Consider the following 72,089-nt stretch of genomic DNA (forward strand, 5'->3'; position numbering starts at 1 on the left):
AGAATAGAATAGAATAGAATAGAATAGAATAGAATAGAATAGAATAGAATAGAATAGAATAGAATAGAATAGAATAGAATAGAATAGAATAGAATAGAATAGAATAGAATAACAGGGTTGGAAGGGACCTTGGAGGTCTTCTAGTCCAACCTCCTGCTCAGGCAGGAAACCCATTCACAACTTCTGGAGGCAGGTTGTTCCACTGATTATTTGTTCTAACTGTTAGAAAATTTCTCCTTAGTTCTAGGTTGTTTCTCTCCTTGATTAGTTCCCATCCATTACTTCTTGTCCTGCCTTCAGGTGCTTTGGAGAATAGCTTGACTCCCTCTTCTTTGTGGTAGCCCCTGAGATATTGGAACACTGCTATCATGTCACCCCTCACCCTTCTCTTCATTAAACTAGACATACCCTGCAACCGTTCCTTATATGTTTTAGCCTCCAGCCCCCTAATCATCTTTGTTGCTCTTCTCTGCACTCTTTCTAAACATCTTCTTTACATCATGGAGACCAAAACTGGATGCAGTACTCCAAGTGTGGTCTTACCAAGGCATTATCAACTGGTATTAATACTTCATGTGATCTTGATTCTATCCCTCTGTTAATGCATCCTAGCACTGTTTGGCTTTTTTGGCAGCTGTAGCAGATTTAAAATGTTTTTCCATACTTCTAATTCAGAGGCTAGGCCTGATCTCTTTCATTGTGATTATGATTCCTCTGTTGACAGACAAAGAACTTGTTGTTCTATGAAAACAACAAAATCTGATTTTTTTGTGGAAACTGTTTTGGAAGCCCTCTTATGGGGTCAGGCTAACATAATACAATCTGTTTCTAGCTTATTATGCTTTGCAAACCCAGTCTCAGAGTAAACCATGGTTTAGGGTTTTTGTAATATGTGTCTCTGTGTTTTTCATACTGCATACTATAAGCAGCAAGAAGTAATTTCTTAATAAGATAGATAAATGAAGTAATTTGAAAAAGTTGGGGTATTTTTAGTCCTCAAATCTACTGTAATACCAGATGTGTGAATTTCTGTAAAAGTAACTAGCATATATTAAAAACTCTGAAGGGGTGTAAATCCATCTCATCCAGAGGAATCAGCTTGGCAAAGGCTACTTATTTCAAAATGTATAGCTGGAAAATACCTTATCTGGGTTATTATACAACCATGGTTCAAATGGTAAAAATTAAGATTAAGAAATTGGGAAGAAGAATGAAATATGTAAAATTCTGATATTTCCATGAGGGAGCAGGAGAAAATCACACCGTTGGTAAATTTGTCTACTGCTCCTGTTTAAGGATCAGTAATTTCAATTGTAAATGTGATCTTATTGAAAAGTATTAAATTTTTAATACTCATCTGGATTCCTCTTCTAAACAACCAATTTGCACAGTTCAGTTATTTCAAAAGTGCTCTGCATGGATAGTTTCAGCTGCATTAGGGAGAGGAACCACATATAATTCTTGATGGAAAGGTGAAATGGACTTATTTGAGATAAGAATGAATGGCTTTTATCCCATTACATTCTGTTTCTGAAATCTTTCATGACTTACCTGTGCCTGCCATTCCAGTAGGCCTGTCTTCCAGAAATCCAGAAAGGGCTTGTCTAATTTCAGAAATGGACTATGTGCAGTTTGCTATTCCCACAGCTGTTTCATTCAAACATGCAAACTGTGTGTATGTGTGCATGTTTTGCCTCCAACGATGGACATTATAATCACTGGGTGTAACAAAATCACTGTGTGTTGTTTATGGATGTAATCTTATACACAATCACATCAGCATTCTCTTCCTTTAGTTAACAGAAAGGGGATGTATATATACACAGACAAACTCATGGCCATACATATGTGCACATATATCTGTGTGTATATACACATTTTGAAACTTAACATTAAGAAAACCAAGATCATGGCATCCAGCCCTCTCAATTCCTGGCAAATAGATGGGGAAGAAATGGAGGGAGTGACAGATTTTATTTTCCTGGGCTCCAAGATCACTGCAGAAAGTAGCCAAGAAATTAAAAGATGCTTGCTCCTGGGGAGAAAAGCCATGGCCAATCTAGACAGCACACTAAAAAGCAGAGACATCACCCTGTCAACAAAAGTGCATATAGCCAAGGCTATGGTCTTCCCAGTTGCAATGTATGGCAATGAAAGTTGGACTATAAGAAAGACTGAGCGCAAGCATGTATCCGAACTGCCAGCCTAAATGTTGGAGGTGTGGTTGTGAGGATGCAACATATTTTCATATATGGTGGACTTGTAAAAAGGTTAAAGCCTTTTGGATTAAAATTTGGTGGAATATGCAAAAGATATTTAAGAAAAGGATAAAGTTTTCTCCGCAATTGTTTTTATTGGGTATTATTACAGATACTACTGTTATAGACACTAAGTTGATGTTGCATCTAATTACGGCGGAAAGACTTTTAGTTGCGCAATATTGGAAGAAGGAGGAATTGCCGACTATAGAAGAGTGGACTTTGAAAGTTTCCAACTTGGCGGAAATGGCAAAGATTTTGACATATTTGAAAGTCTAATCGCAACAGAGATATATTGTGAAATGGAGATGATGGATTGAATATATTCAGAATAAATATGGGACTAAAAAGTTTCATTTAGCATTTGAATAAGTAGTGGATTTTTATGATGTATGATTAGTTATTTGTTACTTTATTAATATTATGACTATGGAGAGTTAAAGTCCGATAGAACTTAATGTTTTATTTTTGTTGTTAGCATATTGTAGTTTATGTTTGTATTGTTATACCCTGTATTCAGCTCTGGGAAGTTGGGGAGGGGGGAGGGGAGGGGAGGGTTGTGGAGAGGGGAGGGGGAGGAGGGAGTTCATTGTATTTAAAAATTGTAAAACTTTTCAATAAAAAAAAAGAAAGACTGAGCGCCAAAGAATTGAGGCCTTTGAGCTATGGTGCTGGAGAAGACTCCTGCGAGTCCCTTGGACTGCAAGGCGATCAAACCAGTCAGTCCTAGAGGAGATCAACCCTGACTGCTCTTTAGAAGGCCAGATCCTGAAGCTGAAACACAAATACTTTGGCCACCTAATGAGAAGGAAGGACTCACTGAAGAAGAGCCTAATGCTGGGAAAGATTGAGGGCAATAGAAGAAGGGGACGACAGAGAATGAAGTGGCTGGATGGAGTCACTGAAGCAGTAGGCATGAGCTTAAATGGACTCCAGAAGATAGTAGAGGACAGGAAGGCCTGGAGGAACATTGTCCATGGGGTCGCGATGGGTCAGACATGACTTCACAGCTAACAACATATACACATTTGTCTCTTTGATTTAGTGTTGACTCTAGCAACTGCTTGGACAAGTCTCTGTAGTTTTCTTGGCAAGATATCAAAAGTGGTTTGCCCTTATCTCCTTTCTAGGGTTAAAAGAGAGTGACGGACCCAAAGTCACCCAGCTGGTTTCATCTCTAAAGCAAGACTAGCAGTCATGGTGTCTCAGTTTGTAGATTGGTGCTATATACAAGCATGCATACATACAATCTAGTGGAATTGGGCAGCTAATCAAAATCGTCATCATCATCACCTTCATCCTCCTCCTCTACACTCATATACATGGGTAATTGTAAAATAATTTTAGAGGTTTGTTATTGGCATGCAGTGTTCTTGCTCTTTATCAGCCAGCTCTGAAAACTATCTCTGGCCAGAGCTAAAGTTCAAAACTATTTATTTTAGCCTTGATTGCTCCTCTTGTTTTCCATTTAGCAATGGGCAGGCAGAGTGAACTGCATTTTGGATTCAACTAGAACTTATGAATATTTTAGTCCTACAAATCCAGATAGCTTAATGTATACATCATGCAAATTCTTTAATAATTATGCAATTGTCCTTTTGTTTAAAAATACATTTCTATCCTTGTTTGGAAAGAAAGACTCAAATTGTCCTTTGCCTGCGTGTGAGTCAATGTCACAAAAGCATCACTTATTGTGCATGCTTGTTCTCAAAAGTGGCCTTTGTATTAGTATGATATTTTCTGATGCATTTGAATTTTTAAAAATGGGGTTCAGTATCTAAACCATCCTATGGAATAATCCAGTCAAGGATTTAATTTGTTAATGTTATGACTTGTTACACTTGTTTGTTATATTTGTTAATGGTTATTTTTCAATAAAGTAAGTACTTATTTTTTTTTTAACACATCTAAGCCCTATTTTTCTCCTTAGGGACCATCTGTGCTGCTACCCTTTCTATGCTTCAGTCCTACAAAATCAATTGTAAAGTGATCTGCAATGCAAGTCTTACAATAACAATTCTAAAATAATGAGAAAATGAAAAATGCTTCTCCTTGCCAGACATGGAATGTGAAGGAAAAGAAAAACAACTTATTTATGTATGCTCTCTTTCAAATGCTATAAACCAAAATAGCTTATATTGAATTGAATTGAATTGAATTTATTAAATTTATATGCCGCCCTTCTCCCGAAGGACTCAGGGCAGCTCACAACAATAAAAAGTTAAAAACATAAAATACAAAATTTTAAAAAGAATTAAACAATGAAGTAAATACATAACATGGTGGCTCAGTGGTTTAGGACACTGAGCTTGTTGATCAGAAGATTGGCAGTTTGGTGGGTCGAATCCTGAGTGCCGTGTAGCAGAGTGAGCGCCTGTTACTTGTCCCAGCTTCTTCCAACCTAGCAGTTCGAAAGCAAGTAAAAATGCAAGTAGAAAAATAGGGAACACTATGGTGGGAAGGTAACAGCATTCCGTGCGCCTTTGGCATCTAGTCATGCTGGCCACATGACCACGGAGATGTCCTCGGACAAGTGCTGGCTCTTCAGCTTTGAAACGGAGATGAGCAGTGGCCCCTAGAGTTGGAAATGACTAGCACGCATGTGTGGGGAAACCTTTACCTTTACCTTTAAATACATAACAATAGACCCAATAAAACCAAATTTAAAACTACAGTCAGTCCAGGCCCGATTGTTGGAACATCCATCTCTTCAGGTCACGGCGGAAGGACCGAAGGTCGGGGCCATCCTCAGCTCTGGGGGCAGTTCATTCCAGAGGGTTGGTGTGCCCACAGAGAAGGCTCTCCCCCTGGGGGTCGCTAGCCGGCATTGCTTAGCTGATGGCACCCTGAGGAGGCCGACTCTGTGGGAGTGAACCGGGTGATGGGAGGTTGATAAAGGAAGCAGGTGGTCTCGCAAGAAATGAAAGAAATATAATAAAATATAATAAAAATAGGGACTAAAAATCCACTATAAATTCTCTCTTGGGTTGAGCTTGACTCCTAGTGATTTCACAGAGATTCATATATATTTTTTTTCAGTTGTTAATGATGATAATATTTATAGACTGGTAAATTTCTGGCAGTTTATAGATGCATAAGAAACAATATACATTAAATAAATATCAACAAATTAATTAAAAACATAAACCAAAGTTACATAAACAAACCCAAACTATAATCAAACCAAGATGGAATCAATATCCTAATGCTCTTTGGAGGAACAAAGCTTTGAGCAACTTTTGGGAGATGGTTGGAATAAAACTCAACCTGGTATTGATTAGAAAGCTGTTCCAAACAACTGATGTGGGTCTATCAGCAGGACAATTTACCTAAATTGGGGCACCACTAATACTTTTTTTAAAAAAATGGCCCAACTAATTCCAAACGTCAGAATGGTGCTAGTAATGATGTACTGCTTTATAGATCAGTACCATAACTTTAAATTGCACCTGGAAGTATATTGGCAACCAGTTCATGACATTGGTGCAAAGTGCTCCCATCACTGAATGCTGGTTAGCACAAGAATCTAGGTTACTTTGAACCAACTGCAGTTTCTGAGTAAACTTCGAAGAAAACCCAATGCAGACTAAATTGCAATAGTTTAAGTGGATGGTGACAAACTCTTGAGCCACTGTACAGATAGTCCGTCACTTGTGAACACAATTGGGCCCAGAATCTTGGTCACTGAACTACAGGGTCATTAACCTATATGCCATATTAGCACACAATGGCCACAATCCCAGCTCTTTCCATTGTGGTCATTAAGTGACTGTGCAGGTCAGTAAGCAGAGAGTTGGGGAGAGGTCCTGGGACATCAGGGATGATGGAATGGGGAAAGGGTCTGGGCCACCCACCTCCACCCTCTCCCTGCCCTACTAGGGAGAATGATTGCAAGAATCCTCCAGAGAGGAAAACACCAGTGTTCTGAAAGGCTCAGAATAGTGGCATTTGCTATGGTTTTCATCAGATTTGAAGTCTGTTCCTCTAGTAAATAGGAGGAGTTCCTTGCATAGAGGGGAAATGAACTCCCTCAGTGCACTGGGGAAGCCAGAAGAGAAGGTTGCTGAATCGAAAGGAGACACTGCCACCAAACTGGAGATTCAGATTATTCAAGTGTTGTCACTGCCTTATTTGTTGTTATTGTTTTCAGTTTTCCTATACCTTCTAGTATCAACGAAGTTCAACCCTTTAAGGATTGTACCAGGATTGATTGGATGCTACCATCAATTTGGATTTTTAAAAATCCAGGGAAATAAAAACCAGGCAACTACCATACAGCTTAGAATTATGTCAACCCCTTTGCCTACCGCTTCCTTTTCTGATATGCTTTTGTAAATTAACTAGTCAAATTTGCACAAGCTTCAACTTAGTTTTATCTACACTGTGATGAACTTGTCAGTGCCTGTATTACATGAGAGAAGAGATTCATGATCTTGCCTAAATAGAGAGTTGAAATCTATATGCGTAGGACATCTTGGGGCAATAAAATGAAAGACCTTGCATGCAGTTTTCTGTATTGGCTGAAAATACATCAACAAATCAAATAGCTGGCTATGAGTTGTTCAGATTCCCTCATGTCAGACACACTCAGTGTTTCAGTCTTTGTCTTTGGTGGCAAGGCCCATTCATATCTGAAGCCACCATAATGTCTAAAGTTGAAACTAAAATATTGTGGCGGGAAGATGTGTTATGTATTGGATTATGGTTCATATTTTATATTGTAATTAAGCATTGTCTGTGATTTTATATTTTATAACTTGATTATCTTGGTCTACCCCTGTAAGTTATAATTCTTACAGGCTCACCATAGTTATAGACATTTCAGTGAAACAATCAGCAGAAAAAAAGAGATTCCAGCCTGGAGTATCTTTTATGTGCTCAGTATGTAGTAAAGACACAACATCTTTCATAAGGTTAGAGCAGGGGTCTTCAAACTTGGCTCTTTTATGACTTGTGGACTTCAACTCCCAGAATTCCTCAGCCAGGCCCCTGGGTTAGATTATTCTTTATCTCTGTGGTCATCCAAGAGGTTGCATATACAGTAGCTGCATAACCAGTCCCAGGGAAACTAGTTACTACTCTGTCCTCTATCTCTGGTTTCTTCTCTCTCTTGAAAGCTGTTTCCTGATTTGGGGAGGTAAGTTTCATCCCACCTACCCTAATTCCATATCCCACCAGTGATATGCATACTACTGGTTGAGAAAGCTGGAGCTACAACAAACATTAGATTTTTTACTAAGCTGGCAGGTTTTTCTTCAGTCCTTGTTTTGCTTCACAGTCTCATATCAACTGTTTGCCAGTAGGAAAGTAGGAAATGTTAGAAGCTCACAATAATTCTGTATAACTAAAATTGTTATTCTATTTCAGCATCTTGTTCCTTTTCTGCATAGTGCCTTTCTTCCTTCCTCTTGTTTCTCATGGATGTGCTAGAGAAAGACTTCAAATCAGATCAGTTTATTACAGCCATATGGCCAGAAACAATATCCAGTTGTAGGCTACTTACATACACAAACATGCACTGAGCATGATCTAATGATGAATAAGAGAAAGACTTGTGTTCCTCTGCAATTAATCCAGCCTTTTGTTGGCAGTAAATATTGGATTGCATACATTTCACTGCCTAATGCAACAAACCAACTCTTCATTTTACCTTGTAGAAATTTCTTGGAAAATAGGTAAGAGAATTTCTTCCCTTCGCAAAATTAGGTTTAAAAAAGCAGGTGGATTTTTTTTTAAAAAAAATGGCTTTGGTCAGGGAATAATGGTGACAGCGCCATTAATAACATGGATCATTAAAATGTATAAAAAGTTATTTTTAATGTAGGCTATAAAAACATTTCTCAGGCAGGGGCATGAAATTTATAACATTTTTATTGGTACCAGAGGACCTTCCTAGTGCTCTCTCTCCTCTGTTGTTGCCCTCCACCATAAATCACCATGTGGTTAATAACCTAGATTACAACTACCAGTTGCATTTACAGAATTAAATATTGACTATGTGAAAATGTTATTACATTTTTACTGATCAGACCACAAAACATCCCTGCAGGACATGTAGCTGAAGAGAAATATCAGTGTAATCTTTGTTAGGAACAGTTATGAGACTCTAGATAACAAATTTGACCAGGGATTTTGTGGAGAACTAATTTCTTAATTTGACACATGAGCAGATATGCCAGGTTGAACAGGGACTATTAGAACATTCTTCCCCTTCGGAATGAAACATGTGAAAACCCAAGTCTATGGAAAAATGTTGGAAGTACATTTTTGATGCTCTAACGGGCTCAGTGGTAAATAGAGATGATAAATTGGCCCTTTTTTGGCTGGATCCCCTAACAGTTTATAGTACATAGATAACATCAAAACAGAAATAATTTGAGCGGATGAACGGATCTGGATAAATATTGGGAAGGGTAGCTTACACATATTTTAAATGTTGGACAACATTCATATTTGAAATTGTGATATTCACTCACTACTGTGTGAAAAATATTTTTATTTTTTAGATGGAACCAGATCTGCCTTTTTGGTTTTGGTGACCAATGTGTCTGGGGTGAGAGCCAGATTTGTTTTTGTTGTTGCTGTTGTTTTGTTAAAAAAAGATGTAATAGTCTATTTTGCTTTATAAGTTAAATGAGGGACAATAAAGAACTGAGTTAGCTCCTTTTTACGTTATTTGGAATGTGGTAAGAAAACAAAATACAACAGATCTGATTATTATAGATCTGATGACATTGTCTAAAAACAGGTTGCTTCATAGCACCATGTAATAAAATATAAAATCTGATCAACGGTCGACATGATGTTGATAATTATTAATAATTATGTAAATGTGTGTTACGTGTTTGAGAGAGAAAGGGGATACAAGCAAATATTTTTACCAAGTTTTTTCATGGCAAGTCATTAACTGACAAGTACTTTTAAGGCTGCTTGTTATAGACACTTAACTAAGAATAAGCCCCATTGAACTAATTTCTCAATAGACCCTCACAAAAGTAGGTTGTTATTGCACTTGCTTAACTCTCAGGAAGGGTTGTCCTTTGTTAATACAACTCATTTTTTAAAACCCTGTTTAAACCTCTCCTGGGAGGCTCAGCCCTTCTCTTTGTCATCTACATTTAATAGTTTAGACCATTTGGCTTCTTCCCATGAACATGTGTGCACAATTCTCTCCAGGTCTGTGTGCTTGTGTGTGTGTGTGCTTGCTTGTGTGTATGTGTCATGTTTAAGCTTTCCAACTCACAACTTCAGCCTGGGAGTGAATGTTTAAAGCACAATAGGTATCCAGTTATCGTGCAATCTATGTGCTCTTCCTGCAGAATTCTAATAGCTTTACCCTGAGCAAAACATACTCTAATTCCTTATAGGAATTAAAGGAAGGCATTTATTTCATTCAGAGAATGCACTGACTTCCACTGCTTGCCGTGCTAAGGACTCTCAGCTTTGAATGGAACCTTTTATTAGAAGAAAGCGCAAGGACAGCACCGAGGGAAAATTTCAGAGTCCAGACCTGACTGCCTAGCAACTCTTTGCCATCTCTCTGTCTTTTTTTCCCCCCAGTCCCCTGCGAACTGAACCCTTTCCATCCATCTTTAATTGATTGGGTTAATATAAACCCTCAGCACTAGCAGGGTTTGTGTGGCCCCTTATAATGGGTCTATTGTGTGCCCCTTCCCACTCTTGTGTTTCCTATTTAGGAATGCGTCTCTCGGTGCAGTTCAAAAGGGTGAGTAAATGCGAGGAGGAAAGCGACAATCACTTCATTAATGATTTGTAAACAGAATCTCCAGCCCTGACACCACCTGCATAGGCTGGCAAAAGAAAAGATATACATCTACAATACTGGTTGAAGCCCCATGGGTAGAAAGCAGGGCATTTTGTATTGCCAAGTGCAAAATTGTGCCAATTAACACATTCAAAGGCTTGCTGAGCAGGGATGGTTTAAGGGAAGAATTTATCTTGTTTGGATGAAATAAGCTGAATAGCTAAAGGCATCTTAGAGAGAAGAGAAGGGAAACCTACCATGTTTGACACTGAAGGGCATATATAATCACAGGTCAAAATATTTGTGGCAACTGGCGAGACAAGGATGAAAAGATATATGAAAGTAAGAGGGGAAAAGTTCCCTCCATCTTTCAAAATAGTAGCAAAAGTCTTTAGAGCTTGAGTTTGCTGTTATTGCAGGCCTTGTTAAAGAGAGTCTTTGTTTCTGTTTTTCAAACACCACATATTATGACAGTTCAAAACGGCTTACCAGCCACATGCTGTCATCTCTGCCTGCCAAGAAATCATGTAATCTTTCTTAAGAGTCTGAAAGTGGGTACTGTAGCTACCACTGGCTTTGTAAAGATGGGAAGAAGAAGAAGAAGAAGAAGAAGAAGAAGAAGAAGAAGAAGAAGAAGAAGAAGAAGAAGAAGAAGAAGAAGAAGAAGAAGAAGAAGAAGAAGAAGAAGAAGAAGAGGAGGAGGAGGAGGAGGAGGAGGAGGAGGAGGAGAAGGAGAAGGAGGATCAATTTCATTGGTGTGATGATCTTCAATTTCATTCCTCTAGTACATATTGATATTATTCACATTTTCCAATGATTGCAGGATCAAATCCTCTAAATCAATGGTTTTCAACATGGTTCATACAGATGCCCAGAGGCCTTTTCTAGATAGTTAAGACTTTATTAATCTAAATCATAGAAATAAATGTTTAGAAGAGGGTCATGAGCAAATAAATTTGAGAATCCCTGTTCTAAACCATGGACAAGTTAAAGATGACAAGGAAATTATGACAAATAGTTTCAGAAACAGAGGCATTTTGAGAGATAGTTCTGTTGTGTAGCCGGTTCATGCAGGCAATGAGCGAGAAGGAAGGTTCAAAACAGCAACAGGCTTTATTGAAGGTTAGACATAAGAGAAGCAACAAGGGAGTTGCTACACAGCTATTTATATGGTTGGTCGGTAGGAGGCAACCAATAAGTTTAAAGCAGAGGTTTCCCGCCCGAAGACCTACTTAGCCGGCTGGAGACAACCAGTCTGGGCCAGCTAGCAACTGTTACAAGCATACATGTGAAGTAGCACTTAGCAATCGAACTCAAGCAATTAGCAAGCAGTGCAACATAAGCAACCACTTACAACATATAGAAAATGGCCAGTACATTACACCCCTTCCTCCTGGATGGTACACACATTCAATTGGTTACAAAATCTTGAAGATATTTGGGGGGGTCTTCGGGCTCGTTCAAAGCATTGGGGGGATTGCTGGAATCTCCTGGTCTACCGGTTCGTCTGCCATGCTGGGTAGACCTGGGCTCTGTGGTTCAGTGGAATCAAAACAACTCGAGTCCCTTTGGCTGGCCTGTCCCAGTCGGCCCAGCCCAAAGTCTAACAGTGCTGCTAAGTTGGCATGGCTGCTGCTGGGTGTCAGGTGACAGCCTGGCCCCTGCAGTCCAGTCACAGGAAGCACTTTTATGGCCCCATCCCCATTCTCTTTTTTGCAAAATGTCTCACAGCGTCCGAACTGCTCTGCTGAAGTGTGAGATTGTGAACTCCAGGTCTGCTCCCCCTGGACGTCCTGAGCCAATGACTGCTCTGTTAGTTGCTGGTGCAAGTGATCTACATGCCAACAAATGACTCGCCCATCTTCCAGGACCACCTCATAGGAGAGTGGTCCTGACACTTTAACAACTTCTGCTACCACCCACAACTGCCCTTCCCATTGTTCCGAGTCCAAACCCAGTCCACCACCTGTAAATGCCTAGGTGCCTTTGGGCATGCCGTGTTGGAGACCACTCTATTGGGGTGCAGTCTGTCCAATTTTGTTATTAGTCTCTTGCCCCAATGCAGTTCTGCAGGGCTCTTGCCTGTAGCCGTAGAAGGCATTGTATGATGGCATAACAAGAGGTTGGTTAGCCTGTGGTGTCAGTACCCTGTAGTAATGCATTTAAGGGACTCTTTGGTTATGTGAACCATCCATTCTGCTTGCCCATTTGACAACAGGTGAAAAGGAGCTGATGTGGTGTACCTAGTGAGATTGGCCCTAAGGAAGGCCTGGAATTCTGACATGGTGAACTGGGCTCCGTTGTCAGAGACTAGGGCATCCAGAAACCCATGTGTTGCAAACAGTGACTGCAACACCTGGATGGTCCTTGCAGTAGTCATATTGGGAATTGGAACCACCTCCAACCATTTAGAGTGGCTATCAACCACTATTAAAAATAACTGTCCCTGAAAGGGCCTGGCGAAATCTACATGGATTCTTCACCACAGTGTGTGCGTTTCCTCCCATCAGTGGACAGGGGCCTGTGGCATCTCTGGCCTGGACTGTTGACACATGTAACACCTGTGTACTTGGGCCTTGATAGCTTTATCTAGCCCTGGCCACCAGAGGTAGCTCCTCTCCAGTGCCTTCATCCAGATGATGCCCAGATGGCCTTTGTGCAGAGACTGGAGAACTCTGGGCCTGAGTGAACTGGGGACTATGACCCTGCTACCCCAAAGGATGCACCCCTTGTGAGCCGAAAGCTCATTTTTCTGACTGAAAAAACTCTTGAACTCTGCCCCCCCTATTTTCCAGCCATTCTGTGTGAATCCAAGCCAACACATGACTTAGGATTTTGTCAGCTGCCGTTTCTGCAGCGACATCTCCTGCATGTAGAGGAAACTCTGGGAAGTCTTGAATTGCTGAAATGTGTGCAGCTAGAGCCAGATCTGGCTCCACATGTGGCAAGGGCAATCTACTAAGGCTGTCTGTGTGGCCCATTTCTTTGCCGGGTTTGTGAACCAGCCTGTAGTCATAGGCTGAAAGGAAGATAGACCACCTCAACATTTGTAGCAACAGAATTTGAGGTGTCTGCTTGTCCATTGTGAAAAAGCCTAGCAAAGGCTTGTGGTCAGTAAAGACTGTGAACTGCCTCCCATATAAATAGTCATGGAACTTCTTAACCCCGGCCACAATGGCCAAGGCCTCTTTGTCAATTTGCATGTAATTGCGCTCCACTGAGGACAAGGTCCTCAAGTAATAGGTGATGGGTGACTGTCTCCCATCCACCGACAACTGACTCAGCACAGCTCCAACCCTGTATGGGGATGCATCACACGCTATGCAAACTGGCAGCTTTTTGTTAAAGTGCATGAGCACCGAGTTTGAGGACAACGCCTTGACTGTCTGAAAACTCCTTTCATGGAGCTTGGTCCACTACCATGAGGAATTTTTGTTTAAGAGCTGGTGTAGCGGCTCTGCCACTAAGGCCTTGTTGGGGAGGAATGAATGATAAAAATTCAGGAGGCCCAAGAAGGCTTGAAGCTCTCCCTTGGACCGAGGGCTTGGTGCCAGCTGAATCACTTTCAGCTTTGACTCTGCGGGATGGATGCCCTCAGCATCGATTTGAAACCCAAGGAATTCTGTGGACAGAACCCCAATCTTACATTTGTCTCTCCTTAATCTAAGTCCAAAGGCGCGGAACTGCTGAAGGACGGCTCTAAGCTGCTCAGCCGGAACTTCTGTGGACTCCCTGGCAATGAGTACATCATCAAAGTAGGGACAGACCCTCAGAATGCCCTTGAGTGTGCACTCCATGATCCCCTGAAAAATCCCTGGGACTACACTTACCCTGAATTGAAGATGCTTTACCTTGAAGGCCCCCCTGTGCATAATGATCGTTTGGGTGGCTGCCATGGCCTCATTCACCAGCAGCTGTTGGTAGGCCTGTGATAAATCTAATTTAGTGAACATGTGGCCTCCTTGCAACAACACCAGAATATGGCTGATGACTGGGACAGGGTACATGTGCTGCTGTAGTGCCCGGTTAATGGTACAGTTGTAGTCAGCACATATTCGTACCTCTCCATTTGCCTTGAGTGGTGTTACAGTGGGTGTGTCCCACTCCACACTGTCTATGGGCTGCAAAACCCCCTTATTAACAAGCTTGTCCAGCTCTGCATCAATTTTATGCTTTAACGCAAATGGCACATGGAGGGGCTTCACCTGAATTGGAGTGACCTGGGGATTAAGTTTAAAAGCTATTGGAGGGCCCTTTTACTCTCCCAAACCTGGGCTGAAAAGATCTGCAAAATCCTTGCAGACAGAAGACAAATCTGTTGTTTGAGTCTGGTGAATGTCGGTGACCTGGATGCCCAATGCATCAAACCAATCAAGCCCTATGAGGCTCGTACATTGGCCATCTACCACAATAACATCTAGCGGGCCTGAAAACCCCCTGAACTTCACTGCAAGTGTAGCCTCACCCTTGACCACCACTCTGGAATTCTGGAAGTCAGTCAGTAGGATATTAGATGGTGGTAGCTTGACCCATCTGTTACTGCAGCTGCAAACGTGCCAAAAAATTCCAATGGAGATGATTGACACAGAGCAGCCTGTGTCCAGTTCCATTTTACATGGAACTCCTTGAAGTTCGACCTGCAGTCACAATTTCTGTTTAAGGGGTCGATGGGTACTAGTGCAAAAAATGCTCCAGTGGCTGGAGCAGAACCCTACTTGGTGTTGCCCCGGGGCCCCAGTACCTTTCCTGAAAGTCTCGTCTGGATGGTGGTCCCTCTGGTGACCTCGACAGACGGCAGCGATGTGGCCTGGTTTTCACACACCCAGCATGTGGCTGTCCTGAAACAGCAATCTATTCGTTGATGGCGGCCTCCACAGCCCAAGCACCTTGGGAACAGAACTGCCTTGTCAGCCAGCCTCATTCCCCTTTCATGATGCCGCTGAATCTTGTCGACTTCGTGATCAGAGTTGGTGTCTTCCACTCGTTCAGCGTTCTCGTGGTGGGATGGTTTCTGTAGATGGCACGCTTTTGGAGGGCCGCAATGGCTTCATGCCTCCTCCAGCGGTTTCATCCGCCATAACTTTCTTTAAAGCTTCTTGAAGTGAGAGAGTCTCCTTCACAAAAAGTTTTTGTTGGAGCTCCCTGTTCCTGAGTCTACAGACTAAGCGGTCCCTTAGTCACTCCTCTAGATCAGAGAAATTGCAGAGTCATGAAGCTTGATGAAGTGCTGTGATGAATTCTGTTCCGGGTTGTTGTTAGTGTTGTTCGAAGGAGTGCTTCCATGCTATCACCGATAGCTTAGGATCAAAATGGTTGCGCCATTTCTTCTTAAGGTCAGCATATGTGATAGTTTCTAGAAGCACTGGGGTGACCAAATGCTCATTGATATCGAAGGTGGTTGGGCCGGACATGCAGAGGAGGGTTGCAGCCTTCAGTCCATCTTCACTGACTTGATTCACATGAAGGTAGTTCTCAACGTGGGAAATGTAGGATGACCATCTCTATGTTACGTCGAATTCTTCGAGCTTTCCAACCTTTGCCATGGTGTGTAGTCTTCACGGCTCATGTCTCGCATTGCCTCATGCTGCTGGCTTCTGCGTAGGCCCTGGGACTGATCCTCAGGGCAGGGTGGTCTCCAGCGTGGCTTGCTAGGCAGACCAAGGGCGGAGGAACGCTGTTCCCTACCAGGCTCTGTACTGGTCTCACCCCCTAGTGACTTCAGGCTCTTACAATGAAGCAGCACATCCCACCTTTGTCGCCAGTGTTGTGTAGCTGATTCTTGGAGGCATTGAGCAAGATGGAAGGTTCAAAACAGCAACAGGCTTTATTGAAAGTCAGACATAACAGAAGCAACAAGGGAGCTGCTGTGCAGCTATTTATATGGTTGGCTGGTAGGCAGCAACCAATAGGTTTAAACCAGAGGTTTCCCTCCCAAAGACCTACTTAGCCATCTGGAGACAATCAGTCTGGGCTGGCTAGCAACCATTACAAGCATACATGTGAACTAGCACTTAGCAATCGAACTCAAGCAATTAGCAAGCAGTGCAACATAAGCAAACACTTACAACCAGGGCTTTTTTTCTCATAGAACGCTCAGAACGGAGTTCCAGCACCTTTTTTGGATGGAACCTTGTAGGGTAGGCAAGGCAGGTTGTATGAGATGTGTGAGTTCCGGCACCTTTTTCTTTTACAAAAAAAGCACTGCTTACAACATACAGAAAAAGGCCAGTACATTACAAGTTCCTCATGTTATAATGACTGTCTTACAATTTAGAGGTTTTGTTTATCTAGATTTTTCCTTTGGATTCACTTCTCCTTGGATTATGTCTGGAATATGCCTGTCATTACACACTACAGAGTAATATGGTTGTACTATATTATTAGTATCGAAACATGTTTTATACTGATTGTTACATTGTATTACAGCAGTGATTATGTTGTTTATTGTTGATGTTGTTTGATATGGCACATTATTTTTTTTTATTTACCTGTGCTGCATGTAGTTGCAACTACACATACCATTATTACTACTACTTTTAATACCACTATTACTATTGCACATCTTGATGATTCCATCTGTCACTAGTAAACTTTTAATCAGCAAAGAACAGCTAAGGCTTGGACCTAATATTTTAATTTCCCACAATTTCTCAGAACAATTAGGTGTACTGAAGAAAGTTGGCTCTCAGATCTAGTTGCCTGATACTAGTTGAGAGGATATAGGAGGGAGGAGAATATATTTTTTAGTTGAGGGCTCACAGCAAACGTTAGTAATTAACATTGTGATCACAGATTTTACAGATATACCAAACTTTTATCTTTATTGGGATTACAATTATAATTAAATGTGCATGTTTGTGCATTTTTCAACCATTTCCACATTCATGTAGAGCATGAAGGCTTTCTTCTTTGGTTTCTTTAGCATTCCCCAAAATTTGCCTCCATGCACCCAAAATTTTAATTTGGAGGAGTAATACTGTAACACTGGCTAAATTTTTGTTCCAATGGTTGAAGTTTTAAATTAAATGTGATTTTGCATTAACAAATCATAGATAGGGTGGTGTGAAATATCCTTAACAGTATCACTTCTTCTGGTAGAGAAACACAAAGGAATTAAAACCCCAAATTTCCCAATAATTGTTTCTATAAGAGTGGATGTAAACATATAGTCCAATGTGCAGATTGTTCCATTTGCAAACAAAACAGAAATATCCCACCCACTGTTTATATTTTTCACATAGATAGACATGTTGCCTAAAATGGAGAGAGAAATATCATGAATTAGGATTTGAATTAGCTTTTGCATTTACTATTGAATACTATTTTTTTTACATTTCTTATTCATTTTAATTAGAATGCTATTCTATTTTGTGGCTATTGATTATTTGCAAAGGGCACATTTTGAAAGTATTATTTAGATCTGGCATGGCTGATACTGCTATAACCATAAAATATCCTGTAATATCTGAATTTAAAATAAAATTTGTTACTAATTACTGCCATTGGTTTTTTATTTTGCAATAAACCAAGGTATGAGAGAACCTGAGAGGACTAATATCTCCATAATAACTGAACACATGGAAATAAATTAAAATAAACCTAACAGCAGACTTCAGAAGGAATGCACTTTTGACTTTTTCCAGTATTCCAATTTTCCAAGAATCCTTTACAGATCTTTGAAGACTTGTTTATGAGAAAAAATAGCATAGCCTTTTAATTTTCCTGTGTAATATACAGACACAAAAGGATTACATATATTTTCTATGGCATATATTCTCTTTATAAAAATATACAGACTATGTATTTCAACTCTTATTTTAATACATCTGATTCATATTGCACCTAGTTCATTCTGACACATCAATAATTGAGTCTAATTTTGGAATTCATATTTTGGGATTTTATAACCATACAAATGGAGATACCATGTTTCCCTGAAAATAAGACCCAGTCTTATATTTTATTTGGCTCCAAAAGCCCCATTAGGGCTTATTTTCAGGGAATGTCTTATTTTGGGGGGTGGAGGTCTCCACGCACTCTGCAGGCCAGGCAGTGCACACCTCCCCTACTCTGTGAGGCTTCGGCAGGTGACCGGCAGGGGAGAGAGGTAGTGGCAGTGGCAGGTGATGGTGGGATGGAGCTGCCCCATGTGCCACACAGGCCAGGGAACACATGCCTCTCCTGCTGCATCCACCACTGGAGGGGTTTTCTTTCGTCCCCCTGGCTCCAAAATGGTGGAAGGGGATCTGGTATGGTGACCAAGCCTCCCCCACCCATCCTCCATAGCATGGCAGTGCAGTTCGGGAGGGGAATGAAAAGGAAGAGGCGGGCAGGCAGCCAGGACATTAAACAGGCAGGTGGAGGTTGCCGAGTAGGGAGTGGCTTGGCTGTAGGGGCACTGAGGTGTATGGGTGCGGGGTGCTTGGAGCAGTTCTACCCCCCTCCACTTGCATCATCTCACTGTGTGGCAGTAGCACCAGCAAGCCACGTGGGCTCCTGCCCCATTGTGGCAGCAAGCAACCAGATGATGGGACAGAATGGGCAGATTCTTAACTAGGGCTTATTTTGGGGTAGGGCTTATATTAGGCACATGCTAAAAATCATGCTAGGGCTTATTTTCTGGGTGGGTCTTATTTTTGGGGAAACATTGTATTTAGTTAGCATAAACATGGAATGTACAAAAATAGTACAGTAAAGTACTAAAGGACAAATTGCTTGATTATTAGGAAAAAAATCCAATTGGTTAATAAATTTGCACAAAGGAGAGAGGAACTTAGGTAATTTATTTAAGACTGGAGAAAGGAATAATTAAGTTAAACTGACATATAATGATCTGTAATCCACACTAATACTGTTCCAAATATCTTTTCTAGTCTCTTTCTTTCAATGGAAGCAATGTTTCACTCGCAATGGACATCAGATAATTAAAGCATGTTTTAGAAAAAAATAATTCCTAATAAGGTCAGAATGGGCATGTCTTTTTGTAGTTCAGAAGCAAAGCTGTTTAATGAAGATTAAATTTATTAAAAATGTAAATTAGTAGTTGAACAGAATAAGCAAATCTTGCTTATTTCAAAAGCTTCACAATTTTCTGCAAATATTTGCCTGTCCTTATAACCAACACTCATTAGCTTGAGACCAAAACTTGAGTTTGTAAGCTTTGCAGATATGGCAGTGCTTCCAGTGACAACACCTATCCAGTAATGGTAACTTTTATTAGCCTTATCTGCTAAATATAGTATATCCACCTTACACACCCACATCACCACCACACAGATGAAAGATACATCAGATGTGAAAGATTTTAAATGCTCAGTAAACAAATCTTTCTATGACTAGGAACTGATAAAGCATGAGGATGGCAAGCATAGCCATTCGTGGTAGGATTGGAAAGTGTACACAGACCTAGCCTTCTCCATACTTTGTACCCTTATGTATTCAGGTTGAATTTTGTATGATATTTACCATAATTTTCTCTCACCAGAAGTCTTTATTCGAGTGAGCACATAGATCACAATAATCAATCTATTTATTGTTGCAAAGTCCTTCTCCCTCTACTGACCTGTTTCTGGAAAATCATTTTAAAAGGAATTCAGAACAAATAGCCCAACAAGACTCCCTTGTTTTCTGAGTTCCATTAGAATATCTAATAGCAAAAAATCAAAACAAAACAAAAAAATAACAACATCCACCAGGTTTTACATGGAAATCATTGGCATGTAGAAGGTTGAGGTGGAGTTGGGGGGAGTGAATCATGGCATCATTGCACAAATGCCCCCCCTTGATGTCATCATGACACATGTGACTTCATAATGTCTTCTAGGGCTTTGGGATCAGCAAGTAATAGGGAAGAGCAATGAGTGCCCAGTTCCATCCAGAACAATGCTTTCTCCCATTCAGCTTGCTTGATTAGATATTGAACAGAGATTCAGAAGATTCTATGTTCGACTCCTGGCTGGCTCGCCAAAAATGATATGCAGGTTCTGAGGTTTTGCTGGTAAAAAATACAGGAAACCAGAAGTTGCTTCAAGCTTTACATTTTTTTTCAGCTGAACAAAAAACAGGCTCCTCTAAAAGAGAGCAGCCCCAAAAGACAAGAAATCCTTGTATTTATTCTTTCTGGTTACATAAGCAAGCCATCCTGCAAAGCTGACATGCATATGATAAAGATTTCACCCAGTAAGTCTAGCGTACTGTAGATAAGAGAGTAGAAGTAACTAAACATGTTACCTTTTAGGTATTTTCCCAAAGATATTGTATGTCCTCAAGTGTGTTAGGATGTTGGGTGTTTTCCTTGCTGGCCTTTCATGACCCTGCATTCAGGACTTTGCAAGAGCCCAAAGACAGTAGGGCCATCTGCACATTCACAATTGATATTTCCTATACTGTCCCCTAATTCTGGGTCAACATAATAGGGGTGGACTGAATCTTCAGAGTCACTGCTGCCTTTTGATAATCCTCAGAATTAAGCACTGGATGAGCTGACTGTTCTATCTAGCTGTAAAGAGAAGTTACCTGTTTCAGAACCTCACCAAAGAAAATTGGTGTTCAGAACAATTACTCAAGGCCCTATTTTGAGGACTCCGAGGTCTCTTCCACAAGATAGTGACATGCCCCTCAGCACTGCCATCTCAAATGAAATAGCATTTCGTACCATTTGGTCTATTTCTCTTCTCACCCCAAAACCAGTTGTTCAATAAAGGAGAGCTTAAATACCCAGCCCTTCCCTTGTTCTTCCATGTTCTTTCTTATGCAAACCTATCTGTAGCAGCACATTTGAACCCACTGGATGGGGAGCAAGATATATCAAATGTCCTCTTCCAGAAACCCCCTGAGCTATCAGTTCTTGGACTTGCCTGAAAACCTTTGCAATAATGGCTTGGTGGTTTCCACTGCCAGCACTTATCCTCCAGGAGTGCCTTATCTGTTATCCTTCTCCTAACTCCAGTGAAAGGCAGAGAAAGGACTCTCATCCTCTGTGCTGCCTATTTTAATGATTACAAGATAAAAATAGAAATAATAAGTAATCCTCTAATTCAACACAGAGGTGTATAACTGAGAGCTCAGCCTTTCTTTCCCTTTTTGGGAGATCTCAAAAAACAGAAACAAAATCAAACTTTATTTTAAAAGCAGGATATGCATAACCCTTACATTAAAAGCAAGTAATATTTTGGGGCAGATCTCAAGACGGCAGCGTTCTGCTAAAATCTTATTAGTGAATCAGAAGACAGACTACCGTAGCTCACAAGATGTTAATAAAAAAAATGTTCTTGGACACAGCCTTAATTAGAAATTCAAAAAGGAATCCCAATTTATACAGAACCATTAGTACAAGACCAGTAAAACTTAACTAGCACCACATAGGAAAAGAAATCTAACAATGTTTTCCAGCTAAACCTATTTACTGATTTCTTATAGAAAAATATATTCTTGAAGCAAAAGTCTTCTGGTTGCTTTTCCTGGGTTTTCTCAGCTTTCTTGCATAAGCCAATTTTTAATAAGAGGCTCAGAAGAACTATGTAAGTTCTCTCCTTTCCCTAGTATTCAGCTTTTTCCCCTCTCTCAGTTCTATCCCAGGCTTTAAAATGGCCAATATCTTTCTCTACTCCAAGCAAAGGGGGAAGTGTTTATGTGAGCCTGAGACATGCCTTACTTGTGAATGTGGATCTGAGGATGTCATAGCTTTCCTGAAAGAATGCATATTGAGCATGTCTGAACTCTGCCAGCTGGCAAGGAAGCCTCATTTGCAACACTTGCATCATTTCCTCTGGCAAACGAGTTGAGCGTATTAATTTCTAAAGTTAATCATGTATACGTGCAAGGTCATTATCAGTCGCAGACTGATGCACGTGGGGAAAAACCCTTAAAGTGGTGGGCAGGCATTACTTCAACCCCTCCTGATCTGCTGCCTGAGGGCCATCCTAATGTTTGTCCAAGATTAATGCTGCCATACAGCCAGAATTCTAAGGAAGGAAGGAAGGAAGGAAGGAAGGAAGGAAGGAAGGAAGGAAGGAAGGAAGGAAGGAAGGAAGGAAGGAAGGAAGGAAGGGAAGAAAGAAAGAAAGGAAGAAAGAAAGAAAGAAAGAAAGAAAGAAAGAAAGAAAGAAAGAAAGAAAGAAAGAAAGAAAGAAAGAAAGAAAACCATTTCTGATAAGGAGCTTAAGCTATGATGATTATGGATAATAACCTTCTATTATTTCCAGCCAACCAAGTTGCAAGGAAGCTTTACAAATTAAACAAATAAGGGGAACAAAATCTACCTCACAGATAGAAATCTCCAGATTATAACATTTCATTGTCAAGATTTAATAAAAGTCTAGGAAAAGCAATGGACAGCATTAATCTCCAGACACACCAATAGGTTCATCAGGTTTAATATCACAGCAATTAACTTTCAGGTCTGCCCAGTTTGTTCAGATACCTGAGAACCACCCTGAGTCCCTAGGGAGAAGGGCGGTATACAAATCAAATAAAAACTAAAAACTAAACTAAAACTGAGACTGCCATTAGTGCATGTATCAGATACTTTCCCCCCTTGAAACTGAATTTGTACTTTCAGGTAAATTATTATTTAGCTAATGAAGATATTAAAATCAATAAAAAAATTCTAAATCTTATCAGCTTACCCATCGTTGATTCTAACAATTCACAGAAATTAAAATGCATAGAAACCTCTTGGTTCCAACAGCAGAAAAATATACATAGGTCAGGGTTGATCTGTTGATATTTTCTGAATTTGGTGGCTTTTCTGGCAAATTTTCATTCTCTTTGTAATGTATTGGGATTTTATTTGAACTGTTTCATGTGTCTGTTTGAATGCTGCTTAAGGTTGCTCAATTGGTGTGTCTGTGTAAAGGACACTGACTAGCCAGACTTGCTGTCTCCAAGAAGATCATTGGATGATTTGGGGCGGGAATGGGTTCCTTTAAACCTATTGGCCACCACCTAGTGGCCAACCATATAAGTAGCTGCGCAGAAGACTCTGTTTCAGTTCTGTTCCTGTTTGCCTCAATAAAACAATGTTCCTGTTTGCAACCTCTCGTCTCGCTTACTGCCTACAAAGAACTCACTACATAACATTCTTGATATAACCAAAAGTCAAGGAAGAAAAACAAACAGCTCAGAGCATATTCTGCTCAGCAGGCAGGGAAGAAACAAAATGCTCATTAGGGAATTATCAAGGAAGAAATCCTCTAGAGTAGCATTCTCTCAGGGATCTCTGTTGTTTCCATCCTGATGATGTTCATCTTCCTTTAAAATCTTAGCTGTTCTCCCAAGACCTTGGAGCCTCTGCAAGGGTTTGGGGTTATTTTATTTATTTATTTTTTGGTGGTGGTGGGTAGTATATGGTGTTTATCGTGTCTGGATGTACATACTTCCTCCACTATTGTTGCTGTTTTTCTTTTCTTTTTAAAATTTAATTCCCTCCCCCCAATTGCTCTGAAGTCAGGCACATTTTAAATCTAAATAAATAAGCTACACCCTGACCAAGACTGGAAGGCAAGCTATTATATATGGCTGTTTCATTTATTTGAAGCCCTGGAAGGAGGCCGAGCTGTGGATAGCAGGTTTTCTGATCCAGCAGCTGTTACAGCTACTTCACTTCTAATAGAGATGAATCAATAGCCATATTACCAGATATAAAAACTTCACAGAATTATAACCATGTTTGTTGTTTTTTAATAAGTCTATAGACTATCAATAAATGGTAACTTTAGAAAAACTAAGTAGACAAACTGCTTATAGTCCTTCATGTGCTTTTATTCAACATGAACTGTCTGCCCCACTCCACTGAGGATTTTAGTTTTGATATGCTAAGGAAGGAAGGAAGGAAGGGAGGGAGGGAGGGAGGGAGGGAAGGAAGGAAGGAGGAAGGGAGGAAGGAAGGAAGGAAGTGCAAAGCCCACAGGGTTTATGAAAGAAATATGAGTTTGGTCTGAAGATTAATACATGTTTTTGATTACAATATATTTATTATTTATTATAAGTAAACAGGGCTGTCCAGGCATGTCACAAATGTCAAAATGACAGCTGTAACGGTGGGTGCAAAGCTTCATCTCTTTTTATGTGCATTGTGAGTACAACACATGTTAAAATTGGAGGTAGGGCTATGATAGTGTAGATAAGGCCACCATTTTTATTTCTTAAGCCCTCTGAAGAAGCCCCTGTGAACAACGAAAATCTTTGACCAATTATAAAAGCAAGAAACTGGATTTTTTGTTTTTTGGTGTTTTTTTTAACAACTTTACCTATTTAGGCTTTGCCAAAACCATAAATTCCTCTGGGATGATGACGAGTTATATTTGTGGGATTTCAAATTATAGTAAAAGGAAATTGCACAGTGACCCTTCTTTACACTCGAGCAATTAGCAAACCATATAATTTTCTGTTGGAAGTAGAATGTATGTTGCCTTTGAGAAAAGGAGCAGCCTTTGGCAAATATAAATGACTCTTTTAAACTAAGCAGATTGATTTAGTTAGTAATTCATACAAATCATTACAGGGTAAGTCATTAAATCCCCATATTAACCCATTCTTCCCCTCCAGCAAATGCTTATGTTGAAAATGACACATGTCATTTGAACTCTCCTCAATATAAACATTAAATCATTTTAAAAAGCCCTTTGTTTTAGAGTGCTAGAGAACATTTGGAATTCCATGTAAGACTTTTTTCCCCAATGTCTCATTCAACAAAAGCAAAAAAAATGGTAGCTATGTTTTGTATTTCACCAGACACATTTTCTCCCAAATCATGGTCTGTTCAGACCTTATATCTTTTCTTCTAGCAATGTGACCATCATGCTATCCTATTATTATGTTTTGAGCTTTTCCAAGACTGAAATAAAATAGAACAAATCTATCACTTTAAAAAAAAATAGCTTACTGTCACAGAAAAGTATCTGTTTGATTTAAAGACACCTAATGATTTTTTTAGAATATAAAGGCATAGTTAGAATGCAGTATTGCATGCTAACTCTGCTAACTGCTAGCAGTTCGATCCTGTCTGGTTCAAGGTTGACTCAGCCTTCCATTCCTCTGAGGTCAGTAAAATGGGGACCCAGATTGTTGGGGGCAATATGTGGACTGTGTAAACAGCTGCTTAGAGAGGGCTGTAGAGCACTATGAAGCAGTATATAAGTCTATTACTGAAATGGTCAAATGAAACTACTGCAGGATTCTGTTGAAAGTGACATCTCTGTGACAAATTCCCATTCCCATTCACTATAAACCGTAAAATTTATGAATGGATACTTGTGTTTTAATATTATATTGTATATTTGCTAGCCTACAGCCAGCAAGAATGCAACATAGTGATTTTGATATCTATTCCTAAAACTTAGAGCTGTATAACACATTGTCTTGATGCCAGTTGAGACTTGCTTATGCACGTGGCATGTCCATAAGGGTTGAGCACTGAGTTGGTGTTGAGGAGTGAGTTGGTATTGTTTGGACTCTGTTGGATTTTGTTTTTCAGTGATACTGGGCCTTATAGAGCAGTAGGTAATATGAATCTGTTGATTGTCCATTGCCAAGTCTCTAGTGGGCAGTAGCAGTTTCATTTGAGTCCTTACCCAAAGGAGGTAAAGAGTGGTCAAAAAAGTAAAGAAGGCAGCTGCAAGCATGCAATTTAAGTTCTGACACTTTTCTCCCTGTGATTCACTTTAAAAAGGGGTAAGGATTAGATCATGCTGTGGACTCCACAAACATCCCTAGTCTTACTGATTGGGATCTCATTCATAAATGTGTCTTTACTGAAAATGATTTCAAGTCCTTGTGTAGATGTAATCTAATAATGCCATACAAGTTCTTCCTGTATTTAATTAGTTTTTAAGGAAGTTAGCAGGAATGGTGTGCTACTAACATGCTGCTTGTACTAAAGTAACTGCTAATTCCTCATGGTTGTACATGCTGCAGTCATGAGAAGGAACCTCTATATGATCACTGCTCTCAGCCCATTAGACAGCTTGCTTACTAAAGGGATAAAATTCATGCCTATATATTTCATGATTGCATTAGGAGCTGTGGTGGCACAATGATTAGAATGCAGTATTGCAGGCTAACTCTACCCATTGCCAGGAGTTTGAGTCTAACGGACTCAAGGTTGTTGACTCAGCCTTCCATCCTTCCGAGGTCAGTAAAAATGGCGATGCAGATTGTGGGGAACAATATGCTGACATTGCAAACTGCTAAGAGAGTGCTATAAAGCACTATAGAGCAGTATATAAGTCTAAGTGCTATTGACATTGCTATTATATATTTATTTAATGGAAGGGGAAGTTATGAGCCTATAGAATCCCTGTAACATTTTACCATTCTGCACATGTGTGTTAAAGAAACACTTCACAGAATCCTTCCCTATGTCTTTAGGACAAGGAAGGAAGAAGCATCTTCTCCATCACAGAATCTCTTATAACAGAAGGTTTCTGCCTTCAGTGAAGTTTCTATTTCTTGTAAATGAACTGAAGACCATTTATTGGGAGGGTCAATACAATGATAATCAATTGTTTTAATAGTAGCACAATAATACCATGATCATATGCATTCAACCATGCAATCTCTGTTGTGGTACCCATGTGAATATCAGGGAAATTCTACTGTTGAAGGTTGCCTTTAATTAGAGGACTATTATGTTCCTCGTTTAGCTCACACCAAAGGAACCAATAATAATGGTTAAGACACAAAAGAAGACTGGGAATACCAGAGCTATCAGAAGCATCTAACAGTATAAAATCTCTTGAGCAGTGATGCTTGCTGTAAGAATATATGAGTTAATGGGCCCATGAAAATGTAAGGAGCCTGGGATATTTCTATACCACTTCAGCTTTCACAGTTTTATATATGATCCTTCTTTCCAAATGTATAATCATACTGGATAGGCCACAATTGTTCCTTTGAGGAGTCCTGCTCTCTGAAAAGTTTTGGAAGCCTCTTTGCTACATATAGCTTGCTCTAATTACAGGAGATGCATGCCTTCATTTGCCACAGGAAAGGCATAACTAATATTGGAAGCTGAATGGATGGACATTACACTAAATCCATGTGTTGTTACTAAATATATACATATATATTGATGAGTAGGGCCAAGATGGTAACTGCAGGCAGGGGAAGAAAATTATAACAGTAATGGTCACAAAAGAAGTAAAAGAAGAAAGGAAAGCAAAACCCGCCTGCATCTCAAGACAAGCCAAATTAGCCAGTAGCAATGGCCAAAATTCCAGAGTCACCATTGATCATGTTGTCACTGATCCCTTGACCAGTGTGGGATCAGATGGCTTTCTTTATGTGGCATACAAGGGAAAAACATTTCTTATTGTGGCATGTTTCAAAGAATGCTATCTTATTTCAGGCTCCTTTCCCTGATAGAAAAGCAGCACTTTGCAAAGCTAAATGGGCTAATTACCTTTTGCAGTTGGAGAAGAGGGGAAATGGAAGAGTCTCGTCTTTATCGACTCTGATTTCAGAATCTGACATGGGCTTTTCAGTCATATGCATTCCTCTAAATATCCAATTAAATAACTTCTGGAGTCAATCTGTAAATGACCGAAGAGTGGGTATGCAGACTCTGTCTACCTATCCTCTACCCCCACTGTGACCCCCATCCTAATTCATGTTCCTAGAAATTAAAGGTGAAAATAAACTTTGACATGAAAAACCAAGCACCAGGCTATAATCTGTATATAAACCTTATGAGAAATTTCTTTTTTAAAAAGTTTGATAGTTCTTCTTATGGTAATGGCTAACCAACTTTCTCCTACATACAGAAAACCCCTAACAAGGCAGCTTTCTTGTTTTCAGCTTTGTTCATCATTGGGCATCCACGTCACAGATTAATGAAGGTAGTGCAACTGAGTCTATCAGAAGAGGAAAGAAAGAGAAATGTCCAGAGATAGAGGCCTCATTCTTGACCCACATAAAATGGACAAGGCTTGGAGAGAGGAAGGAAGAGAAGACGCAAGAGAGAAAAGACAAGGGATGTACCAGCTTCCTCTTTTAGTGTGCTCATTTTTCTGGGAACACCTCATACCAAGAAAGAGAAGATGGGTACAGCTCATCTGCCTATATTCTAGGTTACCATATGGATAGAAGTCAATGAGCCTTGCAAGATTACTTGGAGAAGAATTTGTATTCTTCACCTTATTAATGCTGGCTAATCCAATCAGATGCCAACTGATGTTCATCTATGTAGTCATCAAGAAGAATATCTCAGAAACCTGGGGAGAAAAGGTCAGCAGATGAAAACAACTTGCAAGGGCTTCCATGGTACACCAGCAACCAACCTAATCCAACATTCATATTTACACATACACATGCGCGCGCGCACACACACACACATACATACATATATGCAAATTACAGAATGACTGAACCAAGTTATAATGAACTGTCTATAATGAGAGAATATTATTGTTACAGATGGTGCTCTTTTTGTAAAAGTTTTTTAAAAGGTGCCAGAACTCATGCACAGATCCAGTTCCAGTCCAAAGCCCTTTACTGCTTTAGGGAGCTTCCAAGGTGCAGATCACGTGAGCAGCATCAGCTGACAGACACCATTGCCGTGGCTTTTGAGAGGGTGCTTGTTCAGAGCTGGCATGTCTTCTGCCACCTCGTCCTCCTCTGCCTCTGATGACACAGAGGCTCCCACCGGAGCCAGAGCAACCAAGGTGGCAGGGGCACTGCTGCGTTGGGATCACACCTGGTCCCTCAAACAGATTCACTCCAGGAGTCAGTCCTGGTCCCTGGTGACCAACACAGCAGTGAGGACAGGCAGTGGCGGGGGGAGCCCCATGAACCAAGGCAGAGAAGAGGGTCTGCTTTCAGGGCTGTGGAAGTGTTTCCGGGTCGAACTTCAATGCCCCCAATTTCCCCGGGCAGCTTCCTTTCACCGAGCCAGAGCTTTACTCACGCTGGCAGCCTAGAAGGAGATGGTTCTTCCCTTCAAAAAAAAGGTGCTGGAACGCCGTTCCATGCATTCTGTGACAAAAAAAAGCACTGGTTACAGACATTTATTATTGCTTTGGCAGCTCAGAATAAACTTAATACTGTGTGGAAAATTGCAATCTGTCTCTAAAGAAGCCGACATTAGGGTCACTACGTCTTGCCTTACTTCTACTCTGTGACTGTGAATAATTAGCTCAATTGTTTTTCAAAACACACACTGTTAAACGTTGATTTGGCTGAGATCACTAAGTTATATTACTCTTGCTATTCCTTCCACCAGTGGCCACTAGATTAGCATTGACCAACCCAGGTTTCTAAACAGCAAAAATATTATTATAGGAAAAATAAAAACTGATAGCAACACCACCATGACTGAAAAGGAAAAAAGGAATTATTCCCTCTCACTGAAAACAATCTTCATTTTAGTTGTAACTAATGAATATAGGAGAGAGACGCGGTGGCTCAGTGGGTTAGGACGCTGAGCTTGTCGATCGGAAGGTTGGCAGTTTGGCAGGTCAAATCCCGAGTGCCGCATAACAGAGTAAGCGCCTGTTACTCGTCCCAGCTTCTGCCAACCTAGCAGTTCGAAAGCACGTAAAAATGCAAGTAGAAAAATAGGGACCACTACGGAGGGAAGGTAACAGCGTTCCGTGCGCCTTTGGCGTCTAGTCATGCCGGCCACATGACCACGGAGACGTCCTCGGACAAGCGCTGGCTCTTCGGCTTTGAAACGGAGATGAGCACCGACCCCTAGAGTCAGAAACGACTAGCACGCATGTGCGGGGGAACCTTTACCTTTACCTTAATGAATATAGAGGCCAAATTAACCTGACTTGTGAAGGTTTCACAATTTAGAGTAACCTAAAGTTGTGTGAAGCACATAGGAAATGTTAAGTTGTAATGAATATATTTATATGCTATGATTGAGAGAACCAAGCCCCATGACTCACTCAAGATGGAGATGAATACTAGTCATGGCCTTTGTAGATTAGGTTAATTTGAGGAATGCCTTTAAATAACCTTGGGCTCATTCTGAAATACCCAGATACACAAGTCTGGAATTATGCATGGATGCAGATATGTATCATAATATTAAACAAGCAACACATCCTAAAATTTGAGCTAAGTAAAAGAGAACCTCATAGAGACAGCTAGTATAACTTTCAGAATCAGGCATTTTAAGGGGAAGAAAGTACCATTTATTATCTCTATATATGAGCCAGCAGTGTAAATATGAGCCAGCAGTGTGCTGCAGCTGCCAAAAAAGCCAACACAGTGCTAGGCTTCATTAACAGAGGGATAGAATCAAGATCACGTGAAGTACTAATACCACTTTACAATGCCTTGGTAAGGCCACACCTGGAATACTGCATCCAGTTTTGGTCACCACGATGTAAAAAAGATGTTGAGACTCTAGAAAGGGTACAGAGAAGAGCAACAAAGATGATTAAGGGGCTGGAGGCTAAAACATATAGGGAACGGTTGCTGGAATTGGGTATGTGTAGTTTAATGAAGAGAAGAGTGAGGGGTGACATGATAGCAGTGTTCCAATATCTCAGGGGCTGCCACAAAGAAGAGGGAGTCAAGCTATTCTCCAAAGCACCTGAAAGCAGGACAAGAAGCAACGGATGAAAACTAGTCAAGGAGAGAAGAAACCTAGAACTAAGGAGAAACTTCCTAACAGTTAGAACAACTAACCAATGGAACAACCTGCCTCCAGAAGTGGTGAATGCTCCAACACTGGAAGTTTTTAAGAAGAGACTGGCCAGTCATTTGTCTGAAATGGTATAGGGTTTCCTGCCTGAGCAGGGGCTTGGAGTAGAACACCTCAAAGGTCCCTTCCAACTTCTTCTTCTTCTTCTTCTTCTTCTTCTTCTTCTTCTTCTTCTTCTTCTTCTTCTTCTTCTTCTTCTTCTTCTTATTATTATTATTATTATTATTATTATTATTATTATTATTATTATTATTATTATTATTATTATTATTATTATTATTATCATCTTGGCTGAGAGCTTCTCAGTCATGGTAAAAATAATGAAGGAGGTACATGCAAGGATCTGGCAAAATCCTGGTGCCATATTCTCCCAGGCTTATGTGCAGCTAAGCAAGAGTCAAAGGGCATGGTTGGCATTTGCCCAAAATTCAATGTGATACTAAAAATGGAAGGAAATATCCCTACATTAATCCCATCATGCTTCAGTGCATTAAGAATGAACTAAGAGGGGTTTGGGGAAAATAATTCTGTCCTTTTCTTACTGCCCCCCTCCACTAGTTGATAGCTTGCCATAACTTAATTTTGAACGGCTGAGGTTGGTGTGGTGTGAAAAATAGGAGAAAACATTTTAAAAACACTGAGCAGTCTTCCTTAATGGGGAAGAATATACTCAGTGTGGATCTTTTTAATTGATATAAGTTCCAAAACAAAGGAATGGTGTCTGATCTCTTCCTTCCTCATTAAATGGAAAGAAGCATACAATTATACAAGTGGGAACTACAGAAAAATGTGCAAAGAATATATGTGAAGCCAGCCATGTGTTCTATTCAGAATCAGTTTTGTCCCACCTTCTTCTCCACTAAACATGTTCAATCTTAATTAAAACTGTTGCAGGTCCCTTCCTTATAGCATTTCTCTTGGTGAAGGTTTGTTCTTAATTGCAAATATTGAAATCTTGATAATTTTGCTGAAATCTCCCTCTTTTGCAAAATATATTATGATTTGAGGAACTGTGCATTTAAAATGAACTCCTTCCTGATCCTACATAGATATACAAGGCACTTAACAGAAGAGTAAGCACAATCTCTTGGCCATCCTGACAGTCCCACAGCAATTGCTCAAAGACTGGCTTCACAGTGACGTGCTTGAAAACAGTGCACAGCCTGGAGATTAAAATAGTCTATTCTATCTCATAACCTAGTTTCATCTGCTAAAAGAAGCTAAAAAAATCAAGAAGCTCATAATATCTTACAAATTTTGTAGGCTGGAAATAGTTCCAAGAGATACATGGACATGTTTTGACAATTTTGATTTCATATGTTAATAAACTACTTGACTATTATATCAACTGTATTAATAATAACAACTAATAATATTAATAACTAACCCTATAGCCCATTGAGTAAGAACTTGATTAGTGTCCTAACTTTGCTCTTGTTCAGGATAAGAACCAGGCTGTAAACCACCCAATGAATCAACTTGCAAGCATAATAGACTGTTAATCAACTGCAGAGGGTGGAGCTCACATTTTCAGGTACCATGCATAAATGCCAAATTTCAACTTCAGTGAAATTCTGAGGTATGTTTGGAGGGTTTTGTTCACACAAAACATCTGAAAATTCCCAAGAGAAGCAAAAGAGGTTTTTAGTTCAGTGCATCCCTACTCTAAGCTCTGGTAAATCTAATATTTATGCTGCAATGTCCATGATGATTGGAACAATAAATACAACATCTAATATTTATGCACACTGATCTATAGGACTCAGGATGCAATCTTCCAGCCTGTTATTTTGTAATAAAATACAGTATTGCGCTTCTGAAATCTTCCGTGCTTCAAAAACCAATTTAGATTGTTATTCACAGGGGTTGGTGTATTATTTGTTTGTTTGTTTAGAACACCATTATTAGCAATCTAGGAACTTGAAGGTTCTTGTTACATCTACGGCTAACTAGACAGAGCATTGAAAATGTACATTTAAATCCTTACTCATCAATAAACTTAATCCACAATCTTTGGCCAATTCTTTCCCCAAGCCTAATCTGAGTCCTAGGGGTATTTTTCAGATAAAACAGGCTGGTGAGGGCCACAAGAAACACAATTGCCAAGCTGTGCCCTCTGAAAAAAGAGTTGATTTTAAAAATAAAACAATATTAAATTGTTTGATTGTTCAATTAAAATTTAAGTTATGAAATTAAATGTCAATCGCTACTTAACAGCATCAGCATTTTTTTCTTTCAGAACGGATAACATGTTTAAAACATTTGATGGAAAGGAGGCAGACCCACCTGCAGTTTTTAAATGGAAAGTCAAATTTCAGTGAGCCTCATCCAACTCATCCATCCATCCATTCATCTATCTTTCATTAAAATCTCAAAAGTAAAGAATATTCTACAGAGGAGGCTAAATAAAGATTTCCCCTTTGGGAGGTATTGAGGATGACACAACAGAAACTTGGCTTTCTTTGTTTGCCATTGTAGATCTGCAGACCAAGAATACTCAAGCTTGTTTGGAGGATCTAATATCTGATGTGAAACAAGGAACGCTTCCATTGTGGCTGTCACCAGTGGCTCTATTAGAAACAATCAATGCTTTTCCAAAGCTACATGGTGCATGATGTAATTCCATTTTCTCTCTGACTGCAGGAAAAGGAAAATCAAGTAATTAAATGTGAGAAATCACTAAACAGAGAGGGGGGCCTTTCTGCTTGGCTACATTTCCCAATACAGTTGCCCAGTCACAGAAGACAGAATTCAGCTGAAGGAAGACTTGCACAGCTTTGGACAATAGCTGACACTGCCCATGAATGCACCATGTAGCAAACACAGTTTGTTGTCAGGAACTAACAAGCCAGCCATGTCCTACTCAAGTGGCTTGACTTCCCATCAACTGAAAAGACCTGGCGGCTAGTAAGCCCCCGTCAGAAAGATATGCTTTCTGCTTGCAGATCTCATTGTCTTTGCATTCAAGTAGCAAGGCAGGAGGTGTGTCCACTGCCCAAAACAATAACAGCATGGGCAAAGGAAGACTAAGACAGGCGCCTGAATGGGGGTTTGAAAGAAAGCTGAAAGCTAGAAGAAATGCTTCATTGGGTTTCTTTTTTTTTTTTATTTATTTAAAAACGTACTAATCCACATATATAATTTCAGAAAGTGATATATTTGGTAATCTGGGCTGATGTTAATTGGATCTCTTATTTTTATGCATAACAGATATTCAAAAATGTTTTCCCTTGGTGCATTTAATAAAGATATTTTCCCTACATGCTAATCGGTTGAACCTGCAGATGATGCTGCCGCCGCCAATGGTGATCACAGTCTTCTGAGGACTTTTTCCCGAATTTGCCTAAAAAAATTAAAATAATGTAGTTGCAGCACTAAGTCCAAGGTCCGACCAATTTTTGCTGCCGCTAATTATAAATTAATAAAGTACATTATGTGTGATATACCTAGATTTGCTTAACATGCTTCAAGTGAAATTTAGTAAAAATATTTATTCATGCCAATTGTTTATATATGCCAATTGCATATTAAAATAATAGTATATCATCCCAAAGCATTGAATATAATAGTTCTTTTAACATTGTCTACCTTGGCGTTTGTAAGGTAACTATTAAGTATTGCAGTCATATTCTTTTTTTCTTTTAACTTTTTTGTTTTTTTGGAGGAGGGGATGATGGAAGAAGGGGTGGAAAACCCTAGATAAGATAAAGGTAATTGCTAGTAGACACATTTCTACAAACATTCACACACATCCTATAGACAGAGTCATTGGAAAAATAGAGCAGACCCATCTTGATTTTTTTAAAAAAAAAAATTAATGACAGAGCAAAGCTAGTTTGCTCTGGGATGGAAATCAGGGTTCTAGTCTTATTCACTGAGTAGTCTATATCTTATATACATCATAAAGTTGTGGGGAGAGCTTCCCCAGATGTTGAAGTTGCTTCACATAGAAGATGTCATTTAATATATTCCAGTTCTGTATCCTTTACTCTCCACTTTTCTTTCAACAGCAGCATTTTGAAAACAGCTTTGTGTGCAAAAGATTGCTGGATGAGAAATACATTTGACAGAGCCAAAAGGTTTACAAAATGTACACATACTTTTCTGCTCAGGTTTATATTGAAGGGGCATTTAAAACAATGGAAAACATTTTAATACAGGTTCTCTACCTGCAGTATGAATGGTCTAGGGCAGGGGTAGGCAACCTCGGCGCTTTTATGACTCATGGACTTCAACTCCCAGAATACCTGAGTCAGCTATGCTGACTCAGGGATTCTGGGAGTTGAAGTCCATGAGTCATAAAAGAGCCAAGGTTGCCTACCCCAGATCTAGGGCAAACACTATCATTTTAATCCATCACCTAATGCACAAAATAGCTTGGAGGACAATTTTTGTTATCCGGCTTTCTTTTGGGAGTGGGGAGAGTAATCAGAAACAAGTATTTCATTAAAAATAATTGAAAATCTTTTTGATGAAATATTTAGCATTAAGAAAACTTGTAACTGGAAGATAAAATGTGATCATATGAAAGAAATGTTGGTAATAAAACCGAAGTCAGTCTAGTTCATTTTGATTACTCTGTTTTTAATACATAGCTTACGAGAAGGGTATCACCTGCTCTTTTTATAAGTAACTGCATTTGACATTTCAATTTAGTTCTTACAGCTTCTAATACATTTTTTTATCTTGTATTCGTCTGCAGATAATTTATTTTGCAGTGTTTCTGTGTAACAAAAGTAAGAATGAAGAAAATGTTTTCATTTAGGTGTAAATTTTGTTAACCAACTCATCTGCATAATCACATTTCCGCACAGATACTAGGTTGTACCCTAGCTGGTCTTTCACTTTGAAACAGGTTGCTTCAATGGCAAAATGGGAAAAGAAAATAATAATTTATTTGCTTGAACAGGAATGGAGCTAACTGGAATGACATGCTTTCGTTGGTGACAGATGACAATTTTCAAGAAAGTTGAAAATGGTAAAATGAAGGAATTGCTAGTATTTTCCCCAGGGAGTAGAAAGATGGAATTGGGGTACTTATTTTTAAAACTATGCTAATATTTTTATGGATTTCTCTCCTCAAAGGGGTAAAGAGGTGAACCAATTTTCAGCATTTTTTGCAAATTGCTGGTTTCAGAGCTTGGGCTGCAAGATGGACTTTCAGAGATTATGCACCCTTGGGGTTTCAAGCTATCTATGCCTACCTAAAATGTTTGTGTGGACCTGCACAAATCAAGTTACCTTAACTTATGCATCATGCTTGGAACTGAAATACCAAAACAAAGAAAACATCTTTTCCTCAGAAGTACGAAGCTGAAGTCACCAGCCTGAGGATGACGGATGAGATTTCGTTGAAACGTTGCCCTGATACCTCCAATTTTACTTGGGAAAAAACCCGAATGACCAAAGATATATATGATTATATATATATAATCATCTGTTGAGATGTAAGTCATGTTGAATAGCAAGTGGGAATTATTCACAAGTGAATGGGAATAAAATTGCAGTCTGTCTCAATTCAATATGCAAATCTATCTATCTATCTATCTATCTATCTATCTATCTATCTATCTATCTATCATCTATCTATCTGTCTATCTGTCGGTCTATCTATCTATAGAGAAAGAAACAGTTTCTGAGAAAAAAGAAAGTGAGCCTTAGTTTTATAGCAAGCTTCTAAGTGCTTTTTGATTGTTTGATTGGTTAAGGTCCAACCAATTGGAGTACATCAGGCAAGACTCTTTTAGAAAAATATAGATATGTTGTTTCATTTCCTCATGTGGGTGAGAAAAGGCCAAATGCACCCATAATGCTACCTAGTTTGGTAACGAAACATCTGCAAGAAAACCACCAAGCTTAGAGAGCACCAAAGACCCCACAGGTCAAAATAGTGCAGGTCTTTTGGGTGATACTGTTTGCTTACTTTACTAACTATTTGCATTTTAAATATTTCTTTAAGAAAAGGATCTGCTGTCTGTGTAATTAACCAGTGACATTGCTGTTGATCATAAGATTTCAGATGCTACTTTAACACATCACCTTGCTAATCACAGCACAGGACTGAAGAATTAAATGACAATTACACAACCTAATGCCATTCTGAGAAATATAATATCAGTTTAAGTAGAACACAAATATATAGATGGGGTAAAAGGTTGTACAGTTGTCCTGTATTCTGTATTTAAACCAGACTTGCTTACAATAGCCTGTCCAAAGCCACATCCAAATACAGATCATATATTCTTCCTCGCTCCCACAAGTCTTTTGGTTGCTTGCAAGCTGCCCTATGGAAATTGAATTATTATAATGTGGTGAAGAGTTTTGCTCATGCCAGAGAACATCACTTTAGTCATGGGGTACGGCAGTCCTGTACAGCCCTATATTTCTAAAGTAATGCTAAGATGCATACAGGGAGACTTTTTTAGCCAGGAGGGAGAAAAACAACAACAACAGATTGCCACAAAGGGGAGGAAGACAAAAGTTTAAAAACAGGGCAGGGCATCTTTTATGGTTTATACATTTTCTCCAATTTGTTGCACTGGTATAGTTCTTTAAGAGTTTCTGCTGCATAAGCACAAACAGGCTTTGGAATGTGGTACTAATCTAAGGCATTCTATTTTTAGAGTCCAAAAATACAACTCCTGCTAATTGCTGTTTAGCTCTTATGTAGCAAACATCATCCATCATAGTCTAGGCAGGATATCCACAGGAGGGTATCATTATTGTTATTTTAAGCCATAGACTCATCAATACGTTGACTCTGATATATATGATGAAGTTGAAATCAACGGGGAAAGACATTTCATTGAACCTGTGGCTTGACCTAACAAGAAAGTGCAACTCTCCATTCTGTGGCTTGCCTTTCATAGAATATCTGGGAGGAAGAAGCACCTCATCTAAAGCCCTAGCTGTAAGAAATGGGATTGGTCTCTGGCTGTCATCATTCAGAGACACAGAGCTATTTTTCTACCAGACGCGTAGAGTGCTTTTCAAAATCATTCAGGCCCTGTTGTTCTGATGTAAAAGGAATGGGAATATTGGCTTCATATAATCTCAGTGATGGCAAAGTGATGCTATCGGTCACTAGTGGAGAAATGATTATAAAAGATAAACCTTCCCCAAATTAAGAAACAGCAAGTCTCCCTTTTGTTCTATGCTTATTTAATTTAATAATTTAGCACTTTATTCCTATCGTGCAGCATGTATAACTGGCCAAATTAACAAGTGAAATAAACATGGGGAGACTTGCAATGCCTAACTATAATATCTGTTGTTAAGCATTTAAACCAGTTGAACATTTAAAAAGGCTAAACAATCACAGTAGCCTCTTTGACTACAATTTTACTTTATCTCCAGAGATAGGATGAAACATTTTATAAATGAAGAATGAAGTGAAGGTAGTTCATTGAGTAGAGAGTGTGATAAGAGAGATCCCAACTGCATGATCTACCTTCAGATAGAGGGTTTGTAAGCTGACTTCCTTTGCTCCAAGGTTTAAATGAGAGAGGGCAGAAGTGACCAGTAAGGTGATTGACTGTTTGAGAATCACCTTTTGTTGTTGGAAGGCCCAAAAGAGAACAACAAATTCTTCCTGTCAGTTGTCAGGAAGAACGTCACCACAGGTGAAACTTAGGCAAGGCTGTACAAAGCCTGTGGAATTGATAAGCAGCTCGTATCTGCTGAGATGTCTAGAGCCAATCTTCCATTGCTACCTGTTCCCAAGGCAAAAAAAATTTTCTCCAGGAATCACACTGAAGTAGCAGTTCACAATTACTGCCATTTAATGAGCTATGTCACTGATCACTGCTGGGAAGCAATAATGACTGGGACCAGGTCATTTACAAACTAAATAAGGTTTGGTGAAATATTGTTTGTTATGCATTTAAAGACATCATTTTGTACCCAGAAAGGAAACGTAAATTCTCTTATAGGGGCAAATACTTTTTTCTACATATTTTTTTTAAAAAACTCTCGCTAAGTTTGTGCTAGTTGTTTCCGACTCTAGGGGCCGGTGCTCATCTCCGTTTCAAAGCCGAAGAGCCAGCGCTTGTGCGAGGACATCTCCGTGGTCATGTGGCCGGCATGACTAGACACCAAAGGCGCACAGAACGCTGTTACCTTCCCACCTTAGTGGTCCCTATATTTCTACTTGCCTTTTTGTGTGCTTTCGAACTGCTAGGTTGGCAGAAGCTGGGACGAGTAACAGGCACTCACTCTGTTACGCGGCATTCAGGATTCAACCCGCCAAACTGCCGACCTTCTGATCGACAAGCTCAGCGTCCTAACCCACTATATATAAAACAAATAAAGGGAACACAAGATAAGACATCCTACTATTAAATACAGTACATTGTGTTGTTTAAGTGTTCCCTTTATATATATATGGAAGATGGCCGCTCGCAGCTGATCGCGGAGATCAAAGGATGCGAGTTTGGCATGGAGCCCTGCAGGGGGCTGCTGTTCCCTAGCCCGGATGGGCGACAGGACCCTCCGAGGCTTTGGTGGAGCCCGTAATGAGCGCCAGTAGTAACAACGGGGCGGTATTGGAAAGGGATGGCGAAGCGGCAAGGAGGCAAGGCTCCCGGACTCGAAGGGGCCAAGCGGAACGGCTCGATCAGGCTGACGGCCGAATTACAACGGCCGAAAGCAACCGGCGGCACGCTGCCGATGGGATCTTGCGGCGGTCCCCAAATCAGCTGTTAAGCGGCCAGCTTGGATGCGAGTAACCGGCGGCACCCCGCGGCAGCCTGTAAAGCGGCCGGTGATGGGCGGGCTGCAACGCGCAGTTTCCAGCCTTTTCTGGCTCGTTCAGACCGGCAGAGAGCATATACTAGCCGGCAGCTGCCGGTGGGATCTTGCGGCGGCCTCCAAATCAGCTGTTAAGCGGCCTGCTTGGATGCGCGGCATGCGGAAGCCTGCAACGGACATACAACGACCTGATCGATCTCCCTTCGATAGACAAACGGTCCGGCCCTGCAGCCACCTGCGGAGGAGCTGTAACGACCTGGGGCTGCCTACAAAGGTAGCCTGGACGGCGAGGCTCCAGAATTGGTGGCTGCTGCCCCCCATCTGCCCATCTATAAGATCTTCGCGCTCCCCACCCACGACAGAGGTCTGTGGGATGATGGCCACCGTCTGTAGGCTAGAGCGCCATTTAAAACCCTCCTATATCTGGTCTGGAGGGCGGAATTCACCAGGGACCACCTGAAGCTTTATTTGGAGGTGGGATGTGCCGAAAGGCCCCCGAGATAGCAGTTATCCTCTCGGGATCATAACTTTAAGTCCAGATAATCCCTCCTTCATTTTTTCACCGGAGACTGACTACAGCCCCTCGGTCGCGATGACATCTTAGGCATGGAGATAGATGAACTACCACCGCTCATCACCGGAGCTACGAAGTTATCCACCAACAGACTATGCTAGCATTCACCGGACTCTCTCTCCTCCTGCGACCTACCCGGAGCTGGATGGTGACCCCCTGAGATCCTGATCACTGTGAGAGGGTGACCATGTTCTCAGGAGCCACTACTTCAGCTCTGTGGTCTTGATATGCAGTTGTTCCTACCAGCTCGTCCTTTACTCCTATTTCCACCTCTGATGGCTTACACCAGAAGTGAGCTACTTGCCCTGAGAGCTTCCCCACTCTCTCAGAGATGGCCATCAGACCTACGCCGCCGTTTCCTTAATGACGGGTCCTGGGACCCCGAGAGGTGGCATGGCGCCAAGAAGAGGCTCTTGGGTTTTCTTTTAAAATTTTTTGAAGGGTTAGGGAGGGGGGAGGGTCAGGCCCAGCAAATCGAGGGGAAGATCCCACCGGACCTGTCTCAGCCTAAGTTGGCCAATGGTCGCGGCAATATGAGGGCCATGGAGAGTCTTGTAAACCAGGGGGATGGGACAGGGATACCGATCCCCACAGTAATTGGGAATGGCAGCAGATGGAGGAGCAGAGGGTCATATCGTATTCTGAGATCATGCCCACGCTATCTTCTTGCTGTGGCGCGCTCTGACCCTCTGGCTCCCGCTTGCTGCCCTGGGGAAGAGGGAGGTCTGACTCCTGAGCTCAGGCTGATCTATTTTAATGCCAGGTCTGTTGTGAATAAAGCTCCCCTCATCCATGACTTGATCGAGGAGGAAGGCGCAGACCTGGCATGCATCACGGAAACCTGGCTGGGCCCAGAGGGAGGGGTCCCTCTGACTGATTTATCCCCCCCAGGTTTCCGTGTGCTACATCAACCTCGAGCTCAGGGTAGGGGAGGTGGCGTGGCGATCGTTATCAGAGAGACCCTCCATCCGCGGGAGGCCACTGCCCCTCAGATAGACGGATGTGAATCCCTCCTCTTAAGGTGGGGTCCTGGTGGTCAGTTGGGCCTACTTCTGGTATACCTCTCTCCAAGCTGCACAGCAACGGTTCTACCCAAGCTACCTGACGCCATCTCAGGATTGGCGGTCGAATTTCCAAAGCTTATGGTATTGGGAGATTTTAATCTACCTTCCCTGGGCAGTGCATCAGAAGTGGCCCGAGAGTTCATGGCCTCCATGACGGCCATGGACCTTACTCAAATTACTCAGGACCCAACTCACGAGGGAGGAAACATGCCGGATCTAATTTTTGTCTCTGGGCAGTGGCTAAATGGGCTGGGTGGGGTTACTCCAACATCACAACCCCTGTCATGGACAGACCACTACCTCCTGCGGTTGGGCCTCCGTCACGTCACCCCCCGATGTCAGGAAGCGGAACCGACCAGGTGGTTCCGCCCCAGGCGCCTGATGGACCCAGATAAATTCCAGATGGCGCTTGGACCGATTCCCACCTCCCTCTCCCACAACCCGGCCGAGTCCTTAGTTAATGCCTGGCAACAGGCTGCTTCGGAGGCGCTCGACCGCGTTGTCCCTTTGCGGCCTCTGACCCGGCGCAAGTCCCGACTCGCTCCTTGGTTCTCCAAGGACCTGCGGGAGATGAAGCGCCAGAGAAGGGGCCTAGAGAGCATTTGGAGAGCCAGTCGGTCCGAGTCTGACCGAACACAGTTAAGATCCTTTTCTAGATCCTATCTTGTGGCAATGAGGGTGGCAAAGCGCGCCTACTTCACCACCCTCATTGCGTCCGCAGATAATCGCCCGGCCGCCCTATTTAGAGTGGTCCGCTCCCTTTTAAGTCAAGAGACGGGAGAGGACCCCCTACATGGACGGGCTGAGGAATTTAGTAAATATCTGGTGGACAAAATTGCTCAGATTCGGGCTGGTCTGGACTCTGACTGGGCAGTATCTAACGAGAGGAAAACGATGAAGTTGGCCAAGTACATTTGGGAAGAGTTCGATCCTGTGACTCCGGATGAAGTGGACAAGATCATGGGGAAACTAAGTGCCGCCACATGTTTGTTGGACCCGTGTCCCTCCTGGCTAGTCTATGCTTCTCGGGAGGTTACACGAGGCTGGCTCCTAGCAGTTATCAATGCCTCACTGAGTGAAGGGTACTTCCCTGCTGCCTTGAAAGAGGCGGTGGTAAGGCCCCTCCTCAAGAAACCGGCACTGGACCCAGCTGTTTTAAACAACTTCCGTCCTGTCTCCAACCTTCGCTTCCTTGCGAAGGTCGTTGAGAGCGTGGTGGCACGACAGCTCCCTTTGAACCTGGAGGAAGCTGAATATCTAGATCCGTACCAATCGGGTTTCAGACCGGGGCACAGCACGGAGACGGCATTGGTCGCGCTGGTGAATGATCTCTGGCGGGCCCGAGATAGAGGTTATTCTTCTGTCCTGGTCCTATTAGATCTATCAGCGGCTTTTGATACCATCGACCATGGTATCTTACTGCGTCGTCTTGAGGGGCTGGGAGTGGGAGGCACCGTTCTGCGTTGGTTCTCCTCCTACCTCTCGGACCGTTCGCAGACGGTGTTGGCAGGAGGGCAGAGGTCAAGCCCTAGGCCTCTTAATTGTGGAGTGCCTCAGGGTTCGGTGCTCTCGCCCCTCCTGTTCAACATCTATATGAAGCCGCTGGGAGAGATCATCCGTAGCTTCGGGGTGAAATATCATCAATATGCTGATGATACCCAGCTATTCATCTCCACCCCGAACCAACCCAGTGATGCCCTCGATGTGATGTCCCGTTGTCTGGAAGCGGTACAGATTTGGATGGGAGAAAACAGGCTTCGACTCAACCCGGCCAAGACTGAGTGGCTGTACATACCGTCATCTCGTTTAGTCCAAGAGGTTCCATCTCTGACTATAGGAGGAGAGATGTTACCTCCCATTGATAAAGCACGCAATCTGGGCGTCCTCCTAGATTCACGACTCAGTTTTGAAGATCACATGGGAACCGTGGCTAGGGGGGCATTTGCCCAGATTCGTCTTATATACCAATTACGCCCCTTTTTGGACCGAGATGCCCTACGTACAGTCACCCACGCACTCGTTACCTCCCGTATTGATTACTGTAATGCTCTCTACATGGGGCTGCCCTTAAAGACCACCCGGAGGCTTCAGCTGGTGCAGAATGCAGCTGCGCGGGTTGTGATGGGAGCTTCCCGATACTCCCATATTACACCCCTCCTGCGGGAGCTGCATTGGCTACCAGTTGCCCTCCGGGTGAGATTTAAGGTGCTGGTACTTACCTTTAAAGCCCTACATGGCTTAGGTCCGGGATACTTGCAGGACCATCTGCTGCCGGGAACAAATTCCCATCGTCCAGTACGCTCACACAGAGAAGGCCTCCTCAGGGTACCGTCAGCTAGGCAATGTCGGCTGGCGACCCCCAGGGGGAGGGCCTTCTCTGTGGGAGCACCAACCCTATGGAATCAGCTCCCCCCTGAGCTTCGGATAGCCCAAAACCTCCAATCCTTTCGCCGCGGCCTCAAAACACACCTGTTCCACCAAGCTGACCTAGACTGACAGGCATCTTAATTAATTTATATTTAGTATTTTTAATTCATTTTTAAATTCTCTAATTTTTTATTGCACTGATGTTCTCAATTTCATTTATCTTGATTTATGCACTTATTATATGTTTTATTGTGAGCCGCCCTGAGTCCTTCAGGAGATAGGGCGGGATATAAATCCCATCAATAAATAAATAAAATAAATAAATATATATATTGCTCAAAAAAATAAAGGGAACACTAGCGCTACAGTGGCTCTGATCATGCTCAGATAGTACTTTTAATATATGTTATTCATTGTAGAAAAGTTATAGAGCCTCTCCATCCCAGAGATTACATTACCATCCTATAGTCATCGCCTGGTGGTTTAGCTCATCCTTGTCCATTTCTTCTCCTAAATAAGGATAAACCTTTAAGCAGAACATTCTGAACAAAAAAAGGCAAATCTCTCAAAGCATGGGTGTTCTCTAGTACTTCAATCCTGTTTATGCTTACAAGAGAAAGGGGTTTTCGAAGTAAAGTCTGATACTCATTGCCCCCCCCATTGTCCCTGGAGGTGTTTCACACAGATGCTTCCTGTTTATCTTTTTAATTTGTTCTACCCCAGATTCCAACATTTTAAAATACAGAAAGAACAAGCCAAAAAAAAAAAAGATGGAAGGATGAGCAGAAGGGATTTTACCTACAGTAAAGATTCAAAATAAAAGAGGCTTTCAAGACTGGTATTTTTCTTCCTCTTTCAGAATTCTAGAACACACACACAAACACATACTAAATCACAGGTATGAATGCACATGATTTGATAACAATTAATTCATGGCATTGGAATTCCAGAATTCCATTTTTGTTTAGAAGACAAGCATTAAATCTATCTTTTATGTTGGAATTTCAGAATTTAGGAATCACAAGCTGCTAGTGTATGGCTAAAGAGAATATCACAGAGAACCCAGTTGGACATCCTAGGTCAGCATCCTAGGTGTTGTATATGAATCTCCAGGAACCACCTGCTACATATGGCCTGATAAGTTTTGAACTTGTTTAAAGCAGTGCTTCCAGTGGTGCGATTCAGCTGGTTCGCACCAGTTTGGCAGAACCGGTAGCTAATTTTTTGTTGCCCAGGCCCAGAACGGACTTCCAGAAGTGGCATCCACACAGAGAGTCGGTTGTTTACATATTTGAATTCCACCACTGAGTGCTTCTAAGGCTCAATTACATCAAGTTTCAGAAAGACCAACAGGATCGATACAAACACCTCATCCAATTTCTGACTTAGGTCATTCACCAATCATATCTGCTGCTGGCGTCAACTTCCCTCCGCCCAGTACGTGCCCACAGAGAGGGCCTCCTCAGGGTGCCTCCGGTCAGGGAATGCCGACTGGTGGCCCCCAGGGGGAGGGCCTTCTCTGTGGGCGCTCCGGCATTATGGAACCAACTGCCGGTGGAGCTCCGGATGGCATCAGACCTCCGAACCTTCCGTTGCGGCCTGAAGACCCACTTATTTGAATTAGCTGGTCTGGCCTGATGGGGGATTATGGGTTTTTAAATTGGTGTTTTTAGTAATGTATTATTGTTTTTTTAATTGGGCACTGGTTTAATTTCTTTTTAATTTTTGTATCGTTATTTATATATGCCCTGTGAACCGCCCTGAGTCCCTAGGGAGAAGGGCGGTATAGAAATCAAATTAAATAAATAAATAAATAAATAAATAAATAAATAAATAAATAAATAAATAAATAAATAAATAAATATCCTGTCCAAAAGCCCAAATGGCATGGAATCATGTAATCCAGATTACTCAGGTGAGTTTGGAGCTGTGAGACCACTACATTCTCAACAATCTTTTTTTAAGAAACGGAATATCTGGTAATAGTTTATAATTGTATAGAGATCTTCCAGGCTAAGGAAAGGCTTTATTTTATTTTATTTTTTTGTAAAAGTCTTATTGTTGCCCCTTTTTAAACAGGATGAAAAACACTATATCTGAATGAAGCCCCTGATCATGTCCTTTTAATGATGGTGCCAGAATTAGTATGACCAATTCAATCAACTAAAAAAGGGGAAAAAAGTTATTTACAATGATTTTTATTAAAATGTACAAATGCAAACAGATGTAACACTTTTTAATAAAAAGTAAAAAAAATAAACGTTAAAAGTGCAGAGAAAAAGAAAGAAAAAAGAAGAAAAAGGATATATAAAGAAATTACTCCCCCACCATCCTAAAGACAAGCATAAACAAACACAAACAAGACATCCTGTCAGGGTTACAGTAGCATTTTCAGGTCCTTCCCATAGGAACTCCTATCTCTCCATTATCTGCTTCTAATCATTCAATTGTTCTTCAAAAACAAGAGGATTAAATGTTTGGAAGTTTTCTTCTTAATGTATATTCTATAAGAAAATATATCTGACGTCTTGTTTTTCAACATTTTAAGAATTCTAGACTTTTTATATAATGCTGTTTATTAAAAATTAAAAATGCAAAGATAAAAAGTGTGTTTGTGTATGTATGTATGTATGTATGTATGCATGTATGTAAATAAAAGGAACCACAATATCTGCTTTCTGTTCATCTGGATCTGCAAGTCCCCTAGAATCTTAGCCCTATTATTTTCGGCAACCTTCTATGGAATCTCCCATCAGGAGTTGGGGAGGTCTATCCCTCCCATCAGCTGTCCTGGAAAGACAATACAGGAAAATCCCCTCTCCAGAGAGACAATGTCCCTGCAATTCTAAATGTGTAGAACCGATAGAACCATGGTGGTGAACCTATGGCACACGTGCCAGAGGTGGCACGCAGAGCCCTTTCTGTGGGCACACGCACCGTCACCCCAGTCCTAGGCCTTCAGCTGGGTTTTATAAAACCTTTTCACTTTAGGCCTCCGCTGCTGTGTGCAAAAAAAAAAAAAGATTCAATCAATCAATTTCAACTTCTCACAAGAAAAAAAAAGATCTCGCAAAGTTGGAATTGATTGATTGAACTTTTTAGTCCCAACCAGTCTGCCATTACCACTGCAGCCATGCCCACCCAATGGGCCATGCCCACCCAATTGGCCACACCCACCCAATGGATGTTATATTCTTTCATTTTTAAGAATTTAAGAATAGAGTTAGAGTATATAGACCTGGAGATTTCTTGTGAAGAAGGTTTGAGACTTCAAACCTTTCACCTTACAGTATGAGCTCAGCTGTGTCACTACAGGATGTTGTTAGTGGCAAAGTCATGTCCGACTCATTGTGACCCCATGGACAATGTGACCCCTCAGACTTGGACTACTGTGATATTGAATGGTTTGCCTTGGATTCGAACTGAGATCATTCTGTCATTTTGAGGATTGTATCCCAGTATTGCTTTTCCTACTCTTTTATTGACTATGAAGGCTACTCCATTTCTTCTGAGGGATTCTTGCCCGCAGTAGTATAACTGATGGTCATCTGAATTAAATTCACCCATTCCTGTCCATTTTAGTTCGCTGATACCTAAGATGTCGATGTTCAGTCTTGTCATCTCTTGTTTGACCACGTCCAGCTTTTCTTGATTCATGGATCTTACATTCCAGGTTCCTAAGCAGAAAAAATCTTTATAGCATCGGACTTTCCTTTCACCACCAGACACATCCACAGCTGAGTGTCCTTTCAGCTTTGGCCCAGCCACTTCATTCTTTCTGGCGCTACTAGTACTAGCCCTCTGCTCTTCCCCAGTAGCATATTGGATGCCTTCCGACCTGAGGGCTCATCTTCCAGCGTCATATCTTTTTTCCTTTTGTTACTGTCCATGGGGTTTTCATGGCAAAGATACTGGAGTGGGTTGTCATTTCGTTCTCCAGTGGATCACGTTTTGTCAGAACTCTCTGCTATGACCTGTCCATCTTGGGTGGCCCTGCACGGCATAGCTCATAGCTTCATTAAATTACGCAAGCCCCTTCGCCACGACAAGGCAGTAATCCATGAAGGGGAACCATATTTAGTAACCCTAAATTTGGAAATTATTTGTAAATAAAGCCGTCAAGAGGGCTAGTGACCCTGTTATTATACATAGAACTTTGGATCAATCAAAAACAATTGATGCAAACCATTTCTTTCAATATAGGTTCTTGCATGGAAATATACCTTACTTTTGGGGAAACATTGCATTAACCCTCTAATTCCACAGAATTAATGTAAAATAATATTCCTCCTGAAATCTTCCTCCTTCTCTGAATGCAGAGTATTATACTTTGGAGGGAAACTGTCTTGGTGGAAACAATTCACATTACAGACATATGGAGAAGCTCCTTTTGAATGATTTCAGGGGGATCTACCAGGGGATTCAGGAGGGGAGGGAGACAAGTAACAAAATGTGAATTATAGCATGATGGTTACAAACTCTGCTCTGTTTTTTTTGCATGGAAAATATGAAAGGATGGAGCTTATCTTATGACATTGCAACTCACATTTTATCATTTTAGTACCATATAGCTTGTGGGTGTTTCTGAGCACAAACTGAAGTGGGAGTGGAATTGTGCATGCTACCTTGATGCTAAAATATTAAGCATGCTACCTCTACCCTCAATTTGAGGCAGGTGAGCACATGCAAATTTCCATAAACGTTACTTATGGCTTTATTTTATCATGAAAGCAAAAGCTCACTAGCGGACATAAGAAATGGACTTTTCTGTCTCTCTTTGCTGCCATCTAATGGGCATGTGGAATTTTGCAATCCCAAGTTAAAACCCCCATGGAAAAGACTATTCTTAAAAAAATGCTAACGGCCAATATGATTATTGTACCTATAACTCTGGAACAACCAAGGACAGTTGTTTTGATAAAATTTAAAAAAAAATAAAGATAATAAACAAAATGAGTTATTCTTCATTTCCTAAACAGATGCAAAGTTAACAGAAGTGTGGCTTCACTGCTAATCTAAATGCTGAATTCTGGAAGGCTGACAGCTGGCTTCTTTTTGCTGATTAAGAAACTATGAAAAAAAATGTCATTCTTGTTTCTGCAAGGGAGTTTTTCTCCTTGAATACAAATGTTTTTGTTTGTTTTTGTTTTAAAAAGTCCTGCTCATCTCATTTTTTTTAACACTGAAAGAAAGGGTTATTAAACCACAAAAGAGAGGAAGGGTTTCAGTTATGTGGTGTGGGTATAATCATAAATCATATATTTATTGATGTATCAGGAACAAAGCCAGTGACAGCTGTAAAACATCCAATTTTCTCCTTTTAACTCCAGTGGACAGAAATCTTGAAAGGTCTATTCAAAAAATAGTCCCTTTTCATCAGAAAAAGGGCATTTATTCAGTTCTAGCCTCTCAGGAATCTTTCGGTCTTCAGGTTCTTCTGGTGGAAGCTTCTTTCTGTTCTACATAATGGTGAAAAGCAATTTTTTCTTACACAGCTCTGAATGTTTTGTGCCTTCCTTTTTTTTTTGCATTATTTATTGTAGGTTTAAGAAAAAAAAATCAAATACCTTATAGGCTTAAAAGAGATTTGCATAGTTTAGATATTCAATAGGCATAACAACAGTTCTGGTCATTTCTTGTATGTTTGCAAAGTAGGACTTGGAGACATACTTAATATTTCACTATATGTTTTAAAGAGTTTTTATTATTGGACCAGAAACGGGGTGGCAAGCAGAAAAAAAAACCTCAAAACAAAACGTGCTTCATAGGAAATTTCTCTGAGCTATTTTCCCAACATTTTCTTGTGAAAAATCATTTTACCCTTTCCTAGTTTTACTTCTTCAAATGCTTACCTCACAGAATACTTGGATGGTTCCCACTTTCTGATCCATGTCCAACATTTCTGTCTTTAATAGCTATCCCTAAAAGTTGAGGCTCTGGCTTTCTTAATTCTCTAGTAAATCTGGAGGTCCCTCTTAAGCCTGCCAGGTTTCTACTTAAGTAGGAATCTTTCAAAAAGCAATATAATTTGCAAATATTAGCAGAATAAAAAAAGCTTCACCATCTGATTTCTGCAACACAAAGCTGCTTTTACAGTTTCTAGAATAGGCTAAGCAACTTGAAACAAATTAGTCCCTTCTCAAATAAACCACTGAAGAAAGTAAAATCCATATGTAATGGTATTAATTACACTAACAAAATAATAATAATAATAATAATAATAATAATAATAATAATAATAATAATAATAATAATAATAATAATAATAATAATAATAAAAAAAAAAATCCTAAATCTTGTTACACCTGTAGTTAACTGCTAACTCCAGTTGTTTGGGGCTGGATCACAGCTTTGTAATTTGACTTTAGGATAGTCTAGCCAGTTTGGTTTGAATATAAATTTTATATTGCTTTAGTCTTAATTGCAAAGAGGTTTGTGAGCTGATGTCGGGTTGTGATAAAATCAGGGGCTGCAGAAAAAATAACCAGTTGGGAGAACACATTTCTTTTTTGACTGACATTCCACCAGAGACCTTAGGAAATCTCTCTTTAGCACCCTGCCCTCCTCATCTATTCAATGAAATTGCAGCAACTGCTCTCCCATTAGGATCAATATCCAGGCCATTATGTTGGCAAAAGAAGCAGCAAATCACATTTAGCTGGATTGTCAGACTCATTATTATAAGCAGATGGCAGCCCATGCACTACAATGCAGCCGAGAAAAGACTGACATCATTTCACATTAAAATCTATAATGCTAATGCACATTGCCAACTCTTTGTAAATGCCCTGAGTGCATTAATCTTCTGAATGATTTGCCAATATGCATGTTGGTAGAGGTGTTTTCTCCCTTAACTAGAGTTAAAAAGAGGGTCTTCAGGCTGAGATTGGTTAACATTTATCCGTACATATTGGGAAAAGATAACAGGCAACCTTCTTAACCAGTTACTCCCAGATAGAAATTAATAGATTTTTTTTTGCAGGAGAAAATGTGACTCTACTTCAAGTCTAAAATTGTTGTTGTTTCATAATCACTGGGCTCTAAAAAAGAATCTAAACTGTACAGAAAAATAATTTTATAAAGCACAATAAAATAAAGATGAAAGCTAACAAACTATTCCTCAGTAAATGTTATACTCATCTTTAGCAGTTTCTCAAAGGCAGATATTTCTCTGTTTCAATTAGACTAGACTTAATAAAGGAGAATATTTTTGAACCCTGAACTAGTCTTTTTTTATGCCAAGGCTGTTGGGGAAATGATCAGAATTCCACTCCTTTTTCCAGATTCAGTCTCCAGCTTCTTCCTCTGATTCCTCCCTCATATCTGCCTTCAGAGTCCTTGTTTTAAAAAGAACTTAAATTTTCAATGTTCAGGAGTGAGGGCATACCTGGCCTATATCATTTATTGATAGTTCTCAAAAGCATAGACTGTCAAAATTCCAACAATATCTTTTAATTCTTTTTTTAGCACTTGTTTTACTTTGAACAATTATTCTTGGATATTAGGGAATAGGGAAATAAAGTTATTGTTCCTATAAATCTTGTAAATCGGACAGAAATATATAATATCCAGTAGCCAACATGGCTACTCTCTGCTAATATAGAAATGAGAGGAGATCCAATCATCTTACATTATTGCACAGGAAAGCACTCCAGGGAAATGTACTCAAGGAAATAATTGTGTAACAGAAATAACGAATCAGTAGATCAAGATCCAAGTCACTGGAAGATACTAGAAAAGCAATTCATTTTACGTCATGTCGACTCTCCTCATGAAAAGTTCTTATAAACATCAGCTGGCATCAAGTTCAGGTTTACTAGTGAAATATGAATCACTATATAACAACAGTTCTGAAAAATGCCATGACTTAGTACTGGAGCCCTCAGATTTGGAACATTTGCCCGCCTATATTGCCTTCTAATGCAACCAACTGCAGTTGGACGATTCTAGATCATAACCGTAAAGAGGCAGATTTTATATCACTTCAGCAATCGATGGGCAATCTTATGAAATTGCTGTAGTATGAGTGGAGCAATGGGCTCCAAAAACTCAAAGGAAGAAAGGCCACAGAAAGGACTCATTCAACAACACTCAGCAAGATTCAGCAACTATAATCCCCAGAGCCCATCTTTCTACCTGAACATTAATATATGACCTCAGAAGTTGTGTTGGCATCATTCCTAGAATCTAAGGAAGTCAGCCTAAAAGCTACATTCTTTTATATTGGTAGAACTCAATTTAACCAACTGAGCAAGGTAAAAGATTCACCTAGCAGAAATTGAACTGAAGTCACACACTAAGCTACCCTTCACCTAACCTATTTCTAAACTAAAATTTGAACCTGTTGCTTCCATTCTCTTAGCAGTGACAATGAACAAAGGACTACATTAGTTGTGGTCTGCTAATACTCAATGAATCTTGCCTTTTAATATCAAGAATAACAGGATGACAGAATTGGAAGGGACCTTGGAGTACTTCTAGTCCAACCCTATACCATTTCAGACAAATAATTGTCCATTCACCAACAGGCATTTCTGCATTTGGGTTTTCCTACTTAAATGTAAAACCTTGGTATTGTTTGCAAATTTGATGAGTCCCCCTTCTATCCCTTCATTTAAATCATTTATGAAGATGTTGAAAAGTACTACAACAGAATTCATCCATGTAGATGAGGTTCCATTGAGGACAAAACATTCAGTACAGTTGGTCAGCCAGTTGCAAATCCATCTGATGGTGATGCTGTGTATCCCACATTTTTCTATTTTATCAAGAGGTAAGTTGTGGTCTACTTTGTCAAATGCCTTACTGAAGTTCAAGTATATTATGTCCATAGCATTTTGCCGTCCAATAATTTAGTCACCTTGTCAAAGGCAATAAGATTTGTCTGGTATGATCTGTTTTTGACAAATACATGTTGGCTTCTAATAATAGCTTTGCTTGTTTCTAGATGTTCACAGAGTATTTGATTATCTTTTCCAGAATCTTCCTAGGTATTGATGTCAAGCCTGTAGCTCTTTTCCAGGCCTCTGGTAGTTCTCCAGTGTTCCAGGACTTTTACAAAGTGTGCCTGTAAGTTTTTCCATTTTTCTTGATATAATAATAACAATAACATCATCATCATCATCATCATCATCATTATTATTATTGACAAACACCTGCAATGTAATACCCCGGACTTAACAATTGTCGATAAGAAAGACAAAAGAGTCTGGATTGTGGACGTGGAAGAGCCTGGAGACAGCAGAAAAGATGAGAAAGAACTGAAGATAACAAAATATAAAGACCTACAAATAGAAATAGAAAGACTGACAAAAGCAAGAAAGGATAGTACCAATAATAATAGGCACCTTGGGTGCAATCCCAAAACAACTGGAGCACCACTTGAACACCATTGGCACTGACAAATTTGCCATTAGTCAATTGCAAAAGGCAGCGTCCATCCTGCGACGATATCTGTAATACCAACAAACATCCACATCTGTCTATCCCAGGTCCTTGGTAAGGACTCAATAGGTGGACAAAAATGTCAAATCCAGTCTGAACATCTGGCTGACTGAATAATAATAATAATAATAATAATAATAATAATAATAATAATAATAATAATAATAATAATAATAATAATAATAATAATAATAATAATAATAATAATAATAATAATAGTTGGAAATGACATTGTAGGTCATCTAGTCCAACCCCCTGCTCAGGCAGGAAATCCTATATCATTTCAGACAAATGGCTGTCCAATCTCTTCTTAAAGACTTCCAGTATTGGAGCATTCACAGCTTCCGGAGGCAGGTTGTTCCACTGATTACGTAATTGTTCTAACTGTCAGGAAATTTCTCCTCAGTTCTAAGTTGCATCTCTCTTTGGTTAGTTTCCATTTGTTGCTTCTTGTCCTGCCTTTAGGTGCTTTGGAAAATAGCTTCACTTCCTCTTCTTTGTCACCCCTCACCCTTCTCTTCATTAAACTAGACATACCCAATTCCAGCAACCGTTCCTTATATGTTTTAGCCTCCAGTCCCCCAATCATCTTTGTTGCCCTTCTCTGTACTCTTTCTAGAATCTCAACATTTTTTACATTGTGGTGAACAAAACTGGATGCAGTATTCCAAGTGTGGCCTTACCAAAGCATTGTAAAGTGGTATTAATACTTCATGTGATCTTGATTCTATCCCTCTGTTAATGCAGCCTAGCGCTTTGTTGGCTTTTTTGGCAGCTGCAGCACACTGCTGGCTCATATTGAAGTGATTGTCTACTAGGACTCCGAGATCCCTCTCACAGTTACTACTGTTGAGCAAGGTACCACTTATACTATACCTGTGCATTTTATTTTTATTACCTAAATGTAGAACCTTACTTTTTTCACCATTGAATTTCATTTTATTAGATAGCACCCAATGTTCAAGATCCTCCTGTATCTCAAGCCTATCTTCTGGAGCATTGGCAATTCCTGCCAGTTTGGTGTCATCTGCAAATTTGATGAGTTGCCCATTTATCCCCTCATCCAAATCATTGATGAAGATGTTGAAGAGCACTGGGCCCAGAACAGAGACCTGGGGCACCCCACTACACACTTCCCTCCATGTAGATGCAGTTCCTTTGAGGACCACAGGCTGAGTATGTCTGGTCAGCCAGCTATGAATCCATCTAGTGGTGATGCTGTCTAACCCACATTTTTCTATCTTATCAAGTAGTAGATTGTGGTCTACTTTATCAAATGCCCTACTGAAGTCCAAATAAATTATATCCACAGCATTCCTCTGGTCCACTAATTTTGTCACCTGGTCAAAGAATGCAATAAGATTTGTCTGGCATGATCTGTTTTTGACAAACCCATGTTGGCTTTTAGTAATGGTTGTTTGATTATCTTTTCCAGAATCTTCCCAGGTATTGAGGTCAGGCTGATAGGGGTGTACCACTTTATAAAACCCTAGTAAGACCACACCTGGAATACTGCAGCCACGTTTGGTCACCATATCACAAAAAAAATGTTGAGAGTTTGGAAAAAATTCAGAAAAGAGCAACTAAGATGATCAAAGGCCTGGAGACTAAAACATACGAAGAACGGCTGCAGGACTTGGGTCTGGCTAGTCTAAAGAAAAGAAGAAATAGGGGAGACATGATAGCAGTATTCCAGTACTTGAGGGGCTGCCACAAAGATGAGGTGGTCACATTATTCAGCAAAGCAACAGAGAACAGGACAAGAAACAATGGTTGGAAACTGAACAAAGAGAAAAGCAACCTGGAATTAAGGAAAATCTTCCTGACAGTGAGGACAATTAACCAGTGGAACAGATTGCCTCCAGAAATCATGGGCACTCCATCACTCGAGATTTTTAAGAAGAGGCTAGACAGTCACTTGTCTGAGATGATATAGGTTCTCCTGCATGAGCAGGGGGCTGGACTAGAAGACCTCCAAGGTCCCTTCCAGCTCTGTTCTATTCTAAATAATTTAAATCCCTCTAGCTGTGTGTTCCATTTGTTGGTTTCATCCCACAGGTTATGTAGAAAGTAAGCACAGGGTCAGTCATAAACCAACAATATCACATCTGACCTCATTTACCTGAATTTATAGTTCACCCTGTTTATTGCTCATACTCTGTGCATTGGTGTATAGACATTTGAGTCCTTTATGACTGACCCTGTGCTTACTTTCTACATAACCTGTGTGGTGCCCCTATTTTCTTACCACCTGTTTGATTAGTGCACTTGGTGTGGCACTCACTATTAAAAGATTGATTTTGCTTGACAGCTAGGTTGATATTCTTGTCCACCCACACCTCTATGTTACACGCACTGATAACCCTATAATTTTTAGTTTGCCAGGGACAGGAATGTTCTGTATCAATTAACTCACTGTTTTTGAAAGATATGGTTCAGTTGTTCTAAGATCACAGAACCAGGTCCTTCAGATCCTTGGATATAATCCATCTGATCCTGGTAATTTGAACTTAGAATGGATATTGTTTAACCATTTTCTTGCCTATTTTGACTTCCATTCCTAATCTGTGTTTTGTGGTACTGCATTTGTTAGGTTGGACTATTTTTTACTTTTGTGTAAAGACAGTTTCAAAGAATGAATGAAGTTGTTCCACTTTCTCCCTGATGCCTACTACCTCCTTGCCATCTTCTCCTATTACTGGACTGATCATTTCCTTGATTTTTCCTTGTTTTTTACATGTTGAAAAAAACTTTTTAAATTATTTTTGACATTTGTTGCAAGTCTTAGTTGATTGTGGGCCTTAGCTTTCCTGACTTCACCTTTGCAGTTTCAGGCTATTTGCTGGCATTCTGCCTTAGTTATGTGTTCTTCTTTTTTTAAATAAATGATTAAAATAAAGTATTTTTTGAAAATACTTTCTTCAAAATTTGATCAAATATATGATAGATATTTAGTTTGTAATTTGTTAAATTCTATTAGAATATTTCATGAGGTTTGTGGGGAATCTTTTTTCTCTTATTTCTTGGTTTAATTTAGTTTGAATTTTGTTATTGTTGTACATTATGATATTCCTTATTTTTTGTGATCTTATAAAATAAAGAATAAAGTTTTAAAAAGATAAACATGAATTGACCACTTAGCCTTCTAAACACCTGTGCTAAAATGTATGCTAAGACATTATTAAATAAATTGAAAGATGGGGGAGAGGCTAATAAGATTGTTTATAGTGAATAAAACAGGTTTTAGAAATGGTCAAAGCACACTGATCTTCACCAGATTTTATGTTATCTTGTCTTCAAATATATAAGTTGTGTAACAAAACATTTGTATGTAGCATCCATTTATTTGACTGCTGATTTTGACTGAGTAAATAGAAGTAAATTATGAACAAAATAATATAGTCACCGTTAAGCACCTGATATGTTTAGGGCAGAGACTATACTAATACATCTACCAGAGTAAGAGAGTAGATTTATCTGTATTTCCTACAGAGGTCATGTTAGCAAAACATGGAATCAAACTAGTTTGTATCCTTGCAGTTATATTGTATAATCTTTACCTAAATTCAGTGCTGTTTTATTGATTAGCTTTTTACTTTATCTCTATGTTCTTAGAAAGTATCTATTTTATTCTATCTTGATGCTGTATGATTGTTTTCTGAATAACAAGAATATTTTTCTTAAAAAAACAACAACAACATTTAGATACTCCTCGACTTGTGGCCACAATTGGGACTGGAGTTTTAGTTGCTAGGTAATATGGAAACGACTAGCACGCATGTGCGGGGGAACCTTTACCTTTACCTTTACCTTTATGGTTGTTAAGCGAGTCAACATGTAACCAGACCTAATTTCATTCTCATGACTATTTTTACCACTGTCAGTCGTTACGTGAATCACAAAATCATTAATTGAATTCAGCTTTTCCAAATTGACTAAGCTTATCAGAAGCCAGCTGGCAAAGTTGCAAATTGCAATCACATGACCCCAAGTAACCACTGTAAATGTCAGACAGTTGCCAAGCCCCTGAATTACTACCGGACGTAACTTCAAGAATGGGTTGTAAGTCACTTTTTCGAAGGCTGTTGTAACTTTGAGCCATTGTTAAGCTGCTCTGAAGAACAGGAGCTGTATTGAGAAACAGGAATTTAAAGTAATTATGCTAAAAACAGCATTTTGAAAAGCTAAGGTTTTTTAATGATCTAATGGAGAAACCATTATATTACAGTGTAAACAGTTTAAATACCTTGGAATAGGATTTAAGGAAACATTATCCTGCAAAGCAGGATATATCAAAACAGTTTAGGCAATAATAAAATCTTTCCCTACAGATGCACAATTATTTACAAATACACAACTATTTACATTTTAGGTTAACATTATTTTATTGGAAAATTATTCTTCAAGTATTTTTAGGAATGGAATGCTTATTATGTATGGTTTTTAAAAGTGCACAAAATCAGGTCCGTGGACTCCTACCCATCTTCTAATGAGCTAAATTGGCTTTATCTCTACTAGTTTATACCAAAAAAGTCCTGTTTATTGCTTAATAATTTCTTAAGAATCTTTTTTTCCTTTAGAGGATGCTTAAATTTGCTAATCCAACAAAGCTGTTGGGAAACTGTTTTAAGTGAATTGCTATTCATTCTCATGACAAATTATTCCTTTAGAATCTAAGAAGTAATGAGATATATATTTTAATCATTTTTAAAAAGAAGGAAAAAAGAGAGAAAATGAACAAGTGAAAGAAAAAAGGGAGAAAAATAACTGATGCAGAAACAAAATATCGGTAAGTGCACAAAGTGGTTACCAAGATTATACAATTAGCGCTCAGTATATTGCTGATGAAAAAAATAGCCATAAAAACCAAAGCACATGTAATTGTTTTAACATTAAAAAAAAGAATTGAATCTGAGCTGAGAGCCAAAATCTCCACTATTTTGTTATTTAAGGAGGAGGAGGAGGAGAAGGAGAACAAAACTTTTTATACAGTTTATAATTAACTTTCCCTTTGTAGTACTGTGACTAATATAAAATATTCATAATTTTAATGTTTTGTTGTTGTTAGTTGCGAAGTCGTGTCCGACCCATCGCGACCCTATGGACAATGTTCCTCCAGGCCTTCCTGTCCTCTACCATCTTCTGGAGTCCATTTAAGTTCACGCCTACTGCTTCAGTGACTCCATCCAGCCACCTCATTCTCTGTCGTCCCCTTCTTCTCTTGCCCTCAATCTTTCCCAGCATGAGGCTCTTCTCCAGTGAGTCCTTCCTTCTCATTAGGTGGCCAAAGTATTTGAGTTTTAGCTTCAGGATCTGGCCTTCTAAAGAGCAGTCAGGGTTGATCTCCTCTAGGACTAACCGGTTTGATCGCCTTGCAGTCCAAGGGACTCACAGGAGTCTTCTCCAGCATCATAGTTCAAAGGCCTCTATTCTTTGGTGCTCAGCCTTTTTTATGGTCCAACTTTCACTACCATACATTGCAACTGGGAAGACCATAGCCTTGACTATACACACTTTTGTTGACAGGGTGATATCTCTGCTTTTTAGTGTGCTGTCTAGATTTGCCATGGCTTTCCACCCAAGGAGCAAGCGTCTTTTAAATTTTTTTAATATTCCTGGCAAATTTGCTTGGTAACTTTTATGACTTGTTTGTTTGTTTGTTTGTTTGTTTGTTTATTTATTTATTTATTTCATAGAATGGGAATTATTGACAACTTTTTAACAAATTATTTAGCAAAATTTTATTCAAGGTGTAGATGTATTAAATCTTCTGAAGGCATCAAGCTTGATATATGTGACAAAGGGAGAAACCCTTTTAGGAGTATCGCAAAGGCCATAACAATGACAAATGATTTCACCAAGATCAGTGTCCGGAAAGAATATAGAAGAAGCCATTCAAGCTTTCTTCTGCTTGCTATAGTTTCCAAGCATGCTTCAATGGCAGCCCCATGAAAAATTCATTGCATTATTATAATCCGAATGTAATCAATCCTATATGAATACAATTTCTAGCTTGAGAAAAATGTAAGAGTTGACACAGCAGTTGAAGCTGGACAAAGGGTCTCTGTTGCTACCATTTGAATCTCCAGGAACAAAGCTGTACTCATATCTGTACCATAATTATAAAAATGCTCTTTCAGAGACTAAATCTTCACCTCAGTATAGGTTCCACTTAGACATTTCAGAGATTCTGACCAGACTTTCATCTTAATACACGTTTTACTTAGACATCACGAGAGTCAGGGGTAGGCAACCTTGGCTCTTTTATGACTTGTGGACTTGAACTCCCAGAATTCCTGAGCCAGCCATGCTGAGGGGAAAGAGAGAGGTTTCCAAGCTGAGCCATGCTGGCTCAGGAATTCTGGGAGTTGAAGTCCACGAGTCATAAAAGAGCCAAGGTTGCCTACCCCTGGTTTAGTCTAATGGCTTAAGGTGCTGGCTTAGAAACCAGGAGTCTGTGAGTTTCTATTCCCACCTTAAAGATGAAAGCCAGCTGGGTGACTTTGGGCCAGTCACTTGCTCTCAACCTAACTCACCCCCAGGGTTCTTGCCATGGGGAAAAAATAGGAGGAGGAATAACTGAGTCAAACAGGTGCCTAATGTGCAATTGCAATTCACAATTCTTTTGAAATTACTTTTAACACACATACCTGCTTTTAAGGGGATAATAACATCAAGTATAAAGAAAGACTACTTGAAAAGAAAGGAATCTCCGTGACAGTAAATAGAAAAACCTTTACACATATATGTCACATCCCACCATGACTTGCTATTTTCAGATGGCAGAATGTTTCGAATAATTAAATAGAAAGTATATCCTTGATACCCTTTTCAGTGTATCCTATGGTTAGGCCATTGCTTCATATCACCAGAGAGGGTTCTATGTATTTTCATCTTTCCAAAATATCTCTTCATCATAACCAAGTAATAAAAATGTTTACATTCTTATTAATTTTCCCTCTCCTTTCTTCGGTTGTATTTCACATGTGGCTTCATTTCCTTAAGGGTTTCAGGTAGACTATAAAACAGGGGAGAAAAGACAGAGATAACTTTAGACTTTACATTGGCAGCGGTTGTGGCTGTGAATCATATGCTGCCAACAAGATTTATTAGCCTCTGGAATACTGTTCCCAAAGGTAACACTGAAATCCTAATCAATTAGCATATTTAAAACAAGATTGGACAACACACTACTAGTTATATATTAGAGAAGATTTCCACACTGCCAGGGAACTGAACTAGAAAACTTTGAAAGTCTGGAAAAATGTCTCCAGAGGTATTTTTCAACTTTTGCAATGCAAAACACTTTCGCATTTACATTGCTGCTTCCTATGAGCTTTCTATTCCATTGGAGAAAGAGGCACGGTAAAGGAATATCTTGAGAGACACAAGTAAAAAACTATACAGAGCCAGTTTGGTCTAGTGGTTAAGGCACCAAGCCAAAAAGCAAGAGACCGTGAGTTCAAGTCCTGCCATAGCTATGAAAGCCAGCTGGGTGACCTTGAGCCAGTCACTCTATCTCAAACCAACTCACCTCATAAGGTTGTTGTTGTGCAGAAAATAGGAGGAGGAAGGTGTCTGGGATAACCTTGCTGCCTTGAGTTATTCATAAAAAATAATAAAGGTGGAATATAAATAAATAAAATACAGTCATTCCCAGATTATATCAGATCCCCATTCCTTCTCCATGGGAATTGGATAAATGAGTGTTGACAGCTTTATTGGTAAGTCCTTGATTCTGCTCCATTTTACTTACTCTTTCCACATAGTTTTCTCTAACTCCTATGCAAGGTACATCAATTTAACCGTGATGCCATCTACAATTATGTTAAATTATATGTCTTGATTTTGCATACAGCATTAAGCACAGCTACCATTTTTTCCTTAGTTTTACACATCCCTTTCTGTTCATTGTATATGTTGCTCTTGATGTTTGATACTTGGTGCACAAACAAGATAATCCTCAAGGTAATCCTCAATTTGCAACAACAACTAGGCCTGGACTTTTGGTTCAAAGTTGGGTGATCATTAAGTGGGTCACTACGTGACCTGACTTGACTTTATGACCATTTTTTATGATGTAACTATGATGGAATGTAGTGATTTGGTTTTCCAGGAGGGAGAGTGGGCACTGCAGAGGAATAAGAGGCAGCTCAGTCCAGGTATGTTGGTGAAAGAGGGTGAAGACAGCTCCTCCCTGATAGTTTTTGGTGTATATGGTAAGTGTTCCACTTTGGCAAATTTCTGACTAGGTGTGGAACAGTAAAGAACTCTGCTTGGTACAGTCACCATGTCTCATTCTTGGTTGGGGCCTGGCAATCATAAAGTGAATCAGCATATTCATTAAGTGAACCATAAGGTCTTTAAGCAAACCATATAGTCGTTAGAGAAATCCAGCATATCAATGGACTTTTTTTTGCAGGTTTCTGCTGGAAAAGGGCTAAAAGCTTTCCAAATTGTGATCATGTAATCGTGCAATGCTGCAACCATTCATAAATGCAAGCCAAGTGCCGAGCACCCCCAAATCCAGTCATGTCATGTCACAGCATTTTAAGATGATGGGAAGTGCTTTATAGGCACTTCAAAAACACTGTACTCTACTCTACTACAATGACTTAAACTCTCAACAAAATTCTCCTGAGCCAAATCTGAGAAAGAATCTTGGAAGTGGGGATGGTGGTAGAATTGTTGAAAAGAAGAAATGACTTCCTCTCCAGTTAAGGCAAGTCCTACAGCAACTTTTGAGCACCTCAGTCACACCAATGAGGCTAATCTTAATAACAAAGCTGATTTTAAAAGAGGTTAATTAATAAAATAAAGTATGAATTTGAATCTATCCCCAGAATCTGAAAATAACACAGCACTTAACACAGCACATTACTTGAGCAAAATGGTTCAGATAAGATCAGCATATGTGGGAATGATTGGGGTAGATCGTAGGAGTGATACCGAAATATAATTTTATGGTATTTTACTTGCTACATATTAAATTGTTGTATTTTACCACAATTTTGTTTAAAATTGTCTTTATAGGATTTTATTAATATTATGTGTTTGGAACTCTGTATTTTGATATGGCCTATGGGCTAATCCATAAACTAAACTAACTAACTTTAAATCTATCCAATAAGAACTAATGAAACTATTGGCAACTTTATACTGATTACAATTTGGGAAGTTAGCTAAGAAGCCCATAAAGTGTTGTTGTTGTTGTTGTTGTTGTTGTTGTTGTTGTATTGATAATTTGTATTCAGCCAACAGACTGGATGACTGTTTTTTCTTTTTTTTTTTATTGAAAAGTTTTAAAATACAGTTTTCCCTTAAGAAACCCCCCTTCCCCCTCCCTGCTCCCCCCCTACCTCCCCCCAACCTCCCTCCCTCCCCCCCTCCCTCCACCCCCCCCCTCCCCCCCCGACTTCCCAGGGCTAAATACAAGGTATATATATATAAAAAGGCAACCATAAACAACCATATACTAACAACTATAAATTCTAAAATCCATCACTCTCTAGCTTATATAGGATAAGACACACCTTAACAATATTAAATATATATAAAAAACTAGAATAAAAAAAAAGAAAAAAAAACGAAAGAAGACTTATTCGAATGCTACATAAAACTTCTTAACCCTATACTTGTTCTGGATAAACTCAATCCATTTTCTCCATTCCATAATATAGCGTTCTTGCGAATGATCTTTCAAATAAGCCGAAATCTTCGCCATCTCTGCCAGGTCGGAAACCTTTAAAGTCCACTCTTCTATGGTCGGCAGTTCCTCTTTCTTCCAATATTGGCCTATCAAAAGTCTTGCCGCCGTAATTAAGTTCAACATCAGCTTGGTGTCCACAACTGTAGCGTCTGCAATTATTCCCAACAAAAAAAGTTGCGGACAAAACTTTATCCTCTGTTTAAAAATCTTCTGCATATTCCACCAGACTTTTATCGAAAAAGCCTTAACCTTCTTACATGTCCACCATATGTGAAAATACGTTGCATCTTCATCACCACACCTCCAACACTTAGGCTGATAATTCAGATACATACTTGCAAGCTTTTTAGGATCTAGATGCCATCTATAAAACATTTTGTAAAAGTTCTCTCTTAAATTTTGAGCTTGAGTAAATTTTACGTTCCTCACCCAAATCTTTTCCCACATGTCCATTGTAATAACTTCCTGGATATTTTGGGCCCATTTTATCATACAATCCTTAACAAGCTCTGTTTCCGAGTCAATCTCTATCAATGCAAGATATATCCGTTTAATATGTGCTGACCCCTGATTTCTAATCTGCTTTATCAAATTTCCATCAGTCATTGTAAATCCATTTTTCTGGTCTTCTTTCCACCTGGCCTGTAATTGGATATATTGAAACCAAGATTGAACAACCTTCTCTTCTCGCAAGAGGCTATATGATTTCAAACACCAAACATTCCTTTCCAGGCTTAAAATTTCCTTGTACGTAGTCACATCATGTTTGAAACCAGCATGTATATTTTCTATTGCGTGTTTTGGAATTGCCCACAATGGTATCTTGCTGCTTAGCTTATGTCTATACTTCTTCCAAACTCTCAGCAATGCCTGTCTTAAAATATGCATCCTAAACACAGTATCTACCTTCTTATCATACAACAAATATGCATGCCAGCCAAACAACAAATCATGGCCCTCAAGATTTAATAACCTCAATTGCGTCAAATTAATCCAATCGCTTATTCCTACTAATGCAGCAGCTTCATAATATAATTTAAGATTAGGCAATTTAAGGCCACCTCTCTCACGAGTATCCTGCATAATCTTAAGTTTAACTCGTGGCTTTTTCCCTGCCCACACAAATTTATTGATACCTCGCTGCCATTCCTCCAGATTAGAATCTTTCTTAAGAATCGGTATCATTTGAAACAAAAATAAAAATTTGGGCAGGACATTCATTTTCACTGCTGCAATCCGTCCCAGCAAAGACAATTGCAATTTTTGCCAACTCTCCAATTCCTTTTGAATTTTCCCCCATAGTTTTTCATAATTATTTTTATATAGCTTTGTATTAGAGGGCGACAAAATCACCCCCAGATATTTAACCCTTTTAACAATCTCAAATCCAGTTAATCCTTCTAAGAGAGCCTTCTGTGAAACTGTCATATTTCTAGCCAAAATTTTAGTTTTCTGTGTATTTACTTTAAATCCAGAAACCTTCCCATATTGTGTTATTATCTCCATCAGGTCCACAACAGAGTTCTCTGGCTGGGTCACTGTAACAACCAGATCATCTGCAAATGCTCTCAATCTATAGTCCTGATCTCCAACTTGTATCCCTTTAATTTTTTCCGAGTTCCGAATCTTAACCAATAGTATCTCTAATGTTAACACAAATAACAAGGGCGATAACGGACACCCTTGCCTTGTGCCCTTCTCAATATTACATGCTACTGTCAGGCTATTGTTAACTATGATTCGGGCAGTTTGTTTTTGATATAATGCCCTAATCGGCTGTAAAAAATTTTCCCCAAAATCCATTTTATCTAAAACTTTCAACAAAAATTGCCAATTCAATTGATCAAAGGCCTTTTCAGCATCTAAAAAAATTAGCGCTGCAGAGATCTGGTTGTGCCTTTCCAAAAACTCTAACACATCAACTATATGTCTCACATTATTTTTCATTTGCCTGCCACTAATAAACCCCGTTTGATCCCCATGAATCACCTGTTGCAGAACCCTCATCAGTCTATTAGCCAAAACCTTAGCAAATATCTTATAATCTGTATTTAAAAGCGATATCGGTCTGTAGTTTTTAACTTGAGTAGCATCCTGGTCTTCCTTCGGAATCAAAGAGATAAAAGCTGTTCTCCAAGACGGTGGCACCTTTCCCCCCCTCTGAATTGTCTGAAACAGTTCCTTTAACGGCTTTATCATCTCAAATTGTAAATTTTTATAATAGGCCGCAGTCAAGCCATCCGTGCCTGGCGCTTTATCCACCTTCAACTCCTTAATTGCTGTAAGAATTTCTTCTTCTGTAATCAGTTGATTAATCCCCTCTTTTTGTACTTGCGTAAGAACCGGGATGCTAGCATTCTCCAAGTATATATCAATATCTTTTACATTAATTTCCTCTTTAGTATATAATTTCGAATAAAAATCCACAAAAGCATCCTTAATAAGATTCTGTTGAAACACAACCCTTCCTTTATACTCAATCTTATCTATATTAGAGGCCCTTTGTTTTTTCCTCAGTCTATAAGCTAACCATCTGCCTGGTTTATTAGCGTTGCAAAAAGTATTGTGCCTAGCAAACCGCAGATTGGTTGCCACTTGATCTGCCATTAATTTATCAAATTGTCCTCTTAGCAGTCTAATAGCCTCCTTAATCTTCACATCCTCTGGGTTCAAAATCAAAGCCTTTTCTTTTTCCTTTATTTCATTCTCCAGTTCTTTCCTTCTAGTTTCCACTACACGTCTATATCTATTATTCATATATATCAACACCCCTCTCATATAGGCCTTGCTAGCATCCCAAACCATGTCCATAGAGGTACCCTTATTCATATTGATCTCAAAAAAATCCTTCATCCGCTGTTTGCATTCTTCCACATTTCTCTGATTTGTAAACAAATTCTCATTTACGCGCCACGAGCGCCTGTCTCTTTTCTCCTTATCAATCTCCAACCAAACTGGACTGTGGTCAGAAATAGTTCTTGCACAAATCTTCACCTTTTTAGTTCTCAAAAAAAAAATCATTAGTCAACAAAATAAAATCAATCCTCGAAAAAGATTGGTGTCTGTCAGAATAAAAAGTATAATCCTTCTCCTGCAAGTGTCTCTCACGCCAAATATCTCGCAATTCCAGGTCATCCTTCATTTCAAAAAAAGATTTAGGCAGTCTAGCATGACTTGGAATGCGCTTAAAAGCTCCAGCCTTGTCCAACTGTACATCCAAAACACCATTCCAGTCTCCCATAAAAATAAAAGATTTATAATCCAACTGGGTAAGCTTTGTGTGGAGTAAGCTAAAAAAATCAGCTTGTTGTTGGTTAGGTGCATATAATCCAACTAGAAGCGTCTTTTTACCTTCTAACAACAGCTCAATCATAACATATCTTCCATGCTTATCTGCTTCAATTAAGTCTGCTGTTAAGGCACTTTTAACATAAACAACCACTCCATTTTTCTTATTCTCTGCAGAGGCAACAAATTGCGTACCCAGTCTCGAGTTCATTAAATGCTTTTGATCCAAAACTCTAATATGCGTTTCTTGCAAACATATAACATCTATCTTAAATTGTTTTAAATATTGAAAAACTTTCTTCCTCTTCTGCGGTGAATTTAGTCCATTAACATTCCAGGTTAGAAATTTAGTTGCCATGCATATCCTCCAAAAGCTCTTGGACCACAGCTTTGATAGGACTAACTTCTTTAGGCCGTGCTCCTCCCACAGCTTGACTATATGTACGTTGTGAAGAATCTGAAGACTTTTGCTGATCTTGTTCTTTTATTTTCTTTGCTCGTTTTAAAGCAGCACGCGTTACTCTTTGCTCTCTAGGATCATCCAAAGAAGTTGTAGCTTGATCTCCTCCAGCACCACTTTCCTCTGTTTCATCCTCTTGATGTTCTCCTTCTCCAGATCCCTTTCCAGCTTCCAGAAGTGTTAATGGGGTTGCTTTTAAGACATTATTGTAGAAATCACGCGCTTGCTTTACAGTAATCAGCCGATACCTTTTACCTTCATGCATCACCATCAGCCCATCTGGAATCTCCCATCTGAACCTTATATCTCTTTGCTTAAGCTCATGCACGAGAAATGTATAGTCCTTCCTTCCCCTTAAAATCCTTGGAGGAATTTCTTTTAAAACCAAAACTTCTTGTTCAGCAATCACCACTTTAGCATCATAGGCAGCTTGTATAACTTGATCTCTAATCTCTCTTTTTGCAAAATAAACCACCACATCTCTAGGCAACTTTCTCTGTCTGGCAATCCATGAATTCACCCGAAACACTTTATCCATAGCTGCTCTTATTTCAGATGCTGGCTGATTTAATACCACTTCAAGAGCCTCAGAAATCAGCTGCTTTAAATCTTCTTTAATGTTCTCTTTTAAACCTCTGATTCTGACAGCAAACTGCATCTGGTAATATTGGGCTAGGCTTACCTCCCTTTCCACTTTGTCTCTTGCAATTTCATTCTCCCGTGCTTTTACTTCTAATATAGCATTCCTTTGAGCCAAATCATCCATTTTTTCATCTAATTCTTCCACACATTCCGCCACTTTATGCACTGAAGACAAAATGTCTACCTTCATCACGCTGAACTTCTGTTCCATCCTCTCTTCCATTCTCTCCTCCAATTTCTCCAATTTCTCCTCCATCTGTGCAAATTTATCACTCATTGATTGATTGATTGATTCCAAAAGTTTATCCAGAGCATCTCGTAAGTCCTTCGATGTCAGCGCTTCAGAAGGGTGCAACGCCTGTAGTGATGACTGTTGCACCGGCGAGGATCCACCGCTCCGAAGAGTTTTAGGGGGAGGTTTCGCCGCCATCTTTTAGTCCTCAATTATGACGCACTTTCACTTAAAGTTTAAAAAGTCCAACAAGCTAGAGAGTATAGTAAAATAATCCTCTTCACCTTTGCCACTTGTACCGCTCTGCCTGCTCCTTTAAATCATAGTCCTTTCTTCAGGCAGGGATGGTTCGCAGACGCCTGGCTCTGCTCCAAGAAGTTCAGAGCAGAGACGCCGGCCAGCTGGGAGCAACCCAGGCTTCGGGGGAGTTCAATCCTTCAGCCGCCCAAGCTCCAAGCTCAGGCGGCCCCGGAGAACTCTACCCCTACCAGGGGCCTCACCCCCTCCTCTTCTCCCGAGGAGGGGGCTTCAATTTCGCCCGAACAGCTGATCGGCGCTGTTTCGGGCGAAAAAACAAACAGCTGAGCCGCGGGCAGCCGGGGAAGGCTGTCTTCGGCGCCGCGCCACCACCGGAAGTCCCCGATGACTGTTTTTTCTTAATGCATGTATTAATTGCATATAGTTCAGTTTATAAACAGTGCAAAAAGCAAAAGAAAAAAGGGAGACAATCTGTATGATGTTTTATAGGTAATATATCCAGAACCTGCTGGTAACCACCCACATTCCCCCCTGTGTACTCTTGACAGAGTGACCTTCATCGTTCCTGGCAGATCCATCACCCACTGAACTTTTCAGGCACCACAAACCTCATTGCATCCTTCCAAATAAACCTTTGTCCACTAGGGGATTCAGTGTTTGCGCAAATATTTATCTGTGTTGAGAAGCTGGTAGTGGTAAAATGGAAGAAAGATCACAAGTTCAGCACCTTTGAATGTTAGTGCTGATGGTTACTTTTAAAGCCTACCTATCACTCTCACAGCCATGGCAAATCTAGACAGCACACTAAAAAGCAGAGACATCACCCTGTCAACAAAAGTGCGTATAGTCAAGGCTATGGTCTTTCTAGTTGCAATGTATGGCAGTGAAAGCTGGACCATAAGAAAGGCTGAGCGCCAAAGAATTGAAGCCTTTGAACTCTGGTGCTGGAGAAGACTCCTGCGAGTTCCTTGGACTGCAAGGCGATCAAACCAGTCAGTCCTAGAGGAGATCAACCCTGACTGCTCTTTAGAAGGTCAGATCCTGAAGCTAAAACTCAAATACTTTGGCCACCTAATGAGAAGGAAGGACTCACTGGAGAAGAGCCTAATGCTGGGAAAGATTGAGGGCAATAGAAGAAGGGGACGACAGAGAATGAGGTGGCTGGATGGAGTCATTGAAGCAGTAGGCGTGAGCTTAGATGGACTCCAGAAGATGGTAGAGGACAGGAAGGCCTGGAGGAACACTGTCCATGGAGTTGCGATGGGTCAGACACAACTTTGCAACTAACAACAACAACAATCACTCTCACCTTTGTTGTATTAATAAACTACATTTATTTTTGCTTCCAAGCACACACACAGAAAAAAAATACCCTGGGAATTGGTGGCATCTGTAATGATCTTTAGCTTTTTTTTTCCACAAAGGAAAAAAAGAATACCTCACTCTGTACACACATTCCATCTTTGCACACTAACAAACCTAGTGCCTCAGTCGACAAATCTTAGCACGCTTGAGCAGGTGAGACTACTTTCTAATTAGCTCTTTCTTTGCTTTTTTGAAACAAATCTTCCAGACCTTTGCCAGCCATTAGTCCAATTAGCAGAACAAAGGAGGGGAAGGAGATCACACCCCAAGGACTTCCTGGAGAAAGTTTGAGCCTGGAGGGGAAGTGGCTTTGTTAAAGGAGGCAACTGGGAATACCTACTCAGTTCTTCTAATGGTAGAAATCCATGGAAAGAGACCAGCCCAAGAGACCAAGGGTAGAAAGGGCTTGAACCCTCACTGACCTGATGGCCCACAGAAACAAAACCCTATCAATGAGCTACCAAAAAAGGAAAAGGAAAAATCTCTATCCTAAAGGATGCACTGAACAAATACAGGAAACTCACAATTTTTGTTGTTGTTCTACTCTGTGTCAAACACAGTTCCAGACTGGGAGCACTGCAAAGCAGGAACTGAAAGGAAATCCTTTTTCCCCCCCCGTACATAACACCTTCAAACCATATATAGAAGGCAGTCAGTTGTGATAGGAGAAAAGCAGAACCAACAGCAAAATGTTGGGAAATATAATTTCAAGGAGGAACAGCAACTTCTCACCTGGTCAGCATTTGTTTGAGAATACATAAAAATATTTACAAAATAAAAATTCTCCTGCAGGTTTCTCCCAGGGATGACATCAAGCACCATGATCATTGAGCCTACAACAATGCAGTACATTGTAATTCTTGGAGCCCTTATCCACTATCAAGCAAGTGAGGAAATGTCCGGAAGAAGAAGAAAAAAAACACAACAACTTTCACTCACCTTATCTAGACAAGAGACTGGATGGAGAATACATGAATGAAATTAAAGCAAAAGCAGCGCCAGGCAAAGCAAACAAGCAAGCAGAATCCTGGAGTGGAAGTTGGTGAGCTTGATGGACTTACATGTCAACGTCTTAAACTAGCCTTCCACATCATTTATAGCACCGACTTCGCTTATTTCCTGAGGAGGCTATGAGGACTAGACCAAGAGAACAATAGTATGAGATGAAAGGAATCCAGTGGGACTGGTCAGGGAAGAGGCTAACTGAGATCTTTTCCCTATGGCTAATTTAAAGTCCAGTCCTGCAATGGTTGGCTATTTATTGAATGATTTAAAAAACAATTTCTGGACTTCAGAACATTAATATAATCCCTAAATGGTTCACAGATACACTCTACTGCTTATTCTTTGTTTCCTGTACAATGGTATTTGCAGGATCTTACTGCTTTCTTCAAGAAGCCAAAAGCAACATCACATAACAAGCTTCCTTTTTAGACAATCATGCAAAACACATCATAAAGGGCCCGGACTTGCATCACAATGTTGAAGGGATGGTTTTATTAGTCCAGTCTCCTTGTCCACACTGTGAAGGCTGTTATTACTGAAGTAAGATTTATGACTCAGCAAAAAAAATGCCCCCCATCTTGAAATGGTAATCAAAGAAAGAATAAAACCACACAAGTGTATTATTTCATACCCCAGTGCAGATAGCCTACTCTTTTAGGACATTAAAAACCACTGAAAGGTAAATGGGAATCATCCATGTTATACTACTGCTATTACAGGAAATCGCCCACCCATTGGAGAATCTAAGCATGCTTCATTGCTAGAGCCAAGATCAGTGGTGGGATTCAGCCAGTTCGCACCACTTCAACAGAACCGGTAGCTAATTTTGTTGTCACCTAGGGCCAGAATGGATTTCCAGAAGCAGCATCCACACGGAGAACCAGTTGTTCACATATTTGAATCCCACCACTGGCCAAGATTGAACCAAATTGAAATGGGCCCATATAATTAATTTCATCCAAGAGTACTTGGAAAGCACACGTTTAGCACTTTGGACAGGAAGAGGAAATATGTGTGCAATCAATAGCTGTTGCAATCCTCAGAATCTAGAGAGGCTTACTTTAGTAATGGCCTTCATGATTGATTGTTCTGGAATGTTGCCAAAAACCTGTGTACTCTCTTTTGTTTTACACATTCTGCCAATGAATTCTGGTTTAAGACAGATATTTTTCTTTGAAGCAAAGCCTTGCAACTGCTAAAGCCAACAATTCAAAATATTTGCTGTTCTATTGAGATGCCAATTTCTTCAGTTCTCTTGATGTTGCACTCATATACATGGCAGGATTGGCTCAGATGCACTCATCAGTACTTGCCTGCAATTTATTAATGCTTGAGGGTGGAGGTTCTTTCTTGGAGCTTGTGGGTTGGTTTCCGAACATTTTGTTACCAGGCTAGGTAATAGTGGAATTTAGGGAATGTCAGTCTTGGTGGTTTTCTGCTTATAAGGGCTTCATGTGATCAGTAGGTCATATCAGGTGAGGGTCTTGCAATGGGTCTAGTATTGGGTCTTGTGATGGGTCAGATGTGGGTCATGGCAGGTGAGGGTCTTCTGATGAGCCTTTTGATGGGTCTTGTGATGGGTCAGGTGTAAGTCACAACAGGTGAGGGTCTTGTGATGGGTCTTGTGATGAGTAGGTCATGTCAGGTGAGGGTCATCAAGAGGTGAAGTGCTGGTTGGTGGGGTTGTGTGGATTGCTTGAGGGTCGGATGTGCAGTTGACTTGAATTCTGAGGCTGGTTGTAGGACGATGTGTCTGTTGATGGAATTGCTTGTGGAGTGCCAGGCTTCGATAAACTCATGAGTGTGGTGGGTGGTAGTGTGGCCAATGATTCTTGTATTGCTCCATTTGAATTGCTGCTGTTCGGTATCAGTGTGAGTAGAGATTAGGGATTTGGAATGGTGGCATTTGACTGCCAGCTGGTGTTCATGGATTCTGGTTTTCAATTGACATGATGTTTGTCCCTCATAGAATTGGTTACAATTGTTACAGTTGATTTTGTAAATTACATTTCTTTCATCCTTCTGTATTCTTTTCTTTGGTTCTGGATAATTCCTAGTGGAGTATAGCTGCTTTTCTGCTTCTCAGGAGAAGATATATCTCATCAATTATTTCATGACATTTTTTTTAAAGATGCTAAGGATTAGATGTAGATGCTTTGGTGACAAGGTAGAGGTTAGCACTTCAATAGGTATAACCACTAGATGTCTCTTGGGTGTGGTACCAAACAACCTCACCATATTGCTACATCCAATACTT

This window comes from Vipera berus (genome assembly GCF_964194415.1).
Source record: "Vipera berus genome assembly, chromosome: 3".
In the NCBI taxonomy this organism is placed as follows: Eukaryota; Metazoa; Chordata; class Lepidosauria; order Squamata; family Viperidae; genus Vipera; species Vipera berus.